This window comes from Rhopalosiphum maidis, chromosome 1 (assembly GCF_003676215.2).
Source record: "Rhopalosiphum maidis isolate BTI-1 chromosome 1, ASM367621v3, whole genome shotgun sequence".
In the NCBI taxonomy this organism is placed as follows: domain Eukaryota; kingdom Metazoa; phylum Arthropoda; class Insecta; order Hemiptera; family Aphididae; genus Rhopalosiphum; species Rhopalosiphum maidis.
The window spans coordinates 26562118-26634206 of record NC_040877.1 but is presented as its reverse complement, the minus strand read 5'-3'; the positions used below and the strand labels follow the sequence as shown (position 1 = coordinate 26634206).

The 72089-nt window shown below is 27.1% G+C and overlaps 3 protein-coding genes across 5 annotated transcripts; 2 read left to right on the top strand and 1 right to left on the bottom strand.

Annotated features, from left to right (window-relative positions):
• Nucleotides 1–38434: 38434 nt before the first annotated feature.
• Nucleotides 38435–41082, bottom strand: LOC113548687 (cell cycle checkpoint control protein RAD9A). The gene is made up of 6 exons (XM_026949699.1): nt 40736–41082; nt 40295–40506; nt 40063–40224; nt 39755–39908; nt 39185–39356; nt 38435–39106 (listed from the first exon to the last, which is right to left on the bottom strand). Exons 1-6 carry the CDS (start codon nt 40767–40769, stop codon nt 38542–38544), a joined length of 1299 nt encoding a protein of 432 aa, XP_026805500.1. The 5' UTR covers nt 40770–41082; the 3' UTR covers nt 38435–38541.
• Nucleotides 41083–41276: 194 nt separating this feature from the next.
• On the top strand, nt 41277–45304 carry LOC113548111 (ER membrane protein complex subunit 2-like). Its single transcript, XM_026948791.1, has 8 exons — nt 41277–41496; nt 41574–41687; nt 42866–43016; nt 43126–43269; nt 43337–43493; nt 43713–43808; nt 44487–44590; nt 44658–45304. Exons 1-8 carry the CDS (start codon nt 41481–41483, stop codon nt 44737–44739), a joined length of 864 nt encoding a protein of 287 aa, XP_026804592.1. The 5' UTR covers nt 41277–41480; the 3' UTR covers nt 44740–45304.
• A 9002-nt stretch (nt 45305–54306) lies between these two features.
• On the top strand, nt 54307–65719 carry LOC113560549 (synaptic functional regulator FMR1). 3 transcript variants are annotated; one of them, XM_026966489.1, is made up of 11 exons: nt 54307–54830; nt 56248–56300; nt 57829–58149; nt 58668–59055; nt 59109–59246; nt 59732–59875; nt 59938–60062; nt 61765–61889; nt 61957–62208; nt 64167–64250; nt 65005–65719. In XM_026966489.1, exons 1-11 carry the CDS (start codon nt 54780–54782, stop codon nt 65253–65255), a joined length of 1932 nt encoding a protein of 643 aa, XP_026822290.1. In that variant the 5' UTR covers nt 54307–54779; the 3' UTR covers nt 65256–65719. The 3 variants fall into 3 exon arrangements, with proteins under 3 accessions (XP_026822290.1, XP_026822291.1, XP_026822289.1); XM_026966488.1 differs by having other exon boundaries at nt 54309–54830; nt 64167–64298; XM_026966490.1 differs by lacking the exon at nt 64167–64250.
• The last annotated feature ends 6370 nt before the right edge of the window (nt 65720–72089 follow it).

Below are 72089 nucleotides of genomic sequence, written 5' to 3'. Positions count from 1 at the left end.
AAATAGTATTTTTGGTTTTTTGATTTTTTCTATAGATGATATTTCTGATGTATCAACTTTGACAACATAACATAGCTGACCCCCCCCCCCACAGCATTTTTTTTAAATTATTTTTTTTTTTTTTTTTTTGTTAAACGATCCAAATTTAAATTTTCTCTCATTCTGGACCAAAAACCAACAACTCATAGAGTTCCAATAATGTGAATAATAAACAATTTTTATACCGTTTTACTACATTAACTATTCACTTCAATACTTATTTCTAATAATAACTAATAAATGATGACACGGATGAAAAAAAAAATATCTTTATGTGCAAATTTGTCGACCTCTAGGTATTTTTCTAATTTTAATTTATTTTCCTATTACAGTATATAAAAAATAATAAATCCATGATAATATAGATTTTTCAAGTATGGGAACTATGATTTCAAAAATTATAGTAATTATAATATAAATCAATCAACAGTTAATAATATATTAAAATTTCCCGAATAAATGCTATATTCGATATAAAATACATTTATATGTCAATGAAACCATTTTTAAGGACTATTATTCTTACAGTATACATATTTTAATAACTCATAAACTACTCGTTTGAATTTTGATTTAGATACATCAACATTTTCAAGTTTTCAATAACAATAGTTGTCTGCTTAACAATTGTTAGAAAAAAAAGTTGATTTTTATTTGAAAAAAAGTTTATATTATCACATTACACTTTTTAAAAAGTATAAAAATCTAAACAATTGAAAATAAACTAAAAATTACAAAAATCATAATTTGAATAAATTCTGATTAGGTAATGAAGAAAAAATAAGAGTGGAGTACACTTGATCACCGTATTTGTTTTTATTTTTATTTTTTAAATGTAATATTGTTATAATTAATACACAGATTGATGTATACGGTGACTTATGACATAGACAATGTTTTATAGTTTTATACCCAGAAAGCATATAATATATATATATTTATATATATGCACGATTCGTTTCCGGTCTGGACCCAATTATTGTGAGCTCCTTTTTTTCTTTTTCTTTATTTTTTATTTCTTTCCGTTCGCATAGTGTTCGATAAGTAAGCGTATTTTTTTAATATTGTATAAAAGGATAATGCGGTTCATTCCGAATGTAACGGACCCTCGATCGCACATATACGATGTATAATATAGATCAGCGGTTCCCAACAGGGGAGAATTTAGATTCTGTTCGGGGGGAATATACTATATAGTGATGATGGAATTACAAAAATAATTATGTTATTTTACAATTTGTAAAATTGAAATCATTTTATTAGTTTTAGAAAATGATAAGAAAAAAACAGTCTCAAATTACTCATTTAATTTACTTATATTATTTATATTTTATATTAATATTTTTGTTTTTATATTCATTAATTTTTTTAAAATGATGAAAATAATAAAAGTAAATAGTTGTATATTTTATAATATATTATTTTGTTATTTTGTATGGTTTATTTGTACTACTCAAAAACAAATTCGCCTAAATTCTAATTTAATGAGGGGGGAATGAGAATTTAGTAAATGTACAAGGGGGCGTAGAATGAAAAAGGTTGGGTACCACTGATATATATCGAAACCAATCCAACAGATTGATACTATTAAATATGTACATTTTATCCATGCTAATATCTGCAGCGGATTGGGGGTGAAAATGATGAGTGCGTACTACTGAATAATGTTAGTCAGCCAAGAATAAACAACAAATTAAATACAAACCATAAATGTATTACCATTCACATATTATGTTCAGCGTGTACTTACTCTCCTACCCGCCATATTCATATAATATAGTTTCCTATATACGGGCGTGCATAAAAACATCACTATTATAATATTTAAAATATATAATATATTCAAACAAATTTACATTTAATTTTATCATATCTACCATATATGTACCTATATACATTGTATTTGTGTATAGTATAGTATACCGAGTTCAAAAATGAAAGTTAAGTTATTTTTAACTAAATATATAACGAGTTAATATTCGTTTGATGATAATATGTACCTACTACCTATTCTCAAGTCAATTAATTATAGTCACGCTAAGTCAATTTTTTTCATGTATGAAAACCATTAATTAAAAAAAAACGTTGTTTTATACAAATATCGTTCGAAAATAACAATAACAAATAAAAAAATAATAAATGTATATAATATTACACGACGTATATATTGTAAATAATAAATATTAGGCTTGTCAAAGTGTTGAATGCATTATTTCTGGATTTCAATAAGGATAGAAATAACGGGTGTGTAAATCAACTTTATATAAATTTCCATAGGAATTATACAATCTCACCACAACACATAAATTTCAAATCTATAAAACTACCCAATAACAATGTCTTAAAATTAAAGAAACATTTGTGTCGTAGTCTCTTAAAAAATTATCATCATTTTACATTCTGATGGGAGTATGTAAACGATGTATATTTTTATTATTTTCATATTACATGTATATTCTATGTCTATATGTACACATTTTACAGAAGATAAAATAACTAAGATCTTCAACTTTGAAAATAGTTTCTACCGATTTGGTAGCAAATGGACCTAGTTGGAACTTTTGGGTAAAAAAATAGAAAAACTTAGTTAACTTAACCATTTAACGCACGCGACGATTTACAATAGTGCCATCAATTATATTACAACCGTTGAAAGAGTAAACGAAAATTGAAATTAAACATACAATTAAAATTAACTTTGAAAGCAACAAATTGAATTTACTAAATCGATACAAATTACATAAAAATATCTCATAATTGATATTCTTGTATCATATAGCTACTTAAATACTTAAAATACTCGTTTCTTCAGTTATACTCTGAAAAAAAAATCATTAAACTAAAACTCGTATTTGTTAAGTAAAAGTTAATTATATTTTCCTCATATCCCTTAAGAGGATCTTGTTATAATTTCTGGGAAACTGTATGGAGCAACAAATAGAGGGTTGAAGTATCTATATTATTTATTCGTAGATAACACCATTTACCAGAGACTAGTCTATTCCGTGGAATACTTAAATTAACGTGGTGCGTGTAGTTCATATATTATACTTTGTATATACATACATCGTATGATAATATACTATTTAATATGATCATTGGTCACGAATAATCCGAATAAAACGTTCGTGCTATTTCAATAGTAAACATTTAAAACCAAATCAATATACCTACGCTCACGACTAAACTGTCTAGATATTAGAATTTAGAATACCGTAAACAATGCAAATTACGAACACGAATTATTATTTAGATACGCTGCAGTGAATCTACTGACAATTCACTCGACACCCTTCTGTCGCAATACATAAACGTATACAATATTATAATTATCTTATTAATTAACATATTTTTAATCGGAAATCGACAGTAAATCGTGGCATTCCAAAAACAGCGGCTGTTTTTAAAATTGCATGTGCTATTACAGTATACTTATTATATATTCGTATACCAATTAATAAGAGACGACCGCATACCTATTTTAATACTCGCGTTGACTGAAGCTCAAATCATATGTATGGTACTTGTGAAATTAAATTTGCAAATTTTATGAAATAAAAACCGAGAACAGAACAATATTATCGGTGCCTATTATTGGCTAACATCGCTGTAGTACGCGTAATCGAAAAATGGACATCGATTTGCGCATATTTCATCACGCGTTAAATCATTTAGTATTAAAATTGGAATCAAACATTTTGGAATTATTAATCGTATAAAAAAAAAATCGTAAAATAATTCAAAATATTTTCCTACTGCGCGGCCCTAAAGTGTCGGAAAGAGCGGCTATAATTATGACACTTTTAAAACACTCACGTTTGTATACGTATATATATATATATATTATGTACTATACATAGCACATACCTATAGGTCATAAGTATACACGAACAAGTCAAATAATACCAACTTAATAGTAAAACAAAGTCGTTCTTATTAACAGGGCCATATTTACCATTAGGCAGATAGGCAACTGTCTATGGCCTCCGTTATTAAAGGGCCTCGGATTTTTATGAACCTTATTGTTTTTTTTTTTTTATATATATAGTACTACTTTCATCATATAAAATAAATATAAGAAACGTATATTATTTCAAAAAAATAAAATAATTAATCCTTATCAGCGTAAAATGTAAATTAAAATAATAGGTACAAGAAATCTGTAGCCTATAGAGATAAAAAAATGTATAACATTATAATTATGTTTGTGAAAATGTATAAGTAAATACTAAATTGCAATAAATTATTATTTTGTTTTTCACAACTCATTTGTGGAGAGGGGCTATGGCTATATATGCTACTGTTGACGATAAGGGGCCACATTTTTTATTTTGCCTAAGGCCACAAAATGCCTAAATCAGGCCCTGCTCATTATGCTCAGATGTACCGTCTATCAATATTTTTTTAATTGGCGCATCGCAAAACAATTATACATGTAATAGTACCTATGACTATATTTTGATTAACCAACCATTGTGATAGCACCGTCTGGGAATACTTTGAAACTCAGTTTCCCCATAAATATACATAAAATCTACTAATAAATAATTTGAATGAAAAATATATAATAATAAATAATAATAATAATGATAATAAGATTATAATTCGTATCTAAATAGAAAAATGCGTGTTTTTTGTAAATATAGCAAGCCACATAATCTATAAATAGTTCTTTCGACGGTTTTTGGGTTTTAAAGATAACGACGCCGGTCGTCAGTTGAATGATACTGATGGTTAACCGTTTCAGTCTTAACGTATGAGTGTTGCAGAGAGGGTCGGAGTGTATTTGCCACAGTTTATAAACAGTATTGAAACTGGGTTCATTTATACCGTACAATTATACTTTATATTATAATATTATACAATTTTATTTTTTATGTATTTATGTTTTGTGATATTTTTATAAATCAAAATTATATTATTTCAGTTCTTCGTGTACACTTGAACAATCAGTTGTTGGATACCTACAACTTTTTGCAAACTTTTTAATCTCTGTAATTGCTTTTTGATAGGCTGCTGGATCTCGGAAGTGTAAATTTTTAAACCGAGGCTTAAAATTGTAGCTATTGGAAACTTATGGAAGTGCTTACTCAATTTTACCAAACCGTTTTTTTAATTCAATTATCGTGTGTTTTTTAAACTCGACACCAATTTCTGAATTAAGTTCTAATAATTCAGTTTCAATAGCTACACAATTCAACAATAGTAAAATCTTACTAATTAGAATATATTACAACTATTCACTGTACAAACCCAAGACCCAGCATTAGTTTCATTAACAGTAAGTTAATACATTATAATTTATTAATTTACATAGGTATATCGTATAGTATTTCTTTATCAGCATTCTAATAATAGTCCAATAATATATCATAGGTGACGCGCGACGACTTCAGTGAATTACGACATTTTAATTTTTTTTTTTTTTAATTTTAAGTTTTGAAAAATAGATGATATATTTTATTAAAATATTAAGGGCAGAGATATACCGGTGACCAATTATCTCACGGTATATCTAATTAACATGTATCGATGTTTTCGATTTATTGTTTCCATCCCTTAGTAATCGTACGCCGTCGGCTACCGTACCACGCATCATCGTTCGTCAGTCGTCACGTACTCGCATCCAAGTCATTGTACGTATTACGCTGCGCTTTTAAATTTGACTCCACGCCCTGTATTATTTTATTAGTTATACTATATAATATAAGTTTAAATTTTTAATGTCCCCGACATATTTACCCGCAGGCCACACGGACCGTCACTGTGTGATAGCTACCGATTTTATGATAATATGAAAATGTAATATGCCTAAACACTATTACCGTGAAAATAAAATAACTCCAAAACCAGTGAACTACAATTTAGCGCGTAATCGTTTTCCGATGACATGATACTGAATAAAATCAAATCTAATAACTATAATATACGTTGTTCAAGAACAACCGGGGCCAAGTTCAATTAAAACAATCATCTTGACCATCTTATATGATATACTCATACGGAGACGATCTAACATTTCGCACGATCACAACACGCGTTATTGTTATTAAGTCCTAAATAGTTTTATTAATTTTTCGATTGATTGCTGGTTGTTTAAACACGATCAACTTTTTATATATTTTAATAAATTGTATACGACTTATGCACAACACACCTATCGTACGTTTTTATACGAATATTGTAGGAAAACTATGCGGCCTAGCGCTGTCTGCAGCTGTAATACGTACGAATCGTATACCCGAGTGTACCAATAAAATCTATATGATAAACATATGTATATATTTATTATTTATTATTACAGATTTTTTACTTCAAATCGTCCCGTCCGAATGTTAAGTATAAAATTCGTCCCATCTATCTAGAAGGAGGTCGGTGGTGGTGGTCTATAGGACGATAGGAGAAAAACGATATATTGTACGTGTGTATTCGAGAAAAATAAAAATCTTCGTCATCTGAAATAAACATTAAATATTGCACCACTCGCATTCATTAAAACGTGATCGATATTGACGCCCATCTTATAAACTTTTTTTTTAAAGTTATGTAAGGTTAAGTTGCGTAATAATTGTATTTAACATTACAAATCACAGTTACTGTCGTAATACAAATGTGTACAATAAATACACACATAAGACGCAGAATGGCCAGTGCGATTGTATTGGATATTATATTGTACTTTGCTGTATGCTGATTACCGTTGGGGGCGAACGAATTTGCAATCGTCGCAATGCGGTGCCCAATTTCGAAACACTGGAATAATATTATGGTACGCACCCTTTGACTGAATGATTCGTCTGTTCAAACTGTACGGGTCTAACCTTTCCAGCTGCCGTCGGGTAGTGATTACAAGGCAACGGCGGCGGTGGCGATCATCTTCCACGTCGACTTTGCGACCCTTGCCCTACCACGCCGCAAAGGTCTGATCCTGTGTAATGTGATACTTTTCGTTACCGACCTTTTGTATGTAATCCGTGAATCTGCGTGTGCAATATAAATCACCGACAAACCACACAAATAGGTGGATATAGTTCGAATAAACACGACAATACCTTATTTTCGTTGTATTTTCATTTAAAGATTTATATTTTTTTCATTATTATTATTTTATCTATTTCAATAAGCATTTTAGATCAATTTAATTTTAAAAAGTGTGAATTAAACTTTGTAACTTTGCGTAACAAGCAATTTATAAAACCTCACTCAGACTGGAACAAAATTATTTTATTCGGACTCAAATGTTTAGATACCTAATGAATAATAAAATATAAATATAATCATTGTTATAATTAAATATATGACAATATATTATTTTTCTGTGCCTGCGATTATTAGGATTAAATTATTTGAATATATAATAATAATATGTTGCATAATATGAAGAAAATTACGGGTTTTCGTGAGATGGTATAATTATTTTTTTTCGTAAACCGTTATTACGGGAAATTCTACTAAAATTACAAAGCCATTTAGAGGAAAAATATTCCTATTCGGTTGACCTTAGATAGTCGGATAGTCATCCATCGAACGCACAATTTTGACTACCACCGTCAGTAAAATATGGTAGTTTTTACAGTTACCTTGTCATCGTTAGACGGTCAACATCAGTCGACTGACTGTGCCCGCTTCATTTTTTTACTACAAAACCAATCCAATTCGTAAAAATCACGTAATATTTGCTGGAAAAAAATACGAAATACCCTGTTCTACAATATGATATATGTCATGTGTTATTATATTATTGTATATATATTATAAATATATATATTTATTTTTTTTTTTTTTTTTGAGACATGTGAATCGTTTTTGATTACACGAAATTACCGTACAAAATTACTTCGCCATACACAGTCGGATGGTAAAATATAGTTTTTGTCGACGCAAAGCAATTTACCGTTTTAATACGTTTATTATATATAATATAGAATTCTTACGAAATCACAGCAGTTTTCGTATAACATGTGCATTTATGATCAGTCCGGGTATATTGTATGGTGTAGAAAATACACCTTGTCATCTTAATCTTTGGTTGGTACATATAAGCAATAAGGTTAACAATATCGTGTTAATATATAAACATAGATACAATGTATTTTTTAGTGTTTTTCTCTGCCGATAATTTTCTATTTCATATTTTTGATTATTTCAAATAATTATTGCTTTTTGATAAGAAATATCCACGAAAATTGTTATTTTTGTGTATTTAACAATGAAATTAAACTATTTCTATAATTAGATTTAAATTTGAATACCAAACTATGTTAAAGGTTTCATTACTAATGTTCATTTGGTTGGTATTTAAATAGTTTCCTAAGTACGTTTTTAAGTCGTAGCAGTAAGTGGGTAGATGAGTAATAAATGTATCTGTAACTACCTCGGTAGAATTGTGGAGTGATAAATGTCTACAGAGAAACATTCCCTCTACACAATATTTTGTATATTAAAACATTATTGTAATTTACTAGTCCCAAAGTTTTGTCAAGCAAACGTGTTAGCATTTTTTTTAACTTAGCGTTTAAAACGATTATGTCACCAAAAAACAAATTAACTAATAAACATAACATTATCATAATGTCGGATTTGAATCTAAATTGAAATGTATATGTACACGATGTAGTGCTAATAACAATACAGTTTACCCTTTATATTTCAACGTTTCACGTTTTACAGTTTTTTTATTAATTCAAATTTATGTTTATATATATATATATATTTTAATATAGTAGTTTATACCTAACCATTCGCATTAACCAATGAGATTCGATATGTTGTATAAAGTGAACTTATTGATTTCATAAAGTAGTTCTAAACTAATCATTCGATCTTAGAGGTACATATTGGCTATTACATATCAATATATATCAAATTACAAAAGCCTATATGAAATTTTCTTAACCACAGCTCGTATTTTATTATTATATATTTATAATATAAATTAAAGCTATTACACAAACTATTACAAATTTACAGTGCATAATTTTTATAGAATCATAAGATTATAAGCAGTTCGTACACGCAGCTGTTTAAATTAAAATTAATTCTGTATAATTACATTTTGCTTCTTCTTTTTATTTTTTTTATTTCTATAAATTAGTAAACAGACAAAATATGTAGGTACACTACGCGTTGTTTATTTTATTTTTTTATTTGTTCGTTTGCTTGTTTTTAATGCGAATTGCGTGTTTAAATATTAATTTGTTCCTTTTTTTTTTTTTTTTGGTAGACATAAATCGTTTTTGTTTTACCAGTTTAGGAATGTTAAGAATTCCGAATTCCAAATTATTTTATACCTGGTACAAATATATACTTATCAGAAAAAAAATGTAGTTTAAATTTAATATATTTTATTAAATTCTTTCTGATTTTAAGCCTATACTAATTAAATCCACCCAGAATATACAACAATTAATAGCCAACCAGTATATTCTTGGCTATATAAATAATTTCAATTCCACGCATGAGAACGTTAAACAATACTAAACGAAAAAATGGGAATAACACAAACATACGGTTTAAAGATTTATAACAATACAATAATCGTAATTTTTTTTTTACTTTCAGTATAGTTGTTGTTACGTTTCACAACAGTCCTCGAAATTGTATAATTTGTATTTATTTTCACTTCAGTATACCTATATAGTATAATACTTCAAATTTTTATCAAAATAAAAAATGTATTTCATGTTTTGTAATAATTTTAGAATACTCAATAACTGTTTATTTTGAACTTTGAGCAGAAAGAGAATTCTACAGCTGTTGGTTTAACAATGATGAGTGTTTCTTTTTCGAAAAAAAAACAACTACTTAAGAATTGTAGTAAGTATATATTCCAAAAGTGTTATATGCTGTACAAATTTTATTGGAAATCGATAGATAAAATAATTAATATAATATATTTTGTTATCATTCAACAAATAATTGATAGTTTTACGACTATTCTGCCTTTTTTTTAAATTTAATATTTATATTCCGTTTTATAAACAACTATTTTTTTCAAAAAAAAAAATTAGGTAAATAACTTTTGCATTGATACAAATAATAAATAATTCATTGACTATTATTAAAGTAGTTTAAACTATTTTTTTTACAATTTGAATTATAATTTCCGATTTAATAATACTAGATACTTCAATGCAAAAACCAAATGTATGATGTTAAGTAACGCTCATGTTTTAGCTAAAGGTTGATAAAACTTTGAATCTCACGAAAGTTTTGCAATGGATTTGCCGGAATTTCCACAAAGCTTTTTGAGGTCACTTTGCCTTAAATCATAGGTAAACGGTCGGGAGAAAAACATTATATTCCATCAAAATTCTTACCATGTATGTCGTCCAGTAGAGAAATTTTACAATGGTAACTTTACCTCCTCTGTAACACAATACGTCTGGGAATACCAGTATAATGGAACAAAACTCGTGTTTACCAAGGCGAGTAACATCCGAAATACTAATGTTTTGACGAAAGCCAAACACTAAAATATTTATTTATACAACTAAAATGATTCGAGATAAACTTATAATATAATAATCATAATACATAGGTAAATATTATAATTCACAAAGTTCCAATTTTTCATTTTCGTTCGTTTTTTTGTGTATTTTCAAAAAGAATAAAATAAAAAATGCAATAGTGTTTACTGTTCTATAGATCATTTATTTATTAATTCCATTACTTTGTTTTTTCAACAACGGAATCAATTTTTTATGGAATTTTTATGTACTCCTATTAATAACAATATTATAATATATATCTGCTGATATTATATAAACTTAACATTACGTTACAATTTGTTATTTATATTGTAATATTCTAATATTTTTATAAAAGCTATATTTCAAACGGGGATTAACTATCCGATTTAAATGTATTTGTTATAATAATTTAATAAGATTGGTAATTAGACTTTTGTTTATTAAATAATCATTAGTATACGTGAAACATATATCGTGGTAACTTGAAATTCCGTGCTCATATAGACATTTTTTGGGAGAGCGAAGATTCAATGAGTGTTATTGTCCCTTGAAATTTTCAATGGAAAAAAACCATACTTTTGTCCCTACAAACAACAGACTATAAGGTGTGAAGTACATAATATTAATATTCCAATGCAATTTTGTTTATAAATTACATTTTATAATACTATTTTTAAAATATTTAATTTTTATACAAACATAATTGTATTTATGTTGCACGTTGCACTCTATAATGTTTGTTTTCGGTGTCCAACATAACAATTGATCTGATTATTAGGTACTTAAAATAAGAAAACAGATTAAGATTTGTCATAAATTTATAAATTTATTGAATTATTTTTTCACTTTTTTAAATTATTTATTTTGAATTTGTATTATACATAATATTATATTATACATTTTGAAAATTTTATGAATTTAAAATCAAATCAGTTAACTTCGAATGTTCAAAAAAGCGAGAAAGTCCTATAACTATCTAAAACAAACTTCATTAGAGATACTGATCCGTTTTCAATAATTTTATCAATTTATTAAATCGATCGGTTATTGGTACTTAATGAATAAAATACGAATACCGATATTATGTGGTGTAAAGTATTGTTTGTTTTCAACAATGTTTTTTTTTTTTCTAATAATTAATACGGCTGTAAAAAACAATCTTATCATTTCCGAATAACAACGAAGTTTGAATAACAATTTATACATTTTTTTTATTTTTAAATGTAATTTCTTGGAGTTTCCTAAAAAAAACCAGACGTGTAGATTGCAAAAACTTCGAAATGTCCATTAAATATTAAAAAAAAAAAAAGTTTACAGAATTTATTGTTTTACATTTTCAATCACCTTAAGTATTTTTATGTCGTGGTAAAACGAGTTGATCCCGGAAATAGTTTTTCTTTCATTACGTCCTCCAAAACGCGTCCCTTGACTTGTAATCGCCACGGTATGAATTTTATTGCTCGACCAACTATATATATATATATGTATAAATTTATATTATAGTCTGATGCCAGAATTCCAAAAATAATTAATCTAATTGACGAGAAGAGATTCTTCATTCTAGACGGCGAGTGGCGTAACGTTCACGGTAGCGACAGCAATTATTATTATTTCACGTAAAATCTTATCTGTCATGTAAGAAGACGCAGGCAAAGTGAGTTTATGTGTATATATATGTATATATATATATAAACTCATTTTATATATATATATATGTATGGAGACCTTTACGATGGTTGAGAGACATTATATTTTATTAAAAACTTTATTTCGAAACTGAACAATAATAATTCTTTCTCAAAGCCGTTTTATATATAAAAACTGTCTTGTCTTTGGTGCAAAAAATTAATTTCTTCATTTCGTTTTTATTCCATTCGTCGTCGGGCCTGCTGCAGCGTCACCGCCGCCGCTACCCCCATACGCCGTCCACTCAGCCGGCGCAGCCACCTCCCTACGCCGGCGCGTCCGGCCTGCACGGGAAATTACGAGAGACCGTTTAATCCTAGTGAGAAAAAGTTCGACCATAAATAATCATTAAATGAAAGAGGGTTTATATGAAAGGTAAGGGATTAAAAACATTTTTCGTTTAATACGCGCGCACGCCGCCCGTATCGGGTGATTTTACTTTCGGGAACACTCGTCGGCGGACATACGCGGTGTCGGTCGGGTGATGAGGAGAGGGAAGAGTTTATTGTTTTTGATTGTTTTTAATTTCATACACACACACACACACACACACACACATAAGTATACTCGCGAAATGAGTGAGCGATCGAGAAGGAACATCGACGAAGAGGAAGCATGAGGATTGAAGCATGTGTGTGTGTGTGTGTGTGTGTAGAGTTTATGTGGAGAAGTTCGTTATACTGGCCCAGCTCTTGGCTTTAATAACACGTAAAAACTTTTGGCGCTGTCGAACAACTTAAGACAACTCCAACAGGCAATCGTCCGACAGCCACGGGCCGAGGTGGGTTAATCAATCCTGCGGGCTAAAGTTTTTAAAAGCTCAAACCTCTCTCTCGCTCTCCCCCCACCCCTCATCTCCTGCCCCTCCCTCGACACGTCACGACGACACGGTGTACTATATACCGCGGCACTACTACTATATATATAATAAATAATAATAATCACAGGTATAAGCGGAACTCGTGACGGCGTGTACCTCTGCGCGTATAATAATATTATATAGTTGACACGCCGCCGGGCCAACGTTTAATTGGTGCCTATAAACGCGCCATTCGCCGCCGTCTCGACTAAAATGACATTACCGGCACCTCGTCGATTTGCTAATGTCTGGTGACGACCGAATAAGAGCGGGCCAGCGGCCTTGGTCATATTCCGTATTAATAGCCGGCGGTATAATATAATATGTATAAGTGGTATCTAAAATGGAGATTGACGATGTTTAATTTTTTTTTAATTTGCTCTTGTTCGATAGACTCTGGCGGACACTATAATACCTACTGTACGTCGAATCGAGATAGTTACATAATTATACAACAATAATACGACTGATTTATCGACTATGATTTTTAAATGTTTCGATTAAACTGTACTGTAGTCGTTCGATTATTCGCGTGTAGCCGTTATTGCGATCGTACCGACGACGTAATGTGCGACTTTGGCAGTGCGTATTTACAGGATTATCATGTTTACTGTAACAATCCCTTGAATCTATAACTACAATGTCTACAATATATCGATTGATTTTATCACAATTATTTTCTAAAAAATATTGGTAACTATAATATTTATAATAGAATAATAAATCACAGTTATAATAAACCTTAAAAATAAAAAATAAAATAAAATCGTGAAATAATTTATTGGCTACAAACGAGTTGTGTCCCAAATACTGAATTGTGTCCCGCACTTTTTTTTTGGGGGTTACACGAATTGTGTCCCGCACTTTTTTTGGGGTTACACGAATTGTGACCCTCAGTTTTTTTTCGGGTTACACGAATTGTGTCCAACAATTTTTATAAATTTGAATCATGAATTTGTTTATTAAAAAATTAAAAGTATGTTATATATTATAATATTTTACAGTATTACGAAATGCAAAATTAGTTAACGGAATGCATAAATCAAATTCTTTTTTTTTCAAATGTTAACCACTATATTTAGTAAAATAAATCTGGATATTTTATACTTACATAGTATACTTTATTTTCCAATATTGTTGATAATAAAATCATGAATTTTTTTCAAAACTTAACTATGACTTGTTCAAGTTGTTATTCTAATTGATATTCGTACTGACTGTTATTTTTAGGTATCCGCCTGATAAAAAATAATTTTTAACTCAAGTCAAGTGGAGAACTGTGACTCATTGCTATACATTTTTCCAATGACGAATTTCTAGATTTTTAAATCTTACAAATCTAAAAATTATAAACAATTATTTAAAATTAAAAATAATAAATCCCATTAAACAAAAAATGAAAAAGTTCGTATAAAAGTCATATTATCATGGTAAAAATTGAAACTAATCTAAAAAAAATCATTGTTTCGTCTAATAAATATAAATATAAATACAAAATAAAAATAACTACATTAATAATATTAATAAAATTACATATTTGGCAAAAATTTAAATGGTACCATTTTAACAAATTCAAACCGTGAAATTTGTCCATTATTATATGCATTTAATATTTTGCTAAGAAATAAATGTTTTTCACCTGTTGTCTTTGATAATTGTCTAAAACTTCTAATTTTAATATAAACATAGCATTGCAAATTTTATATATATAATATAATATATTGGGATGGCTTAAATAAAATATAGAATTAAATTTATATAATATATGTGGGTGTATTTCTACAACATTGAAATAGACAAATTTCTCGATTTAAATGTATAAAATCTTTTTTATTTCAATTAACGTAACAATATATTTTATTCTTGTGACCTAATTTGTGTAAAACCTTATCAAACAGTTGGGACTTAATTCGTGTATCCCTTTTTTATCTTTGGGACACAACTCGTGTACGAGAAATTTCGTTGGGACACAACTCGTTAACTGCGAATTTATTTAACCCGCCGTTGATCGAGACTATTTTTTGTACCTGATTGATCAGATTAAGAACATTTTTCGATCGTTTTTATACATAAATCACTTAAACACATTTATTATATGAGTAGTTTTAGTTACGATCACTTTTTAAATATATATAATTAAATATGTATCTCGTGATTTACATAAACATCAGTAAAAATTTAATTATTGAGGATTATAATATTATTATCATTTATATAGAGAATTTCTCTCGCTATATAGGTATGTAAGTACATACACGACATCACGTTAGACGAATACTGACAATCGATAGTCAATCAAAATGCCCATTGTTTTTAAATGTTATGTTAATGATAAACGCTAAACAAATGTCCCATCTAGACAGAACATATAAAAATTAAACGTACCACTCTAAACCACAAAAGGAAATCACTTTTCTTTTGGACACCACCCATTTGCTTGGACGTCACTCAAAAGTTAATCTCAATGCAGTAGAACCTCGATTGTCCGAACCTCCGTTATACGAACCATCTATTATCCGAACGTTATTTCGTTTCAATGCATGCATCCAAACGTCAATGCGTAAAATATCACGACGTACACGGTTGGTCGCAGTTTATTATTGGTTCATATGTGCAACCCAACCGAATCAAAAGAGCCTAACAGTAATTCATTAAATACAATTTTGAGTAATATTAATTTTATATTCATTGTAAAAATAATATATTTTTTTTAATTTCTAATATATTCTATTTATATTTATACTATAACTAGGTGTAGTCCCAATTAGTTCGGATAATCGAAGTTCTACTGTACTAAACTACTCATTTATAAGCAACTTCTTATGCCAATATGCACTAACGGTTTTCAGATACAGAGTGCAGCTAAATTGTCAAATTAAACATACGATATCAATCGATTACCTTTACCTTGTGCATGATAACTAAGGCCCCTTTCGTCGTTTCCAACCACACACTTTAGTACTTCACACAAGACCTACACATCAAAACTGTCTCAGAAATGTCATTAATTATACATAAACATTATCATTCACGATTAGGAAATCACCCTTACCCGCTAATCCCTACACTTGACTCCGATTCAATACCTAAAAACCTCAAAGGAGGCTTAGTAGAATATGTTGTCGCGATCCAAATACTTAATACTTTATTAAAAAAATAATTATATATAAATATAACAAATTAAAAAAAAAAATCAAATATAAAATGTAGCTGCTGAGTTACTTCTTTTTTTTATTTAATTTATGTCATGTTTATCTTCGTGCATATTCTTTTGTAAATAAAGTTTTATAATATATAAAAAATTTAAAAAATATATTGATAACAAGATATGCGGATACTTGAAATAACAAACCAATATAATAGACAGAGGTAACTTAAAAAATACCGAAATGAGATCTCATCGCGTGGCAAACGATGAGGTTAAGTTGTTAAGACTTAATACGTGATATATTATAAGCCATTTAAAATGTCCAGTCCATCATTACACTCCCATACGCCTACCAAAACAAAAAAAAAATCCACATTATTATAAAATAAATATAGTTTCACCGTGTTCCATTCATGTATATGTTTTATATATATATATATTATAATATTTATCTCTACGCGATAATCAAACACTATTTATTATTTTACTGTTTGCATTTATTCTTCATTCGACATCGATTTTTTCAACTTAATTTATACTATTTATACATTATATTTATAATAATATGGCATGTCTTATGAGTAGAAATAATCAAGAAAATAACAAAAGTACGAAGTATATGTTAGAAAATACAATTCGTTGTATGCTCGTACATGTATATTGTATAATGTATATTATGCGGACTTACATCTATTTTCGTATTTTAACAACAAAATATTCCTTTTAATAACAATAAACAAACTTTTTTTAACACACGGTTTTTAGTTTTTACCCATTTTTTTTCCACATTGGCGACACGTATATGCATCCCTTAATATACTATACATACTTTAAATGCATATCCATTGTAATTCACGATTAAGGGAACATATTGTAATGCGGCCCGTACTAAATGTCATTTTCGATCCATTCATTTTCGTAAATTTACATAAATAATTAAATATGTTAGGATTATATAATCTTATAGATAATGTATAATATCATATCATATAATGTTATGAACATGAAAAAAATACTGTAGTGTACGAAATAACGAGTATAAGTAAAAGTTGTAGCTACACATAAAAAATGTTTGCTCAATTCAAACATTTTTTGATAAAAATTAATTTTGTAGTATAAATTTCTCCATATTAATCAAATACAGTTTTTATAATATTTAATACATTTTATTACAGATACCTGGTATCCATACATATTACTTAATTTTTATTTTAAACTGAAAAATCGTATAAAGTTGAAATTGTATCGATGTAATACACAGTTATTTTACTAATTCATTAATTTATTTAACAACATTGTACTACATGTACATAATATGTACGAATTAGTATAATATTTTTTAGTAATTATAATTATTTACAGTATAATATGGAGTAAATATTTATACAATAATACGATAATGCTAACTGTGTAGATGTAAATTATGTAATAAAAATCGAACATTTTAACTAATCGCTTTATATCATATCTTACACAACGTGAGATTAAAAATATGAAATAAACATTTATAGATATATTCTATACCTATATATCATGAGGACTGGAAAAACAGATTATTTTTTCTCTATCAGTTTAGCCTTTTGTTTCAAGTTTCTACAAAATTGGTTTAACCATTCGTCTTCAAAAATAAAGAACATGAAAACAATTTTTAATAGCAAGAGAGTACAATTGGGTTTTGATCAATAAATAGCACGAGTTCAACAACACCGAGATAGCTGTACATTTTCTATATTAGTATTTTTCTATGAAGTTTTCACAAAAACTTCTTAAACCATTAAAAATAATTTATAAAACTGTTTTTCGTTGAATTTAATGGGAAGTAAAAAAAAGATGTGTAAGTTGGGATAAGATACCGCTCTGCTTTATAGTGTGTGTTAATAATAATAATAATTATTATAAGTTTAGTGAATTTTACCATATTATATTATTATTTTTGAGACAATACCACCTTACCATAAAAATGCATAAATAGGTAATTTATAGCATTTGCATAATATTTAAAAGAGATCGATAATATACGTAAAAGTTTTAAGTTATCATGAATGTTTTTTAACTACAACAAAATAATTCACATCGTTAAAATAATATTTGATTTTGTCAATATTTGAACTTCAAATCTCTACAGAAAAATAACTGCTTATATATTTGTTAGATTTTCTAATTTCAATATTTACATATTATGATTGCCCTACAATTTTCAAACCTTAAACATGAATATTTATTTTTAAATTTTATTAATTTTTAACTTCAAAATAAATTGCTAATTTTCTCGATTTCGCTTCACTCAAAAAATGCATGCATGTGTTAATGTGTTGAGTACCGTAATAATTATTGAGCACGGTTTTTTATTTTTAATAGCCTAATTGATAATAATTGTATAATATATAATATAATCTCGACATAACATTATATTATATTAATAGCTGATTGTCACCTTTAACGGTCTTGTAATTTTACAATGTATTAATTGTTAACTGTAATTTGCATAGTCTCAGTAAAGTCAACCATTAGACATATTCTTAATGATATTTAACTTGAGAAATTAACTCAATTAAAACTAGTCTATTGTAAATAACCTGATTTATTTTTATTCCTTGAAATGGTACACAACATTTAATTAATGAGTCACGAAAGTTTTTTCGACCGTGATTATAATAATAATATTATGTAATAAGTATGCATATGAATATTAAATTCTAAAATTCATTCTCTAATATTGCCAACTAAATCAATAATCATAACTCATAATATTATTATAATTTATAATGGTATCTGTCAGCCGTCAAGTACCTATATATAGAATATAAATAGAAGTATTCATTATCAACACTAAACATTTGTGTTGTTTGTCATGCACAATCCAAAGATAAGTATGCAGTATAATATCGCATAACATTTTTGTGAATAATTTTATGATTCATCATCCAGACTATTTTGAATCTCGTTGCATAATACATTAATACACAATAATCACCGTCGTAATATTATTATATTGATTATCTACGTGAAAAAAATCATTTGGAAATTAATCGATATGGGTGTATATAGGTTTTGAAGACAAAATTAAATGTGATTTCGGTGTAGGATGAAGAAAACCTTCACAGATACGCCTAATATATTATTCGTAAATGATTGGTTTGTAGTGTTTGTACAAAATGTTTGGCCTATTTCTTTCGCTTTTTACTCACAAAATCGAAATTCGAATCAACCACAGTTTTTACAGTGTACTTGTCGATTTATTTGTTAAACTCGTGTAATTACAAGACAGACTCTTGGGATTTGACCTTCTACGACCATCGTATTGCTGAAGGCAGAAATTCCTACAACCATACTATTGAACTGTATATGTGTATGGTCTCAGGGGAAAACGCTATTCAAGTCTACGAATATACCTCTGACGGCATGGGAGCGCGTTCAAGTTGAAACACTGTTATTTTTTTCTTACCGAAAAAACTAATTAGTTTAAATTGTATTTATGTTTTTCAAAACTAAAAGGCTTATTATTCAAGTCATATAAAGTAAATATGATATATGTATATATATAAATATATACATTTATATGTATTATATAATGTATATCATACATTCACGCACTGTTAAAGTATTATAAATATTAGGTATTATCTTCTAATATTTTATGCGTGAAAATACATACTTAGAATTGCAGACATAATTTTGGATTTTAAACGTAAACCAAACATTTTAACCATATTCTCGTTATTTATTTTATGACGTTTTCAAACAAGACTCAGTTTATATTAAGCAATGAATATTATAATATTATATTGTATTTTGATGAACTGTATAATATTATTGACTGTATATTATTAATAAAATGATATAATTATGTGCCTAAACCAAAACTCATTTTTATTTTTACACTCGTACGTATACAGTCACGCGTGGTCATTTTATGTACATTTACTCGTACCTTTATCGCCTTTTTTTTCAAAGTAGAACAATACATTTGAAACCATATTCATTGTCTACGGAGTATGTTCGGACAGCGTTGGAACGAGTCGGTTGACCGGTCAGTGAAATAATAACGTTGTCGATTTAATACCAACTATACGATCAATTATTTGTAATCTCACTTAAACCGTCGTTATATTGACAAAATTATATCATATTGATATCGATGCACGAACGACGTATAGCTCAACGTTATCGTACGACGTCTATTTTGTCTCCGTCAGATTTCGTCGAATGTAAAATATAAAAATCTATAAGAATTTTGATACCAACAATTCGTTTTTCTTCTCTACGAGTCTTGTACAGAGTGATTTACCAAGCATGCATATATCTCCAATTTTTCTTTTCATAATAAATTTATTCAAAATATTGTAATCCGATTTTTGGAATTTTTAAATATACCTCAAGACCGTATTTTTGTAGTCTTGAAATGTTTTTCACTGCGTAAAGAGTGTTATGTTATAATATAAACTTCTGTTTTTCAAATGAACCTTCACTCCTTTTCTTTTAGCAAATCATTTAGTAAATAATTTTTTTGGAAATATTGATATACAAATACCTAATTTGTATAATTTATTTACTAATGTATTTATTTATTTATTATATTTTTTCAAACCAGCAGTTTTCTAGTTATTAAAATATAATTATATTAAAGATGATATAATTGTCTTTCTCAATGGTTTCACATAAATATAAAATTTATGTAATATTGGATGTAGTATTAATACTCGGGTCTCGGACTATTTTTACAAATTATAAAATATATTGATCGATTCGATAAGCCGATATTTCATGAAAAATATTTGGGAAATAATTTAGAGTCAAAAAGGGAGAGGAGTTCTCATTTGAAAAAAAGAAGTTTGCATCTCCATGGTATGGTTAAATAATACAAGAAATCTCAAAATATTACAAAATATGGCTATTAAAAGAAATGAACATCCCCTAGTGAAACACTTTGTATACTGCATATCTGTGAACAGTTATCATATCGATCGGTTGACTACAAATAAATATAATATATGTCTGGATTGGCTAAATTTTCAATTCTAAGCGATAAAAGCATCGTATTTCAATTATTAATTGTGATATGTAAACGTATGATATAGTGTAATCAGTCACTTTTATAAAAACACAGTTTATTTATTACCGAGTCTTGTTAAATAAATGATAATTATTGCTCATTATTGTTCTATGGTCCATGGAACAAGTAGGATATTTTATTAGGGTTTTGTTGGGTTAGACAACTTATACAAACTTAACTATTGTGCATATACATTAAACTGAAGTTGCGTTTAATTAGTTTGAAATTAAAAATACTGTTCCAACATCTGACTACTATAATGCAAGAGTATATTATAATAATAAAAACTGTTAATTTATATTTGTATTTTCATACACGTAATACTACGAAGTAATGCTGTTAGTAAATACTTTTTAGTGATTTCATCTATAATTCTTATTTTCGCCGTTAATTAAAAGACAAACTAAGTTTTCAGTTATTAAAACCATTTATTTAAAAAAATTTACATTAACAATTAATTATCATATGCTCTCTAAGATTACATTAACACAACAACAGATCGCGATTACCGTAGAATCACGTTTTAAATTATCTTTATCATTATTTATTATTGAAACGAAGCCAGTAATAAAACTAATTATCATTTACTTTATATGCCTATATAACATTCGTCAAACAATATCTTTATAGAAATTTAAAAAAAAAACAAAAAAAACAAGACACAAAACTGTTTCAATGATTAATTTATCATTATGTTCTGTAATACACTTTCCTTAACTAGTTATCTAATAATTATGATTACAAACTACATAATTTTATGTCATCATCGTATATAGTAGTTTTATTTTCATTTATTTTTTTTTTTTTTTTTTTTTTTAGAATAAAATGTATAGCTTCTACCGTAGAGATTTAAAATCAAAAAATTCGCTAAAGGATATAAAGTATTTTTTGATTTTACCCAAGCTCAAATAATTATAAGAAAAAATGTTAGTATTATTTATTTATAATAAAGTATTAATAACTAATCATTATAATAACATTAAATATTTTATTTTTCATATAAATTAAATCAAAAATGATCAAATAGTTAAGCGATTGTAATAATTGTCAGTTATATATAATAGTTACACGTAATGTCTGTGCGGAAGTTCACGTATATATATAGTATAATATAGGAGACACAATACACGCACACACACACACACACTAATTACATTAACAATAAATGTAGGTATATATTATTACTATCCTTATTTTATTCAACGTATTAAATCATCATGTTTCTTCTTTAAGTTTATATTGTGTGCAAATACATATTATACATACATATATATAAGCATCATTGATAGGTTACGTAAAGATATAATATATGGTAAATGTAATTTTACCGTATATAAAGTTTGATGAATAAAATGATCTTCAAAATGCTATTTTCCGTGAATAGAAATTTGATTAAATCTCATCCATGATATATAATATATTATGTACATTGTGCAATACGTAACTATTATAATATCAGGATTAAATAAAAATAAGATCGGATAAATTTCCCGTTGCTGTTGATCTAGCAAACATTTAATTATATTTCTTTTTCCTTCACTTCTCCACCATCAATCTACACACACGAATTACACTTTTTGTTAATTTCACTTCTTTCTTTGCAATCCTTTTAAAATATGAACATTTGGTAAAGTTTTCCATTATAAACTTACTACCTAGTGTAATTAATTATCATAATATTATACTATTAAACAACATAGTACAATGATTAACCGAAAATTGCGAAATTATTTACGTGTGTAAAACGGGAATGTTCAAAAACTTTATTTTTATTTCAAACATATATTTATGTAGAAATTTATGATTAGATGGCCAGGAAAGTGGAGAAGGCGTCGAGAAGTGGCTTATAGATTAATGAGTGACTTATAATGGTAAACAGCAGAAATAAAACCACTGACTAGTGACTAACATAGGTAAAAGAAGCACGTAAAGTTTAGAAAAGCGGATTCTAATCAGTCCTAGAATACCAATACTAAAAAAACCATTTGAAGCTAGTACTGTCTGAATATCTCCCAAAAACAAGTGCTGCATGGAGCAAGCTTATTATGTTTTTATGAAAATAATATACCCCCGTGTAGTGATTCCAAAATAGAAGAAAAAGGTTTGCATAAGCAATAAATAGGAATTTATAAATTCTGGATGAAGTGATAAATGTATTGACTTTACAATACTATGTGTATATATATTTTATATCTATTTAATTTTTTCACTTATTAGTTATTACCTTCTAGAGTAGTAAAAAAGCTTCAATCTAACTTCTAACTGTGGATTATTATAGAAAATAGTATTTTATTGGTTTTTGAGGAAAACATTTGAAAGTATTTTTCAAAATAATCTGAAAAAATAAATAAAAATACAAGAATTTATATGTAAATCCAATTTTCGGCAAAATTGATTTTAATATTTTGATGTAATATTCAAAAATCAATAACTATAGAAACTTAAGCTGTTCACCAAATATAATATTGTATTATTTTAAAAATATTTTAAATATTTTATTTTACTCATAGATTTTAATTAAAATTTAAAATCATTTAAAATTGTAAACTTTTTTCGAGTTATGTATGATATTTTTGTTTGTCGATAAAATATCAAAAAAAAAAAAATAACATGAACAATTTTTTTAATTTTTTTCTTTAAGCGTTGATTAAAATGATTGAAATGTAATATTGTAATTTGTTTAAATGAAAAGTTAATTCAACCTACCGTGAAATATAATATAAATTATTATTATAAATTTAATAAATATACAATAAAAATAACGAGATACACTAAAAACCTATATTATACATCTGTGCAACCTTTTCTTGTTTCTTTCTATTAAATTTGACTTTAATTTTTGTCTAAATTATTTAATTTGTTACACCACATAATATAATTACGTGATGGTATTAATTTTTAAATCTAAATGTACAAAAGTTTTTTTCTATTTTCATGTTACTTCTTTTTCAACCGACCCGATACACACTGATTTATGAATTGCTATAACAGTATTCCGTCGTATATAGTTTTTACAACGCTCCAGTTAACGGTATGCATAAATCAAATTTTTTTTTTTTCAAATGTTAACCACTATATTTAGTAAAATAAATCTGGATATTTTATACTAACATAGTATACTTTGTTCTTCCAATATTTTTGATAATAAAATCATAACTTTTTTTCAAAACTTAACTATGACTTGTTTAAGTTGTTATTCTAATTGATATTCGTATTAACTGTTATTTTTAGGTATCCACCTGATAAAAAATAATTTTTTACTCAAGTCAAGTAGAGAACTGTGACTGATTGTTCTACATTTTTCCAATGACGACTTTCTAGATTTTTAAATCTTACAAATCTGAAAATTATAAACAATTATTTAAAATTAAAAATAATAAATCCCATTATAGTAAATTTCAGAACGTAGGACACAACACCGGCCGGTCAATTGACATAGATCTTGGATTATTCCAGTGCAAATTTGACGCTTTACTTATTAATTTTCTTATTGTTAAAATAAACTGAAAACTGCTTAGTATTATTGACGTACATACATAGTTACGAAGAATGTCCAATAAAATATGTAAATACTTTAGTGCACAAATGTACCTATTTTGCCTATTCATTACGCCGTGTTCCACATTATCCTATGTTTGACTTATTGTAATTTTTATTAATTTCAATATAGAGGTAAATAGTATATATATAATATAATATATTATTATTTATATTTTATTTCATTTTAAAATTGTAATTTTTATCAGTTTATTATAGAGGCAATATTTTTACGGGTTCTCTGCGGCCTACGGGATTCATATTCTAGTGTTTTAAGTCTGAAATATTTCTCAAAAACGTGAAATATTAAATTATTCTATAAACAAATATTTTTTATTTATAGAATTAACTTTTATGATCAGCTTGTTTAGTTTTGATTTTGGAAATTTATAATGAAACTATAATATTTTCACCCCAAGAAACTGCTTATCTTTGACGAAGATTCAGTGATGGTACTATTGTTAATAATTATACCATTATTATTTATTACTATTATTAGAAGCATATATATTATAATACAACACTATTATTGATAGTAAGTATATTAAGACAATTAAACCTGTTTTATTTATAGGTACAATTATTATTTTGATAATGTATTCAAGTTTAATATTAATTTGTCAATATGAAATATATTATATACTTAAATAAAAATACTATAAAAAAAATTACTAATTATGACACATGATCATTAAAATAAACTTTACAAAAAACTTAATTCATTCAAATGTTTATAGTATAATATGGAAAAATACTGGCAACATTAACAATAATCTATAAAAGTCGAAAAATAGAACTTTTATGTTATATTTTTTATTTACTTATATTATTATAGTTATTATTTTAATCCACCACAAAAAATCATTAAGCCAACGGTCACTATCATATTTTCAGTATTCATTATATGTCTAATAAATTATTAGTCGATAATCAGTACAATTTATAGATAAAAGGTTACAAATTAAATTTAAATGTGTTATATTTTTCCTCTATATTATATTATATAAAAAAAATAGAAAAATTACCGAACCCAAATAATTGGAATCAAAAGGCGAAGAAATAGAAGAAGATATTTTGTCCTATTTTTTTACATCATGACGGTAAAATAGATTAAATCTGTACAACTATTCTACACTATAAATTATATTGAGATACTTCTTTAACTATTCTCATAAATCGTATGATGTATTCGTGCAATAAATTACGCCGTCGTATTATCGTCAAGCTTATATGAATGTTGAAAATGAAACCCTCGGCAATAATGAATTTGACAAAACTCTTAGTTATTTTCTTAGTTATTTGAACGGATATTAGACTAAAATCAAAGTCTAATGCTATCATGGAATTTGTTCCCACTCGTGACTGTACATTTCCTTTGAACCCTTTTGATCCGATACAGTTTTATTATTATTCTTTGAAAACCAACAATGAACTGTAAAAAAAAACATGCAATATATATTCAACGACTATTGAACTTGAAGTAAACCATCTCAACACATTAGCATTAAATATCTTATCTCTTATTTTGAATACTATGCAACCACAAAACCAAAGAAACGTTTTGGTTATATTATATTATTTTTTTCAGCAAAACACAAATATGATTATCTTGTATGAAAATAAAAGAAGTCTTAAATAAATCACTATAAAACTATATAAACTGATATTCAGTAAAATAGTTTCGATAATCAATTATTTTTCTGAGCAAAAAGTATAGAGAATAATACGATTTTGTGTGGTGTATTTGTTTGATTTACATGTGCCCTATTGGAATATTTTTGACAGAATACGCAGATGACTTTTATTGAAGTTCGATAAATTCAATAGAACCCGATAGGAGTATGGATGTTTATATCGTGATTCATATAGTGATATTTTAAAACATCCTTTTTTGGGTTGTTACATTTCTGATCATCCACTAGCGGTACTATTGAAACCTATCTTAACGAGAAAAATACAACCGAGTGAATTAAGAAATTGATCCACTTGTTGGCAAATTACAATACGTAATACGATATGAGTGATATTGAACGATGTACCTGAGGATATATAGTGTGTAGGACGTAGGTATTTGATTTGATGTGATTCAAGCATTCGTTTCTTGAATTTTATTGTGAAAGTTTTCTATTTTAATTAAGGTAGTTATGAGAGCAGGTATGCGTCTTAAAATAATCATTATAATACATTTAATTTACTTGTTTAAATTATTCTATCAACTGTCAGTATTGGATATTTAACTAATACTTTGAACGCGTATTTAATCTATATCGGCTATGTATAAATGATTACTAAGATGTATAAATTATAACGAGCCGTATGGAAAAAAACTACCGATACATCCTATCTTAGATAATATTAACACAAATTTAAAAATGACATTTCAATATAAAATAATATATATTTAATCGGTTTTAGATTCAATCCAAAATGTTCATCAAGTTAATGAATCGAATGATGTGAAAACGAAATTAAATTACAGTACGGTACTACAGTTGGTCTTTCCACTGATAAAAACAACATACACAACATATGATGACGATATACGTAATACTTATTATGTTCTTTCACTTATTACAGAGACCCTTGCAGCAGTATCAGTATAAAAATTAGCCACGGGTGGGGATTTAAGGCTAAATCTCCCTCCCCTCAAAAAAAAAAACAAAAACCTGAGTGTGCAGTTCACCAGTATGTATACATTATAACGTATACATCTGACTTTATTCTTCATGCATGTAGAGTATACCTACCATAATCTTACTTTTAGTTTGAGATTGAAACTCGACGTTTAATATGAATGAATAGATTTTAAAATAGGGTGATGCAGAAGTAAGTTATGTATTTGTAAATCACCCGTTGGACTACCAATCAATGTAGTGTAGGAATCAACGAGTTCGTCAATTAGCAAGTAAGATCTTAAATAGAAACGTTAAATTAGTTTAAAAAATGAACAAATAAATGTTTTTTTACATTCAGTTTAACATGATATGTGCAGATTCGTTAAATGTACTAATTGTTTCGCGTTTAAAATACAATAAACACATTGTTCATGTCAACTTAAAATGATTAGATATTTCAGTATAATTGTATAAAAGTTATACATTTATAGAAATAAGATTTTAAAAATCTTAAAACATTACGCCTATAGACACGTGGCGTATGACATCAATTCAACCTAAAGCTTAGGTAATTTGACATTTATATATATTTAACATTAAGAAATCAATTTTTTATTTCGAAAACAATATTATTTAGTATGAGAGAAGACTGTGAGATATTTAAAGTAAATTACTAAAAAATATTAATAATTAAAAGTTCTCCATAAAAAAGAATCTCTTTGATATATAAGTACAATATGTGAAGGTGACGCTAGATTTACCGATTACCTATACATTAAACAAAGTTTGTAGGTTACCCGATCCCTACTTTCGTAATCGATATTATTTATTATTCCTCAATGTTTTGTCGCATAATATCACGATGTTATATTTTATTTTAATCTATTATTCTCAATCTATTAACAAATTATCAAACTACTTAAAAAAAAGTACTATGAGTATTTCACATATGAAAAAAATCCCAAGAATTAGAAAAAAAGAAATCCGGGCGGTGTATTGTATTGGTTAAAAGGAAAAATTAAGATAAAAATAACTAGAAAAAAATGCACAAAAGTAAAGGTCGTGTTTTAATTTCGTTAAATCTGTTGATATTCATTCTTTCTCTGTAGATCTCAAAATATTACATCTAAATAAAGCGTGTGATGTGTGACATTAATTCAATTTTCAGCTTATATATTGGCACATGTATTATTAACATTTAATAATCAATTTGTAATTTTTAAAACGATATAATATGAAGAAACACATCACGTCTGAGGTAAGATGAAAAAAAATATTAAAAAATTATAACCATTATTTCTATAAAAAAAATGTTGTCCCATAATATCATATAGATATTATGTATATAAGTATACGTATATAACTATATTTATTAATTACCAATATATTTCATACTAATACAAATTTGCAAGTTACCAAACCCTTTTACTCGTAACGAATATTATTATATTATATTCTTCGATGTTTTGTCGTATATTATTATAAAGGTGATATATTTTAATTTTAATCCATTATTCAAAATCTATTAACAGATAATACTCGAAATACCTATTCAAGTAAAAAACGCGTCGGATATTTCACATATAAAAAAAATCACAAGAATCAGATAAAAGAGAAACCGGGCGGTGTATTATATCGGTTAAAGAAGAAAAAATAAAGATAAAAAAAAAACTAAAAGAAAAGTGCACGGAGCTAAAGGGCGTGCCTTTATTTCGTTAAATCTATCGATGTTATTTTTTTCTCTGTATATATGTATACGATTTTCATTCTCCTGTTCGTCCGTGTCCCCCTATCATCCCCCTCTTCTATCGTATATATATATAATAAATTATATGTGTATGTATCTTAGCGGAATTCGAATGGAAAAACGTCTTAAATCTCTCTTCTCTCCCAAACAGGATAATATATAAACTGAGACAAACAACTGCACATCATAATCGAACGCAGACGCATGCGCGTGCATATTCGTCGCAGCCATCCTAGATTGTCAGCTGGCTTTTGTCGAGCCGAAATCGCAAACTAATCAAATTATACCGCCATCGTCCTATACAATAATAATATATTATAAAACCGTTCGAGCATGATGCGAGCTCCAACGGTCCACAATAGATTTGAAAACAAACCAGATACGTACACAACTCTGAGATGAAAATAGTAAGAACGAATGTTATCCCTATAACCTATACCATATTATTATAATAATGCTTAACGTAAAGTATTACGCGTCGAACGGACATAATGCCACCGAAATGGCCGAGAGACTTATTACTGTGCATTACGTTCGTGCTTGTGATTTTTTTACCAACCATATTATAAGTCTAGACATGAGATAATTATTATTATTCCAACACAAAATACACTCGTAACAACACGCTACGTGCTGCATGTAAACATGTTTTCGTGTAACTGAAAAGTCAAAGCTGAAAGCATAAAACTATAATACACGTCATACGCTTTCACAAATAAAGCATAATAGTTTTATGGGAATTCCGATGTATATATTATAAAAAAACGAATACTGAACTAATTGTTTTGTTTACAATCATTTTAAAGGTTAGTAAAACTGAGTAGTTACAGTTAAATTTAGCGGTATATTATATCCATTTCCACTCTCCATACGCACTTCATACATTCAATCTAAACTATTGACATTTAAAATGCTTAAACAAACATTATATAAAAAACAGAACTATATTGGTTTTTCAATATTTGATGATACAATATTTGTACAAAGATTTTATATCAGAGCAATCGTATTTAAATACAATAAAGAATACAGAACGTAGATTATAATACTTGTAATTTAGGTTTACTTTAAATTACATTTTATCTTTTTTTTATCAAAAACACAAAAAATGAATGAAAAAATTATAATAGTGTTGTGTTTTTAAGAAAAATTAGAAGTATAGTTTTAAGATTACAAAATTCAGGGAAATAATTAATTTTCTTTAAAAATATATATTTCAAACTTAAATCTAGCATTTAAATTATTTTTTAATTTTTCAAATTTACGACTAGCCAGTACAAGTAGGCAGTTATAAAACTACCTAACGAAATTATCCAACAAATTTTAACATGTGATCATCATGTTTATACTTACATCTGTATTGATTAATTAAAAAATATACTTCAATTTGATTAAATTATTTAACACAAAATATTTTTTTAAATATTTGCTTAAATAATAGTATAGTATTGTTGATTTCTATATTCTATATACATTGCTGACTGCAATCATATAATGATATAGTCTAATCTGAAATATCAAATAAAAGTTTAAATTGTCAGTAATAAATTATTCGAGTGAGTGCATAAGTGTAGAAGTTGTTTAAATCAAAATTTGAAAATTATTTTTATATTATACAATATAACAACATTATATAATAGGTAGTTAAAAAAAATACCATAATAATATAAGCTACAAAAGCTGGTAAGTACACGATAACTACCGATCATCAAAATATATTAAAATAAAAATCTACTAATCGATGTTATAATATTGAAAAATAGACATAAAAATACGAAACGTCAAATTTTTAAAAACATATTTTTAACTTTTAAATGATTGACAGTTTCAACTTTTAAGTGGGTAAACACATACACGCATTATGTAATAAAATAATTGATATTACTTTCTTGATATACTTATATTGATCGGCAAAACCACAATACGTGTTATTATTACATTTTTATTATTATTATCATACATCCTATATTCCTATTTTTGTTTCCAATTCAAGCACCGATTTTGTAAACATAAATTTGTATTATTTGCACCGTATATTATTATTATAACAGACAACATGACGATCTATATAGGTGCACAATATGGCGTTTATTTATATAAACGTTTCATAAAATATATTCATACTGTGCATCACGCTATTAATAATGTAATACGATATAATATACCAGTCAAGCTGTTGAATTTTTTAATATTCATACGCGTACATTATTAGGTTTTTATATGTAAATTACGTGCGTGCCGCTTAAATTTTTACAAGATAAAATGAAAACATTTTCCAATTAAGTAAATTCTTGTTTTTTTAATGTTTGAACATTGGGTATGGTCGAATTGTACTAATTTAAGTTCAATTGAACTTTGGTTAAAAGAAGCTAATGGTCGAACTGCACTCGGATTCAAAAAACAGTGCAGTTCTGTATAATATTATGTCATAACACACTTTCTTATCATTTCTACAAAACGTAATTTAATTCAATAATATTTACTTGTAATATACATTATATTATATTGATTTAAAAAGTATAAAAAATAATAATTAGTATGCAATACTAATATGTATATAATATGTAAAATTGTTTTTTAAACAGGATGGGAAACTAGCGTTTTACAAAGTTTAAATTAACATTAAATATTTTTGAACATTTGCTTTTGACCCAATGGCAGTTTGATCACTATACCTATTTTTACCTATGTGTAATTCAACCATTACCTTTTTTTAACTCATGTACAATTTTTATCATTTTCCTGTTTAATAAAAATTCTTGAAGTTTTAAATATTCAAACTTTTTTCATTTCAATTACCATACTTACTTGATTAAAAATCAAGAAAGTAAAAAAAAAAATTGTATTGATTGTTATCTTAATAGAATAATAATTCTATTACAGTTATGTTATTGTTAAACACGAATCAAAATATAATATCCGTTAAGTAAAAAAAAAATTGTCAAAAGTATATTCTTTCGTGTTTAAATAAAATATTGAAATTATATTGAACCATTATATTATAGTCCTACATGTAATTTTTTTTCGGCATTCACATATACACTACGCCATTAGATCAGCAATAAGAAAAACTACAATAATATATGACTTGCAGTTTATATTGCCCCATTTTGGTGTTTATTATTGGTGGTACATGGGTTTTACTCGAGATTCAGAGAGTTATAACTTGTAAAAGAAAAAACACGATATCGCGAGAAAATAATATATTATATATTATCTGGCATTATCTGCTGTAGACCTGTAGTACTTCCGTTTTAAAACAACGCATTTGGTCCGTATACAATTTTAACGAATAATATATTATAATAAAAGTATAATAACTGCTGCAGACTGTGTGAAACTGTGAAATAATGAATTCAATTAAACTCTGTTAACAATTTTTCAACTATTATTATGACCAACAAATACGCATCATATTATATTATTATGTCATCATAAAATAATTTAATAATGTATAAATGAGTGAATATTTTATCTTCAAAAGTAAATGTAAAATAATATTATATACTGAGAAAAATTCAAAATGCCATGGTAATCTTTTATACCACCACAATATAGAATTATATTATAATATTGCAGTATTAAAATGATGTTAAAACTTTTTGAATTTGTTAAAAAAAAATTAGTCGATTAAGATGAAAAAATTTTTCAAAAACAGTTCCGTGAAATAATTAGAAATTCACATATATTATATTTATATGTTATATGTATGTATACGTAAGCACAAATGTACTTACCTAAAACTTAACTATGCCTTTTCATTCAATCATATTTGCATATAATAATATAATTTGGTCAATAATTTATAATATGCCAAAGACTAAAGGGTGATTATATTATTATTATCGAAACACAAAAAAATTATTATATATGAATATGTGTATAGTACATTACACTCAGCCGCGCGTAAGTATTCTATTTGCCAACACAGTACCTACATATTTTCTAATACGAATAAATACATACACTTGGTCAGATACAATAATAAATTATGTATATTCTACTGCGGTAAAATAATAAAACATTTCTTGGAGAAAAATCTAAAAACTTTATCACCAAACGTAAATTTATAAAAAAATATTGTAATTATTCAATAGAGTTTCTGATAGAAGATTAAATCTAATCGATTAGGTATGTCAAAAATGAAAATTCCACGTATTTTTTTAAATAACCGAAAAAATAAAAAAAAATAAGGAAATTTCGGAAATTTTATGCAAAACCAGTATTCGACAAAATTTTGTTTTTTCTGTTGTTACTGAAAAACGAATAACTAATAGAAGACATTTTTACAAAATATTTATATTAGCATTTTCAATATATGATAACATTTTAAAAATATTTTAATTTTTTTTTAAGTTATTTAAAGATACAGTGAAACTTTGATAAATCGAAAACTTGTATGAGTAAAAAAAAAAAAACTTTAGATAACTCAAGTATTCTCAGTTCCGAATATAGACAGATAATGACGGATAATTTTTATAAACATTAATTGTTTGATGTACTTGTGCATTCCGATAATTTATTTAACCTACTCGCGTTTTTTAAGTTTATTATTGTATTTTTCATTCGGTATTGTCAGTTACAATCGAACCGTTATACGCGTTATGAAATGTAAAAACTGTTAATTATTTAATCACATTTCTTATCATAATTTTAGAATAATAACAATAACAATACACACTGTAATTATATATTGTATAATACTATAACTATACAATAATTAAAAACTATAATATACGTACATACATTTTAGAAACTCTTTAAGTTTAATTCTTCTTAAAACCTTGATAACTCGAAAACCTCAGTATATTGAAAATCTCAATAAATCAAAAAATTTTTTTTCTCTTGAATTTTGACCTATCGAGGTTCCACTTTTACCATCTTTTCCTAAATTGAACGATATAAACAACACTATAGGAATGCAAAGATAATATATTATATTATTATATGATATTCAATAAAAATTTTTGTTTTAGTTGCCTACTTCATGCGTTAAAAATTAAAATTATTTAATTATAACTCACATTATTCCTACATTTGTATTACTCAATAGTGCCGTTGTTAGTTTATAATAATAAATTTAAGTACGATTTCAAAATATATGCTGATCTAGTTTTCATTATAATTCTAAGAATCATGATAACTTCTTAAAACAAATATAAAATATTCGGCCAGTACAATATATGAATCTTTACTCATCGTTATAAATGTTTAGAGACTTATATGTAGAGCTAAAATAAAAACATCGTATTGTTATCTCTTTATAAAAATAAAGCTTTTGATTTTTATTATTATTTATAACCCTAAACATTTTATTACCTGGTTTATACCAATATAATAGTATTTCTAGTAGTAAATCATTTTAATCGATAACATAATGATATCATATATTGTGGAGACTCGTTTACGTATAGCGCACATATCTATCGATATATTTCTAAACTTTACAAAAACTCGTATCTGCACAAAATACTGTGAGCAATGAAAATTATTTTATAAGTATATAATTTTGGGTGCTGTACATAATGGTGTTCGTCGAGATGACATACACTGTTTCAAAGGCCGATCCCACCCGAGACAGGACTCGTTTGTAATCGTATACTTCTATAATATTCCCATCGGTAACGTTTTAATCGCTATTGCAGCCATAGATGTATACCTATTTTTGAATTTTAAAAATTCTTGAACTGCTATAGGTACAAAAGCACTTCTCTATAATATTATATTGTCTTACAAATTACAGTAGGTACTAGGTATACACTATATATCAACCTGCACATATTTTATAGATATTAAATCATGTGCGCGCGTACAAGTATATAACAAAATCCAAAGTAATAACCTATGTATATATGTGTGTGTGTATATATAACATACAGCCATTAAGTATGTATATATATATATATATATAAGTCCAGCTATGCCTCGATATAGTGTTTTGTTAACAACGATTTGTACGCGTCTCCGGCACGGTCACGCGCGTGGCTATTCTATCCGTTACAGTATTATTACCTCCCATGATGTACCAATACCGATATACCTACCCATATTATTGGCGTATATATATCGCGTAGTTCTCTAATTAATCGCGAGAAATGTACTTCGTGTTTGCTGGCCGTGCACAAATCGCGAAAACGGTCTCGCCGAGGAATTCGACCGTATATATTATGGTATGTATATATAACGCACACATATACATTATTATCATATTATAAACACACAACCCTCAGCGCCACACTGACCAACCGTCGCCAAACGCGTTGACAAACGCCAACGTTATACAGAGTCCCGTTTTATTTATTTAAGTATGCGCATTTATACGTGTGTGCATATATATATATGCGGTGGTATAAGTGGGTATATTTTTTGTTTTTTCCGTTTTTTTTTTTCCAGTATATTTCGGAATTTGTACGCATAAATTACCGGAAGCCCGCTAAAATACTGCGGTGGGTTTAAGCTGGCGGTGACAATATTAATGGCCGTTGCTAATAAGCTTAAAACCCGCGGCACTTTCGATATCAAGCAAAACGGATCCGAGCGCATTTCGCAGTGTTAAAACTATATATTTACGTATATACTCGTATTATATATAGGTAATATACTAATATATATAAATAAGTTATACATACGTACCTATATACGTATACAATATTATATTTTCTACCATTTTCCCTCGGTTTTATTTTTTGTGTTTTGGTTTTTATTATTTTTGTTTCCGCTAAAAAACTTACGCACAGCACGATACAGCTATATATATATATAGGATATAATATATTTAAGAATATAGGTGTTTTGTATGTCTAAGACGCATATATTTTACGGAGTTATCGTCTGACCACCCACACTGATTAGGTAGATAAGTCATCTGTTGTTTTTTTTTTACTTTTTTACTAAATCTGTTTTTTTCGTTTGATACATTTGTGATAGGTATTGAATTTTTATAATACTCGTGATAACCATTAAAATAAAGTAATGTACCTATATATAACTATTTATTAGATACCTAATAGGTTACGTGCCTTATTATATAAAGGAATTGTGTCTTTGTATGGAGTTTTGTGGTTTAGTGGTTATAGTAACCATCGATCTACAGTATATTTAATATTTACTGTTTTATCACATGACGTGTAAATGTGTTTCAAATAACTTTGACACTTCTGCTCTTATACTTAAAAATATTTTGAAATGATATTGAACATATACTAGTATCATACAGTACCTACAGTATAAATCATATAATGCCTATTACCAGTATTACCTAGGTCATACAATAAATGTGCATAAGAAAACAATTGTGAAATGGACAAATTCAGATCGTGTCGTACCGATTGGCCGACAAGTCATATTGCTGACATCCGACATCAACAATCGCCTTCAATTTAAAATCGCCTTTTAAATTTAGACAGCTTTTTCGGTAACGTTGGTATTAATTTCATAAGTTTCCTGTACGCCAAACTTTTCCGTGAACTCTACATTTTTGAGCCCATTAACCGATATTCGGGTTTCATGAAATGACTGTGGTATAGTTTTTGTGGGATTTAATATTAATTCATCCTTTACATATAAATAAATATAAAACTACATATACAGTGTGTTTCTTTTTAAAGGTGATTAAATATAATATTGTAAATACTTGCGCAGGCATTCAAAGAGAACACATTTTAACAACTACCCAAATGGAAGTAATGCGTTGTCTGCAGTCGTGCACGGAAATTGATGGGCTAAATTTTTAACAATTTATAAGATAGGTATTAATTGATATTAATTCATTTTTTAGATATATAATAGAAATTACAAATGTTGTGTCAATTTGTTCACATTATTCCTAGTACATAAAACAAAATTTGAAGTAAACGTATACTTCAAGTCAAATTAAGTCTTAAAAATAATTTTTTAATGTCTAAAAACATACTCCGAGTGAAAAAATACGTGGAAATGCATGGGAAATTTGTAAAATTATAGGATAATATCATCGAAAAATGCAATGACTTAAACTTAAACATTTGCTCGTTGTCATTCAGTCAATTATGACTATAGAGCCTAGGTTAATCTCGTTAAGAGTCATATTGACTTAAAAAAATTCAGTAATTCAAATTTGGTATTTAAAATACCTGTTGCTATTGAAAAAATGCAAGTTGTATTGTGCATGCTTGATACGCACACTGAAAGATATATGAATTTGAAAATTATCAAAAAATGTGTATTTAGGTATTCCTTATCTCCTCACGAAATCCCCAAGTACTACAGAGACACAGAGACAGAGTACCTACAGCTAAATCCAAAGTTACATGTTACATGTACCCAAGTATTTATTATTTTTCATCGTATTTTTTTAACTTATATTACATCAAATAAATTATTTATTATTAGGGCTCGGAAATTATAGAAACTAAAATAGGTAAAATATGCATGAAAAAATATTAAATATTCAAAAAAATCATTGAAAATTCTGAAAATAAATATTATTTTAAAATTGAAAAAAATATTTTTAAAAATACTATAAAATGTCAATCGTATATAACAGATTTACCAACGAGTAAACAATTAATAGATTTATGATAAGTTAAATCGATAACTTAATGACAATAAGATAATATTTCAGCATATTAGCGAGTTATTAATCATAATATGCACATTGCACATCGTACCGTTGTCGTCAAATTAATGTTCAATAATAACAATAAATAACTACATAAAATAGTTTAATAATACAGTTTTAAATACATAAGCTAAAAAGAAAAATCAATATTTATAAAAAATATTTAATATGCATATGAAAATCAATGAAATATGCAGTTTTTCCACAAAATCAACAAATTATGCAAAATATACATTTTAAATTCTCGAGTTTTGAACTTGCCATCATATAGTAGTGTAGCTTGGTCTGCTATAAATCGATATCAAATAGAACAAAATGCAACTCCTACAATTTCCGAAATCTATTTATTATTATTATGATACTGCTAGTTATACAGCTATAGTTTTACTAACTATTAACGCATTTTTTCCAATTTGTTCATTATAATCTTTATAATATATCATGTGGATATGTTAAAAAAGAATAAGACTCACATTTGTTATGATAGTCATACTAACGCAAACTATCAGATCTGTAGTTCCTTCTACAGTTTTTAGTACCTAATAATTAAAAACAACTATTTTTACCAACCATTTATTAGAAAATTTAAAATGTACTTGAAATTTACTTGGGGACTTCATTGAGCGTGTAATTTTTAGTTAAAAAAAATATAAATTAATTAAATATTTATAATGCAGTTATATTTTTTCAGTTTATTTAACATATTTTTTAACATAAGACTTGAGCAGTCAATAAACAAATTAATATATTTAAGTTTGTTTCTTAACAATTTAATAGGTACAATAATTAATCAGAATCATCTACAAGTCCATCTGAATCATACACTAGCACTTTTCCCTTTCCTTTAATAGGAGAATTTCTGATAGACAACGAATGACATCTGGCAAATACAAGTGCCGTTTCAGAAAATTCTTGTGTTAAATTACTATTCTTGTTGACAAATGCTTTAATTGGTTCATTATTGACATGGAAGTCAGGAACTTGAGATAATAAAATATCTTCTTCTATACATTCTTCTCTAAACTGCTCAATTACTGAAATAGAATTGACTGAATGGGCTATTTTTGATGGTTGTTGATTAGTTGATTGATGTTTGCGTTTTCTAGAAATACTATCCGGATACTCAACTTGTACTCGCATTGGCGTTCGTAAACTAGAATTCACTATTTGGCTTCGATTTGTACATGGTAATAAATTTTCTGATTGACCATTACTACTCTGAGTGTTTTCTATGGCATTAATATTTAATCGTATGGAATTAGCATCTCCGGATAGTGCATTATCATTCATTGTAGATAATATGTACTGGCTTTCAAATGTTAAACCATTCTTAAGTCCAAATACCATAGGCCTAATAAAACAAAATAAAAATAATTAAGTATTAATATAAGATATAAAATAAAATTCTCATACTAATCATTAAACTTACATTCCGGGAGAACTAAAGCGAATAATAACTGGTAATGTCATGTGCTCTGCAAAGGCCAACAGGGGTCGTATTTCTTTAAGAGAAAATGTTAAACAGCAACCTTTGCCAACATCATAAACGTCAAATTCTGATGACTGCAAGTTCAATTCAGTTCTTAACATTTGTCTTATATCTATATTAAATTTTATACATATTAGTCATAATTGACAAGTCTAAATTTAATGATAAATCAACTGTTAACTGTTATTATAATACTAAAACTGATCCCATACAGCTGGTGTATTTGGCAAAAATTGGTCACAGGCGATATATGACCAATGTTGACCATTATTAATTTTTCTACAACACAATTGCTGACTATTGTATATGTATAAGTATATTGCCACGTTATATCCAAATTATTGGTGTTCTTTTGACTTGGGTTAAGTTTATCAAAAATTGACCAGAAAAAGCCAGTGATCGATTATGTACATGTAAAACCTCCTTTATAGCTGGTCACTGGTGATCAGTGACAAATTTTAGCCAAGTACACCAGTCGTGTGAGACCGATTTAAGATTCAATTTAAACACCTCGACAAGATTCTGAATGGGTTTTTAATATCACTTTTTCTGTAGTCACAATCAATGTAATGTCAGTTTCACTGTTTTGGAAATGTTTAACAGCAGCTGACAACACCTTGGAGTCAATACAAAGTGTATGACTGGTATCGACATTTTGATTCACCTAATAACAACAATATTATTTATATAAAAATAATAATTTCCCAGTTGGGCAGTTTGATGACATGAATTTTATTCTTTGTTTACATATGAACAAGAATTTTGCAATATTATTTATTTCCAATACAACAGTCTGAACAATCCCATCATAAACTTACTTGTAATGCTGAGTATTCTAGAACTGGTATCAAATGAGTTTTAACACAAAAATTTGAATAGCGTAACTGAATAGTTATTGTATCTGCATTACTTTTAATTTCAATATGACATGACTCCAAGCAGCGGGATAAATGTGGAGATTTGAATATCGTAATACATGACTAAACAGACAAGATAAAATCAACAGGTCTTTAAAAAATTTTAACTTGTGTTAGATAAATCAAAATATACCTTGAGAGATATTTTACATTTTAATGAATTTTCACTGTTTTGTTCGTCGTCTTCAGTAAAATAATAACTAGAAAAAAATGACGAATCAAACGTAAACCATGCATATACGGTATGCCAACTATTGGTAGTATGCATGACTAATTGTGATGAATTGGGCTCAATATACAAATCTTCCCCAATGCGACACATTGTGTTCAATGCCCGCGACAGAACTGTAATTATGAATACAACTTTGTATTACTCATATAATTACACGTTATAAATAATAAAATATATTTATCACTAAATATTTAAACAGTAATAATTTTAAAACATATAAGTATATGGATAAAGGCTAGATTATTTGGGGTTGTATTTTCACTATTTTCAAATATATTTCCATTTTAAAATGTTCCTACAATAATTCGAATATTTGAAAACAAAAGTATTAATCATAGTTACTTTTCAAATTCTGTCTGGGTATAACACACTTCATTATGACAACAGCTCGTCTCGGTCATCTACGTTTTGGGGACATTTCATATTTATTTCTATAAAACGGCAGTAAACAAAATAAACCATTCCAAACAAAAATTGGTCATCCCACTCATCTCTGAACACTCCATTCCAAGAATCAACAGAAATTACAAGCAGTCGTTACTATTGATCTGTTGATAGTCGATGACTCGAGTTTTGGAGTTAATAATATAAAATTTATCAATGCATTCAAAGCAAAATATCGATGAAAATTTAAAAAAATTGAATTACCATAATAATTTGAAAATATTAAAAATTAATATTCATAGGTAAAATATCATATCATTCAAATCACGACATTATCAATAGTTGTTGTCACTAAATCAACTTGGGAACACGATTGCAAGTAGAACGGCAACGGGACTTAATTATCTACGCCCATGGAACCTCCTGCACGTTATCAGTGTCCCGTTGCGGAAAAATGCAAAATTCTTATCAATTCCATTAATGTACAACTCATTATACAATATAAATCGTAATTGTAATTTATCGAGTAACTACGTTGAGAATATACCATTAATTAATATTTTTTCTACTGTGCACCGTCAATCAATAGCCATTAGCCACTATTGTTGATTTAGTATTCCAGTTTTTAAACTATTTATATTTCCCCGATCCAACTTTTCATAGTTTATATTGTTATAGATTAATTTTCAGTATAATAAGAGTCATGGTCCATTTAAGCGGTAAGTTTTAGTTAAACATTTCTCGTGATTGATTATTAGTTAGTCTTGTTAACTTATTAATATAATTATATTTTTAGAAGCTCAAGAAAAACTTAAGAAATATAGAGAAGACAATGAACGTAAGAGTAAAGAAGTATTAGAATTATGGGATTCATCTATCAAACATAAAATTAAGCAATTAGGAAATGATCGTAAGTGTCTTTCTTGTAATATAAAAATAAAAATAAATAATTGAAATAGGTTATTTATGTTTTTTTTTTTTTATGGCAATTTAAATTATAAATATTTATAAGGTAATTCAAATTATTGTACACTAGCATAATATATGATAAAATAACATAGGCTTTTATATAAGATGTAAAAATAAATATTGATGAAAACTATCAAAAAATAATATAATGTATTATAAAAAGTTATTTATTTTTTATTTAAAGTTTAAAGATTTGAATATGTTTATTCAAAATAACATAGGACCCTTAATATTAAGTCAATTTATTGTAATATTAAAAATAACTGAGTAAAATGAATTCTACTGAATATTAAATATAGTTATAGTTATACATCAGTAGATAGAGTCAAGATAAAGGCGACATATGAGAGTACAAATATATGGTTTTATCAATGCATATTATATAGGCGCATGTAAAACTAAAATTCACTATGGTCATAATGAACCATTAATTTAGTTTAAAATGTAGAATTGAATAAAAAGAAATTTCTGTAAATGGTTTGTTAGTAGTTGCAAATATAATTATCTAATTATTTATTTAACTGGCTACCTTCATTTGTGTAGTCAGTTTTTATAATTATGTGTTTGGTAAGTACCTTGAAATATTTTATAACATTACTGTTTTTTCACATTTTTAAAATAACTTACCATAATTATTTTTTACAACAATCTTCATATCATACTTTTTTTTATTATCAGAAATTGAATTTTAAAATTGTAATAGATGAGTATTAAAATATTAACAAGTATAAAATCATTTAAAGTTTAAAGAAAAAAGTATTTTATCCTTTAGGCTGAAGCCCTGACCATTTTACTCAGCTATTTCAAACTTAAAATACTTATTAATAAAAATAATCTATACTTGATATGAATCCATCAAAAATGTAATCAAAGTATCCATATAGTAAATTTTATTTTTTTTAATATGATATAATGTTAGTGTAAAATTAATAGTATTATATATAATTTTATTTGATCAATCAAGAAAATCAATAAATTGAATATTACTCATCTAATGAAAAAATGTTAGCACCTGCTTAATTTTTGATTTTATTACTTTATATAACATGTATAAACAATTTATTTGTTTTGCTAATAATAATTAACTATGTTTTTATTATTTTTTTTTCAACATTACAGGTTACTTAGTTTTAGAACAAGTATTAATAGCAGCATGTGATTGTAACCGTATTGATGTTGCCAAAGTATGTTTACAAATGCTTCTTAATAAATTCCCAGATAGTCTTAGAGTACGTAGACTGGCAATAACAATACTAGAAGCAGAAGAAAAGTAAATAAACCAAATTTTTATAAAAATTTGCATTCAAACTTAAACAATATTATTACCTATTTTGTATTATATTTATATTAATGTCCCCAACTTATGTTCTACAAATTAGATATGATGAAGCATTAGAATCTCTTGACAAACTAATCAAGGCAGATGAAACCAATGCTCAAACCAGAAGACATAAAGTGGCAATATTAAAAGCTAAATGTCAGATAAGTGAAGCCATAAAAGAACTTGTTGAATACCTTAAAAAGTATGTAAATAATTAAAATTTAGTAGTAATTTATTTATTTCTGTATATTATATCATAATAATTTTAGGTTTATGGTAGATCAAGAAGGTTGGCAAGAATTAAGTAATTTATACTTGTTGGAAGGAGAGTATGCGAAATCTGCATATTGTATGGAAGAAATGATTCTACATAATTCTCAGAATCATTTATATCATCAACGAAATGCTGATATACGATACACACAAGTATTGAAACTTAAATTACAAACTTTTAAAATTATTGGATTATTTTAAATTTCTTTTATACTATGTAAACAATAAATTTTCTATAATTAATGTCTAATATAATATTTTATATTGTATAAAACTGTTAAATAGTGAAACTTTGAATAAAGTAAACAATTAAAAATCTTTCTTTTATTGTATGTATATGTTTAAAATTAAACATTGAATTTTATTTTTCAGGGAGGTACAGAAAATTTGGAATTAGCGCGTGCTCATTATTCATATGCTATTCTTCTTAATCCTAACAACATCCGAGCTTTGTATGGATTATACTTGGTAAGATTATATAATGTTTATTTTATACATTTAATATAGTTTTAATGTAATCATTAGTTATTATAAGTTTCAAAACATATGTAAAATATTACGACTTTAAAATATTCATAACTCGCTTTATTTTAAAATGATAATATCAGTAAAAGCATTATGACATTTTCTAGATAATATTCTTAGCTTTAAATTTGTTAATAGGTAAATTTACTCTTAATATTAAAGCTTACATCACAAAATGAATTCTGTTGAATGAAAAATGTCCATATTGTATGTATGTAAGATGTGGGTATAACGTCCTCTTAACATAATATGGTTACTTTTTATAAGACAAGTAAAATACTCATCACTGGTTACATTTATCTGTTATCAATTTTAGAAAAAATATATTATACACGATAAATCGTTGAGTTCTTTTATTTAAATTTTACAATGAGATACACTGATTTAAAGTATTTTAAAGTTATAGTAGTATTTTTATAGTTTTTATAAAGTAATTTGAAATGTAGCAACGGCCAGTTTAAAATGGTAATCGGCCTACGGGCCGCCAGTTGCACATCCCTCTACTAAACAATGATAAGTAATTTGTCTCCAGTACCATATCCCACACAAAGTAAATTTATCATAATAAATCAATATAAGATATCCTATAGACTTAAAAATACAACAAATTATATTTTCTAGACTGCTCGTAGTTTGATGTCATCACAAAAAAATAATCAAACAAAAAAAAATACGTTCAAAAAAATTGCTACATTGTCATTAAAACGAGTTGAACACATGTACAGGTAAATAGTATAACTCAACTTTTCAAATATTTTATATTAATTATAAAATTATTTATTTCTGTTTCAGTGAGAAAAAACAATTAAATAAAAAAAATCAGCTGTATGTTCTTGAAACATTAATGGGATCGTTGCATTTGAGCTTAAATTAAACTAGTCTTAGACATTTGATATAACTCTATATTTATTATATTTATTTCATAAAAATTTATTTGGCATTTATTAAGATGATATTATGCCTACACTTCTGTATGATAATGTAAACTTTATTTGATACACTGTAACGTGTTCAGCCAATATGTCTAAAAACATTTTCTGAATTTTGTTTGTTTTTTGTTTTTTTAAATTATCAGTATAGTATTAATATTGCTGTTTTTTTCTATGACCAAATTTATTGTTGTTTCTACAAATTGTATCTACCACTTTATATTATATTATTATTATTATTATTTAATTAACTACAACTATAATAAGAACAAATTAATTAATAAATCTGGATAGTAATAAATAGTTGACGATAAAATTCAAATAACTGCCACAAATGTGGCACCTACATTGCAACAACGATTACACTGCCTATTAGATAAGGTAATACTTTCATCAACATTTTGTTTCAAATGCTATATAATTTCTAGTAAATATTGAAATATGTTACATTTACTCCTAAGAAAGTAATATTGTATAATTTAATCAACTTACGTGTTTTTAAAGTTCTATTTATTGAAACATATTTAGTAAAATAAATAAAACTGATTTAAAATGGATTTAATTTTAATATAATACTGTTCTATTATTTACATTTTTTAAAACATGCAAGAACAAAACTACAGTAGTATCCTGATCATCATTGATATTACTTTATTTCTATTTTGTAATTGATTTAATGTGGATACTGAATAATTATCTAAACTTATTGTGCTTGATGAATCACTGTATATATTTGCGTTTTAATATATAATATGTTTATATATTATAATCAGAATCCAATGCCTGTTGGTCATTAAGTATTTGATGATTGTAATCTGTAATATTTTGTAACAGTACAAAACAATATTTTTTGTAACATCAACATGCAATATAATATTATATAAATACATAACATTTAAGTCAGTGGGGGGGGGCAATATTGTTTATATTCCTACTTTTTGAATGGTATAGATTTTAAGATTTATACTTATAAATATTTTTTTTTATCAATTGTACCTATACCTAACACATATACGATATACATTTTATGTATGTAAATATAACCACTAACAGCCAAAGGATGAAACATAATTAGATTATTATCTATTAATAAAAAATACAAGATCACAGAAATACTTTTTATTTTATAATGTTAAAATTAATTTCACTTATTAGTAGGGTTCAGAATTAAAAGTAATATAATTAATAAAAATTAAATAATTTTTATTAAAAATAGAATGCAGATTGACAAACAATTTTGAATCTATAATATCAACGCATTATGAACATATTTTAATAATTTAATCTTTAAAAGATAGGTAGAATGGGTCCTTTTATAAACGTTTTTTTAACTGGTCATACCAAACTCAATAAAATATTTAGCGATAATCGCCCTTAATAAAACCCATTAAAAATAATTGACAAATGACAATACACTGTCTTCTTCAGAAGATCTAATCGATTATTGAAGAACCATGTGAATAAAACTATCAAATCAATTGAAAATTAAATACAATAAAGGTAAAAAGGCAAAACAAATTACATTCATCGTCTTAAATATTAAATGACACATTTTTATATAAAATTTGGTTACTAAATGCAATACATAGTATAGTACAGTATATACTACACATATTATAATAATAATTTTATGGAAGGGGTTAAGATTTCAAGAAATATTTTCACCCCTAAACACAATGACTTGAATGACTGGCTCCGCAAATAGATTATTGAGAATGTAAAATTATCTATGTTAACTATACGTTTGAAAGACTTGCTAACATTCGCTTAACAGAAAATTCTTAGTTTTTGATGTCTAGAATCGACAAACTATTTCGTAGAACATCAGGGCATGGCGCGAATGTGGGAATAGAATTGGTCTCCAAAAAATTTCTGGAAAGACTCTTCAATTTAAAATTCAGTAGGTATACTAAATTTTGAACATTTCATAGTATTCCCCCAAAAAAATTGTGCTATTTACATTAAAAAAAAAAATCACGGAACCACTCATGGCCGTATTAAAAGTCGTATAAGTATACACATTTGTTGTTCACTTTTGTGGATTTTTATATCTAAGCTGACTAAACTGCTTTGCTCATGAAGTTTTAGTTATTTCTTTTAAACTAAAATACATTGGTGTACTAACGGGGGTAATACTAAGAAAATAAAACGAAATCTATCAAGGTCAAACTCAGAATGTTCATCATATTAAGTACTAAAAAAATTTAAAAATGAAAATCCAACGATTTTGTAAACTTGAAAAAAAAGATACTTTTTACATAGTTGTACTTAAATAGAAATACTAATATAAATTCAAAAGGTATTTTAATTTTTAAGAGTATTCAAAATACTTTTGTCGAAGAGCATTTGCATTTTAGAACAAAATAAATATAAATACTATTATAATATGTGCCTAGAGACGAGAATAATTTAAAATAGTGTTTTAAATTTATTACACATTTAGAGGTTATTTACAAATATTGCATTTCTGAGTAGAAAACAAGGAATATTGATAATATTAACAAAGACAATGACAGATATACAGAATATTTAGATACAAATATTTGAATTTAAAATACAAATGTACTTATGTACTTTTGAAATTATAAATTAAATACTTAATTTAAATAGCGTTCTAAATAGTAAATTCTTCATAATTTATACTATAATAATTTAGCACTTAAATAGTTTTACTCAAATACTTGTCAAGATCACAACTCAGTTATCATTGACCTATGTGCCTGTTGATCATATAAACACTTTAAAATAGTATATTAATTAATATTTTATTAGTCAATTAATAATACATTTTATTTGCATTTCTTTCAATCATTATGTTCTGTTATTTTCTATTATCTAGTTATTTTATTTTAAGTAGTAGCCTGTTTTTAATGTCATTATTACGCAAATATAACTGTAGATTGTAGGTATCATATTAAAAATAAGTAAAATTATCATTGCGACGGTTAAACATTAATTATCCATTGACTGTTACGGAAATAATTTGATTTGAACAAGAAAGGCAAAACTCTTTATAAATTTTTCTTACAAAATTAATATGTTGTCAATCAGTCAATCCAATGAATTATAACTTATAAGTTATGATTTATAGTGAGTTACGTCAAAACCTATTAAAAAACAATTTAATTACATTTTTCTGAATTTATTGTGATTTATGGTAATTGTGTTTACTGTTTCTTAATATTTTTATTTATGAATGATAGGACGTATAATGTACAATGCATTAGTGTACATGTAGTATAGTACATACCTATAGGATTATATAGCCTACTATAATTGTTGTACAACGTTAGTAAAGTGGATTTTTGCTTTTGTGCGATCATTTTGAGTGTCATGCGACAACATATTTATCTCTAGGGACCAATTTATTTATACCTAGGTACCTAAGTCTTACATAAATTAAAATAATTAACTTAAAAACGGAGCTGTAAAGACGTCTTTTTCTAGTAACTCTGATTGTATATACGTTGTTGTGGACTCATGACTCATGAGACTCGTGAACATTAGACTAGGTACTAATCAATACAATTGTTGTGGAGTTAATAGTATGACGGTTTAGCTTAATTGGAGATGATTTTAAGGTTTGAATGGAATGTTATAGATTTAAAATATTATACATAAAGTCTTTAGGGGGAGTGTTAAAATAAATAAAACATTGTGTGTGGATACTAGATTATATCATATATTCATATGGCTGTGTCATCGGAAAAGGTGGTTAATAGTGTGTCGGAACTCGGAAGTTTGCTATGTTGAAGAGTATTTACTGTATTGATTTTGAAAAAGTTGGATGTTAGTTCATTACCTCGGGGGACCAAAGCAATGTTTCTATATGGGTGAGAAAGTTACCTTGCCAATCAATTTTTCGTTTTATGTGAAGAACTTTAGATGTTGACATTTTTTAATTATTTTGATTTGGAATTAGGAGGGTTTTAGGGTTTTGAATTTTGATGAACCTCAAATTTAGGAAACTAAGTCAATAGTGGTGTTAAAGTATCTATTGTGGAATATTATTGTAGTACATGTGTATTTGATGATTGAGTCTGAAGAAATGTAAAAGAGATGTAGATGTATAATATCTATTATCTCATAAAGAAACGTTTTATTTTTATACGCTTGACTTGTGGCTTTACCATTGAACATTGAACAATGAGTTCAAACGGCAAACGTGTACAAAACGTAATAAATTTTAAGGGTTTTATTTTTCTAATGAATTATATTTAATGATTTGGGAGTTGTGACAATGGTAAAGTTATTTTTGCATACGTTTCATTTAGCTATTTCTGGTGAATGATGATCAACGAATGTTGTTATAATGTCTTTCATCACTCACAATGTATAAAAGTGTGTTAGTTCTAAAGTTGCCTCAAATCCGGATTCAGCCAAGACAAAACCAGCTTAGAAATATAATGAATATATACAGACATACAGTGTAACGGTATCCGGTGAATTTATCGCGAGCATTGGTAGCTGGTGAATTGATCGCGAATACAATTGGTCACCAGGATAATTGATCACCGAACGAACATTTTTAGTTTTCTAGTTGTAAATGTAATAACAGACAGTTAAACGCTAATTTTAATTTAAAAAAATAATAAATAGATTATGTATAGTAAATAATAGTAATAACAATTTAATCACAGCCGTGTTGATATCACTTTAACACTAAAAGGGTTAATAATAATACAAGTTACAAAATTTATTTTATACTATTTTATATTATATTCATATATTATTATTAATAATACGGTAGTCAGTGAATTGAATAAATATTATTAACTTACAGAGATCGAAGCTAACTAATTACAGCGCGAGTGCTCAATTCCATATTTTGTGTATTGCGTAGTACCTAATATTTTTTATAAAATTAACGGCTTTGGCTGCTTCAATATTTCTACAATCGTCAATCTGGTACATGATTATGTGATATTTTTAAGTATTATTTGATCATTGTTAGAATGAATACTTTTTTACACTTCATTTTTTTATACTAGTCACATTTCCATGTAGACTTTTGTTCAGTTCCAAATTTTTCAAAAATATACATATAATCGTTTTATAAATTAATTAATTTATCTTTGCCTTTTTCACTCTTTATATAAATTCCATTATTATACAATAAAAAACAGTTGACATATATACAATATAGCACCAGCATCGACTAACAAACATAAGTATGTAGCCAAGTAGGTAATGAAAAATTGGTATGACCAACGGAATAGATGACGATAAGTCGATAACGGCCGTATAAGCTTATCGAAGTTATTATTACGCCAGTTCAATGATCTTGTGTGTATATCATTTAATGGTACCTTTCATATAGTATACCTATATATCAGGGGTGGCCAAACCGCGGCTGGTGTCATAGACTTTTGCGACTCACATCTTATTGTAACATTTTTACAAAAAAAATTTTTTAATCTGAATTTATGTATGAATTTTTTTTTTATATTTTGGCTCTTCCATATTTATTAATGTATTTGGTGACTTGCAAGTCTCTTCTCGCTGGCCACCCCTGCTATATATTATTATAGGTATCTGTTGACCGTATTGTAAATTGGAAAATTTATTTAAAAATAAATCAATAAGAATACTTGAATATTCTAAAATAATAAACATAAAACTCGGAAATATACCTATAGGGTAATAAAATAGGTAACTAAAAATTAAAAAAGTTCGTTTGGTGATCAATTATCCTGGCGACCAATTGTATTCTCGATCTATTCACCCACGTTAGGTTACACGATCCCAGTGTAACAGATAGACTTGCAGACTAAAAAAAAAAAAATTATGATACTTAAACGTATGACAAAAATTATTATTATTATATGACGAGTAAATATTTTAAGAAATATACTTATGTCAGTAAATTCTTAAAAATCATATTTTTTAAAAAATTATTACATTCCAAATTAATTTAATCAAAAAATATTGATATTTTAGAAAAATTCTAAAAAAAAAACTACTTGACTTAGATAAATTTTTTACCATCAAAGTTGTTCTTATAATCAGATTCATAAATTGGCTATTTTAAATTTATCCAAAAATATTTTAATCAAATTTAATTTTTTTTATTTTCAGTACTAAAATTAATCATAAAAAAAAATTAATTTATACACGTATAGTTAGGGCTAGGATCTCTTAAATATAAATAAAATAAAAAAATTGAAAATATTAATTAGAACAAAAGTTATTCCAAAAGTCAGTTCTATCTGCAGTTACACTCGGTATATTATAATGGTGTTATGTAAATGCTCATTTTATCAAAAAGTGTTGAGGTTTTAGAAATTATTTTTCAATAATCCACTCATCTAAATATTAAATAAGTACTAATATAGTTATAAAGTTATATCAAATTAATAATATATATAGGTACTCATTTTAAATTCGATTTATAGAGATATATTTAAATTAACAAAAATATATAGTACTTAAGAATAAAATTATTTGGAATTAAAAATGTATGATATCATTAAAAAAACTTAAAAAATTATAATTACTTTAAAAATAAAAAATCATTTAGTAAATAACACGAAGTTTTAAAATTCAAATACTATCACTACCATATAATGCGGAGTAAAACTAAATATAAGCATACGTTAATGTAATTACTTTGATTAATAATAAATAATAAATGTATAAAAGTAGGTAATTGATTTATAACTTGTAATATATTAGTTACTAAAAATTTTATTTCTTAAATATTGAATTAGTAAACCTTACGCATTTACCATTTATATTACTTAAGAATAGTATCATTGATAAAATTACAAATAATTAAGTTTAATGACCTCGTGGCTCGTGAAATATAAAACTAATGATTTTAATAATTGTCATGAAAAAAATATTTCTACTTTAGTAGTATACTAGCATAGCCTTATCTATTGATGAATTCATATTATACCTAACGCCAGAACATAAAAATAATAATCTTATTATTAGGACAACAGTCATTGTTTAAAAATATTAAACGATACCGGGTAATAAAAAGTTAATATTTTTTTATCAAAACGTGTCTTGTTAGGTATAACTGTTGTGCATCGTAAATTTAATAACAATCCTAAATCCTAATCTTATATGTGCATACGTATAGATAGGAAAAGGACTAAAATCATTAAAACGAATACCTTATAATAATAATTTTTTTATAATACAATATATGGATATCCTGTTTGAGCTATTCGAATTTCGAGTAAATAAAATAGGTATAACACTAAATATATTATAGTGGCACCAAAATTAATTTTTTCCTAATAAATATTTTTAAATTATAAATAAATACTTTATATTATAAATTAGGGAGGTTAGATTTCAATCAATACATCGAATTTTTTGTTTTAATTCATTATATAAATATTATCAATGTAATAAATAAAGTTTGATTTTTAAAGAAATGCATATTTCTTTACACCTCATTAGTCATTAAATAATACCTAACTGAATTTGAATTGTCGATGTTTCGTGCAAAGTTTTAGCAGGATTTCATTTTTTTTTGCATATTCATATAAAAATGCATATAAATTATTAAAAATTAAAATTGCATACATTTTGCATATCCATTAAAAAGTCAACATTTAGTTAAAATTGCATTTCATTTGCGATTGCTATTTTATTATTTCCTAGGTTAGGTACCTAAATTAAAACTATCGGGTCTTTGAATAAAACATCTTTTTTATTAATTTTTATCAGCTTATTACATATTATTATATTTACGATCAATATTAGTAGTTGAAAATAGTTGATATAGGTAATATCACTAATATTTGCTATGTATATTACATTATTACGTAGTAACGTACTAACGTACACGGATATTTTCAATGGTGATGGCCGATGCGGAGGAGGGATTATATTAAAAAAATATGTTATATAATATTTTTCTCCTTTTTAAGACTTCTTTTAGTTCTGTTTGTTAATTATTTTTTCGATTTTAGAAATTATAATCAATAAAAAAGTATCAGAAATTTAAACATCAAATGATAGTTTCCTAAATCCAATTAAAAATAGCTTGATAATTATTTAAAAGTACATAATATATATTGTATATAGATATAATACAGATCTAAAAGTATCCATCGGTCATAGGTCTTTCATTTATTAAATTAAATACAATAAACATTTTTAAAGAATATTTTATTCAGATATTTTTGGTATGAGATACTTGGTATTTGACTGAAAATATTATTTTGATGATATAAATACATGGACACATGGTATCTTCAAACGATACGCGCATGTATCGTTATATGTAAATATATGTTAAGATAGGGATTAGACAGTATTTATTTAAATTGCGCAACTTATTGTAATTTTGTATTGGATATCTATAAACTCATTGGTAGATTGGACAAAAAATGATAATTCAAGATGTTCAGAATAACTCAGATATTTGGAATACTTACTAGTCTATCATAATTTTTAAATAGTGTATCCTAGTATTCGAGTTATATTACCGAGTAACAAAATTATAATCTAAGGTTTTAAGCGACTCCGGGCCATGCAAATATTGTTACTTGTTAGGTGTAAGGTGTTTAATTAATAAATTATAATATATTATATTATGAATTTATGATCAGATTGAATTTTGCACCTACACCGCGGTGCAGCAAAAGTGCATTATTTTATTTGTTTTATAATAACAATCATTATTATTTTGATTAGCCGGTGACGGGGGTTGTTGCAGTAGCTGATAAAAATATAGTAAAAACAATGCTGCCGGAAAAGGGAATTTCACGTGCTTCTACCATAGGACACACTGCACACAGCTCGGCCCGCTGCCATTGGTCCGTTAGCGTATGCACCGCATAATAAATCGCCGTGACGCACGGTTTGACGAGTAAAAACAATTTTTATTCCCTCGTGGTTTTTTGTTTTCCCCTCACCCCCCCCGAGCATACTGCATTAGTGCATTACACCAACGATTGCACCCAGCACGCAAATACGATAACTCGATAAACACTAACACACAGCCATGACAACTTGGAAGTTGACTACATCGTTTAATATTTGATATTTTTCACCTTAACAGATTATTATACGCAACACAAACCACGCACGTTATGACAGCTTATAGCAATAAACTCGAGTACATAGTATAAAAATACATAATTCTACATTGGCCCTGGCCCTGCGTGTTTTCCCCACAGGGCAATGGGCACGGAAACGAACTGACAGCAGCCGCGGAGAACACGACTGCCGATTGGTTTCCTTTTTGTCATTACTTCGTGAGTGTCGGTGTAATGTAAATAGATCGACTAGACTGGTCATCGGTCGCTGAAAACGATTGGCGGCCGAAGGGCGAAGAACAGCAACGCACAATCGCAACACGTTACACGACAACGTAGACCACCGCCGGACCACTCGACGAACAGTCAGCAGTGTCAGCACTCGGCAGAAGAGTAGCAAATCTCCTTTATTTTTTTTCCCCCCATTCTCCGTCACTGACACCGCGCCGCCGTTGCGCGCGCGTCCCCGATAACACTCGTCGCGAACGCACGCACGCACGGACGCACGCGCCACTCACTCGCCGACAGAACGAAGAGCAGTGGATAATAATATTGTACAGTGTGAAAAACGCCGAAAATCCCCGCGTATCGTTATTATACACACGCACGCACGGAACGTATACGCGTTTTCGGTTAATTATATTATTAATTTTATACCTCTATTTGTATCGATAAATTGTTATTTTTTTTTTTTATTATTTTAATAATATTATTATTATTACTACTGTATACCGCGACGCCGCCGAAGCCGTATCGCACGCACGCACGGGCGCCGCCTTACCGCACGTACGTTTCGTAGTCGTGGTCACGTCGTTTGTCGTCACTCGCCGTATACGCGCACCGTCGAAACCGCCACCAACGGCACGCCGAGAACGCCTCATCGCCGCTCCGACACCGCCGCCGCCATAAACCGCGCACCACCCAGACACGCGACGACGAGTCATCAACACCGTCACACACCCGCACACACACCGTGCACAGCAATGGACGATCTTAAGGTCGAGGTGCTCTTCGAGAACGGCGCCTATTACGAAGTGAGTTAGCGTCGAGTTTGCGAAGGGACGGCTGTCGCCGTAGAGTCTGCCGTCGTCGCACCCGTGTGCGTTTTTAATAGGTTATGGTCGCCGACGCCACCGGTTTTCCCCGTTGAGTCGGCGGCGTGCAACTGACTCTTCGGTTGAAACACGCCCGTAACCTCCTCCAACCCTTTTCGTGGTCGAGTCTTTTTGTCCACTTTTCGAAAGTTCCATGTTTGAGGTTATTTCAGAATTATTATTATTTTTTATAAATTTTTCATCGCCCCTCACCCCCTCCCCCTTCTGATCGCGGCTCTCATCGCATGATACTACTTACCCCTCTAATTTCATTTGGTTGTTCACCGATTTCTTGTGCGTTGTCATCTTGCCAAAGCATATAATAACTGGTTGATTCCATTTCATTATACTACAAACTACAATGCACTGTTCTCAATGCTTTGTTGTGGTACCAACAATTTTGTCTCTTTAGCTAACTCTGAGATACCTCTATTTGAAGTTTGCTTAACTACCTATAAATCATATAAAAATAATGTTTAATGCATAATTGTTAGATATTCAAATAACTCGGTTCCATCATATGTTTAATCTACTTGAAGAATATCTACAAGCTATAATATAGCTTTGATCGAAATCATTTTTCAAATTTGGCTAGTTACATAGTCTTCAAATTTAATATCGCAACATAAATATAATTCATTATGGTTAATAGTGGCATACTCAATTTTTTTTGATGTACCTATCTATCAGAACTTTGTTTACAACTAATTTATGCAAATACCTTGATTAAGTTATCCATATTATTCATTAAAGCTTAATAAGACTACCTAACCTCTTGAAAGATTAAAAAATAATTTTTTTATTGTCCCTAAATATAGGAAATTTAGGATAAAAATCAATGTAAGTACCTACTTGTAATATATGTTACCACATAATATACTTGCTGATTGCTGATCAAAATTTCATGTTACAAGTATGGTAAGAATTTCTTAAGAATAGTTTTTGCCAAACATCTTTGCTACACACATTTCACAGTGATCTATACTGATATATTATATTTACCCTTTATTATTAAAATAGTTTAATATTCGTAGATTCCTACAGTTTATTAGCATGTAAATAGAAATATGGTAATCTATGTACTTAAAATTGTTGTTCTATGTCATGTATTATAGTACCTTATATGTACCTTATAATATGATATCTTGTCCTTTTTAGTTCTGAACTTTTTTTTTATTCCTTATATAGAATTTATTTGATATTGATATAGGTAGTTAATATTTACATTGATTAATTTCATAAATAAGTATTAAACATTAAAAAGTTAATTTTGTATAATCCTGCAGTATATTATGTCAGTTATAAGATTATTCTTAATTATTGAGATTGTTAACACATGTATATTTATATATTTTAGGGCTTTGTCACTGGTGTAATGGAAAATGAAGTTCTTGTTTCTTTTCCCAATGAGTAAGTATTGTTTTCTATTTATAATACCTAATACTACTTTAAACATTTTAATCAAAATTATGATTTGGTTTATTTCTGTTTACTATTTATTTAAACACCTATTTATTTATTTTACCGTGAATAATTTGAAAAGTAAAATATGAGTATTAAAAAAAACATGTATTGTTCAAATTCAGGTTTTATAATAAATTGTTCAATTAAATGTACTAAAATTATTCTATTAGACTATTGCTATGATAAAATACCTATTTTGTCCTGGTGAATAATATGGTTGATTTTTTTTAAAATTGTTATTATCTAAAATTTATGAAATCAGTGTTTTCTTACAATTTAATATTAACTCTAGAAAAATATATTCATATAACTACATATTATTTTTCTTCTGATAATCTAATAAAATAGCTAGTATTGTTAAGAAATATCTCTAATTCTAGTTTGTAGTAGATTTTAACTTTTGAGCAAATTTAATAACAATAAAACATTAATTTACCTTAAGTTTTTAATTTTAAATACATGTTATGTTCTATTATTTATGATTTGCATAAATAATTTATTATACAATTAAATAAAATTAAAAAAGACTAATCATGTGTAAAGGAATTATTGATTCATCAAACCTTGAGTAATTGTTTATGAAACTGTATAAATCTCATTAATTTTATTTGAATTTTCATTAATTTTTTTTTTTTTTAATCTAACAAAACATACAATATTCAATTTACAAACTCAATTAACCTCTCTCCTTTAAGCTTGACATTTTATAGGAAATGTTCAATAGCTCAGCTATCACTATATTATTAATTTTATAAACACAAATATAATTTTAGTACAGTCTAGTATCTAGTTAATAACCAATTAATAAATTAAAATGTGAATAAATAGTTTAAAAGTATCTCTTATTTCAAAGATTTATCTAAGTTAATCTAAACTTTTGAATACTGTATTAAAATATGATAACTTAATAAAAATGTAGTTAATTGGAAGTTATTTTTAAATTGGAGATTTTTATTCTATGTATCGTGAATAAACAAAACAAGTATATACTAGACAGCAAGATGTTTTTCAAAAAAATTGGTGTGCTGTCACATTTAAGGGATATCAGTAGTTAAGGTTTAATAATTATACTAAATTTATACTTAATTTTTATATTCTATTCATACCTAAATTTAATATTTTATGTTAACTGAAAAATGTACTAGGCATGCAGTTGTTATTAGTACTGAGTAATTTTGTTCTAAAATCATTTTCAATTTAACAATTTTTTTGATCGCTTCTTAATTGTTGAATTAAATTATTGGTTATCAGTTATAAACAAATAATAAATATTGAATTTTTTTTTTAAATTACATGTAATTCAGGTAAAGAATATATTCTGTAATTAACATTAAGACTAATACAATGGATTATACTTAAGTTAATATTTTATACCTTCCCTATAGATATTTCCATGATTAGGTAGTGAAAAAATAAACTAATGTTATACTAAAAGTAATAAATTAAAAAATAATTTATTTTTAATAATTTTTAGTTGGTATCCTGAAACTAAATTCAACTGTGACAATGTTCGTCTCCCCTTGTCAGATGAACAATGTAGTACAGAATTTAGTGATAATCAAGAAATAGAAGTAAAATCAGTCAGGGAACCTCATCCTTGTTATGGATGGGTAAAAGCCGTGATAAAAATTATCAGTGGTAACCCACCATCTCAGTTTGTTGTCCAATATTTCAACTCAACAGTTACAGAAATAGTCTCTCCTGATCGAGTTAGATGCAGTAACATAAATTCTCACATCAATGGAGATACATTTTATAAGTTCGATATTGATGTACCAGAAGATGTTAGAGAGTCGTATGTATCATCAGTTTTATTAACACGTTCGCTGCGTATCATATTTTAGGAGCATCTACCGTGGTGCGTACGCAATCTTCAAAATAAATTTTACGCCATTTGGCGTTGTTAGCACTATTGAATGAATGCACACAATCAATATCAATGGATACTAAGTACAATATGTCTACATTTAACATACAAAAATAATAATTGTGCTATGACGATTACAGATCGTCATCGGCTGGTTGTGCATAATAATAATATAATAACATGATAAAAGTAGGTAATAGGGAAGTACGTAAATAGAAAAAAAAATAGTTATTTTAAAATACGGTTTTCAAAATTATGTTTAATAATTTTTGTAGATAATGCTGCTGACCATAAATTAGTGCACAGGTTCTAACGCTGACCGAAATATAAGCCCATAATAATCGGTATATCAAATGACGCCAATTGGCGTTGTACGCAGCGAACGTGTTAACTAGCATTTAACAACGCTACAAAAATATTTTTAATAATAATCATATATCTTTTAGTGCTAAGATTGATGGTATCCACAAAGATCTGCAGAAAGCAATTGGTGCATCTCTAGTGTTATATAATCCTGATCAATCAGTATTGAGTGTTATATCTCGATCGCCGTTGACCAGTAAAAGGGCATTGATGTTAGCTGACATGCATTTCAGAAACCTGAATCAAAAGGTTATGTTGCTTAAGAAGACTGAAGAGTTAGCAAGGCAACTAGAAAGTTCCAAGCTACAGATTACATCATCATCATATACTGATGAATTTAATGTTCGTGATGATCTTATGGGTTTAGCTATTGGTGCTCATGGCACTAACATCCAACAAGCTCGCAGGGTTGATGGTATTACAAATATTGAATTAGATGAACATACTGGTGTTTTCAAAATTTATGGAGAAGTAAGTTAGTTGTATTGTATTTTAGTAAAAATATCTAATAATATTGCTTTCAGAATAAAGATGCAGTAATGAAAGCTCGAGGAATTTTAGAGTATAGGGAAGAGTTTCTTCAAGTTCCAAGAGATTTTATAGGGAAAGTAATTGGTAAAAATGGTCGAAACATCCAAGATATTGTCGACAAGAGTGGAGTGGTAAGTTATTATTTTTAGTATTGCTAATTTATAAGGCCTTAAAATTATTGAATTTAATTTTTTCATGAACACAATGCTCTCGTATAAAAAAAAAATTAGATTTTAAGACTGTGGTAACATTATGCATTTTAGAAAATTGTAGCAAAATATTACTTATTTCTGGAAAATACTGTAATTTTATTTTTAGTATTCATTATTTCCCTTATCATTGATATTGGTTTGGTGTAATAAAAAATAACTAATATTATTCAGTAAATTATATTATAGTGTATCATACATATGTATGATGATTTATGGTTTTATTGTCGGTTGGTATATCACTACTACTAAGTATAATATTATTTATTGTAACCAGTTTTTGTAATATGATATTTAAACAAAATATATATATGTCATTTTTGAATAGTATTAGTTTATTTTTAGAGATTTAGTTATTTTTATTAGTATCAGTTATATAAATATATATATATTTTTTGTTATTGTAGATCAGAGTAAAAATTGAAGGTGATAATGAGCCACAACCTACCATTCCTCGCGAAGAGGGTCAAGTTCCTTTTGTGTTTGTTGGCACAGTAGAAAGCATATCTAATGCTAAAGTTCTACTAGAATATCATTTAGAACACCTTAAAGTACTAATTTAATCTCTTAATATATGAATATTTTTTAATTAAATTGAAATGTTTATATTTAGGAACTTGAACAAATTAGGCAAGAAAAAATGGGAATGGAACAAGAGTTACGTAGTATTCACAGTACTGGACCAGCTTATCCACATACCATGATTCCCAATTATACGATGCAAAGGCGAAATGACCGGTAAATTGTTCAAGTATTTATATTGTTGCAGAAAATGTTATTTTTTTAAAGTTTATTTAAGCACAGAAACCACCCTAATTATAATTTACTATTTCTTTGTATTTAATAAACTATTCAGTGTGAATTTTGGAATAAGTAAGAACAAAAATGCTTCATTCCATGGTCTAACATCCATGTACATTCTCTGTTTAATTGTATAAGAATTGGTATATACTGTTACACGTAAATTACATCAGTGCAATAGGTGCTGCTTTTGTACTTAGCTGTACTTATCAAAAATTAGGAGAGATTCCACTCTTCACTTTTTAATCTGTTATCCAATTGTATTAGCTTTAAATACATCCTAACTCTTGTGGGTTCTATATATTGCAGAAATTATAATGTTACATTTTCTTTATACACATATTTGTTAATTTGTAATTAAATTAATGTTACCAAAAGATTTTTTTTTTTAATAGCTTGAGAAGATGCCAGTGTAGTATTTGTTATCTCTCTCTAACCCACGCGCAACATAGCAAATTTTACGTTCATATAATTGACTATAACCATATTTATTTATCAAGTTAAGATTGAAATGACCTATTATAAAATTTAAAGTAAAGAACATTATCTAGGGCACCTCTTAAGTGTTTTATTATATTTTTATTTTAAAGTGAGTTATGAGTATTTTAAAATTGTAAATTGTTTATACATCTTAAAAAATTCATAACTCGCTTTAAAATAAAAGTATAATTAAACGCTTATGAGATGCCCTAAATAATATTCTTAACTTTAAATTCTATAATAAGTCATTTCACTCTAATTTGAGAAATTAATATGGTTATAGTCATTTTTGTGAACATAAAATTTGCTATGTTGCGCGTGTGGGTTAGAGACAGATAACAAATACTACACTGGCATTCTTTTAAAATATTCATAAACTAATATAAAAACTGGTCATTATTAAAATGTATTTTGCACACAATATAAATATAATTGATATAAAATATCGGGGCTAACATTTTTTTTTACATACATTTATGAACTCTTTCAAATTAACATTAATTAAATATAATATGTTCTAGCAAGTATACCTTATATACAATTTAAACATTCATTAAAAATAAGAATTGTATTTTCAAATATTAAGTTTTCCATAATTAGAATTCGGCAAATTTTTTAAAAGGAAAGCCAATTGACAAAACATTTCAGTGTATACTTTTTATGTAAGTTGTAATATTAGGTAGAATTAAAAGTATATATAATTTTAAAATAAGTTATTAGTTATAATATCTATCATGTATGTTTCAGTTTTCAGCTTAGGTTTGTAATTATGAGTTAGGTAATAAATATTATTAAATCACTTGTCTTTTAGAAATATAATGTGTTGTCACAATTTTTGTTCCCGTAAAACTACTTTCCCTTTGATTTACATCTGACCAAATAAATACAAAATATTGCAATTTAGATATTTGATTGAAAAGCTGATGGTTTACCTACATTATTTCTTCATAACAAATCTCTTAATATCAGACTTAATAAATAAATTAGTAAATAGAACAACCTTTTTTTCTGTATTCGTAATTTGTATGAATTTAATAAACATCAAATAATAAATACAAAAAATGTTGAGAAATTGTCACAAAACTGAAATTTGTTGTGTTAAGTTTGTAACTAAGAGCATTGAATATTTTTTATTATAATTATTCTTTATTTGTTATAGTAACTTTAACGCTGACAGCGAAAACATGAATAATGGCTTGGGTAACTCTATGGGAAGAGGAAGTAATAGGCCCAGAGGTACCTCAGGTCGTGGTCGAGGTTCAAGGCATGATTTTTATACCAATAGTATGTATTTGTTTTTGTAGACTAAAAAAAATACAATTTTTATTTATGAACATGAATTTTTTTTTAGGTGGTAGTAGAAATCAACATCCAGATGGAGTTGATGATAGACTTCCACCACCTCCTCAACGTTCTAATCAATACCAGTACAACCGATCAGTTGGTCAAGGAAACAACTTGTCCAGAGAACGTCGTGGTGGTAGTAGTAATTCAGCTCCCAGAGGTTCCAGAGGTGGTGGAAACAGGCGAATGGACGATAGAAGAAGAACAGCTGATGATGAGCATACAATTCTTGATAATGCTCAAGACAGTGGTGATAGAGGTAAAAATTAAGTTGTTAATCAATTGTTGTGCTTTTGTTTGTTTGTTTGTTTTATTTTTTTTTGTTTTTGAATGTTTTTAAAGTGTTGCTTGATCAATTCAAAAAATAATAATGATAATGAGTATAGTATATTATTAGAATAAGGCTTTGAGGAAAGGTAGATTTAGATTGCTTTTTTATTATTTTGCACTTTTTGGCAATATATTATTAATACACATACCTACATACATAAACTAGGTATAAATCCAGTGCAACACAATTCATTTTTTAATTAATTTGTTGAATACATTTTAAAATAACCATATTATGCAATTGAAAATATTTAGGATAAAAGCTTTGAAACGGTTTAAATTATTGTAAACCTAAAAATAGATGTATTATAATTAAAAAAATATGTTTAAACTACGATTTTAAAGATTAAACCTAAATTTCGAGTTCTCAATCGATCTGAAATTTATAATTTAACAACACTGAATTTGAATTAGAATTTTACCACAAATAATGATCTGAGGCAATTCTATTATAAATATAATACCATATAATATATCATATTTAGTTAACATTGCAAATTTTTTATTATGGCTAATCAAAAAAATATTGTTATTTTTATTGATTTCATATTAAAAGTATTTTAAGAATTTAAAGTTATAATCAAACAGTTGAATCGATCTGCATGCCAAGTAAATAAATAAAACAAAATAATTATTTAAACCAGTGGTTTCCACCCATGGACTGTGGTCAGCGTAGAATTGGGCTGTATACCATATAATATTAACATTACTAATGTATATATTTAAAATAATATTATAATGTATTTTTATTATATACTTCCTAATAATATAAATATTATTAACATATGTATATTGGTGTGCTATTATTCTATTAGTCATTAGTGGGCCTTAAATATTTTTTTACAAAATTGGAAACTGCTTATTTTAACTTTTTTTCTCTCGTTTAATAATTTGTATACAATAAATTATCTCAAGAGGATGGGATGCTACACCTGCATTTGTTGTCTCTATCTTTTTAATGTTAAATATATTAAAAACTATTTTGTACAGAAAAGAATTTCTAAGAATTAAGGTTATAGTTATAACTAAGAAACAACATTTTCACCACATAAAAAGGAGAATTTTGACAGTGAAATTTGTTTTTATTTTTTCAATATGGATATTATATTCAAGTTCAAAAATAATAAATTTTGTAACAATAAGTATTTTTGTTGTATAAGTGTTATCAAAAAAAATAAAACAGTATTTCACACATATTGTTGTCAACTATATTGTATAATATCAATTTGGAGTCTTCTATCACTTCAGCCCAAGTGGTACTAACTTCCGAGGAAAACAGTTTTTGCTGTGTTTTACATGTATAAGATGGAGACTACACATGTAGGTGTAGCGTCTTAATGTTATTTAAATTATCATCTTCATAATGTTTTAACATTTTTTTTTCTTATGACATGTATGTTATATGTTAAAGTAGTTAGCAGTAAAATCTGACACCTCTTTCATATATGTTATAAAGTATAAATACCTTAAAGATTTTATTTTATTTTAATAATATATTTTAAAGAATATCTAAAAGTAGTCATTATTGATTGGTTTCATGGTGCTATTTTTGCTTAACATTTTATGTACTGTTCATTTAATACCATAGTTCTGTAATCCATTAACTGTAAAACTGTCCATAATGTAGTTAGCACTTTTTTATAAATAGGTTACTAATGTGATTAGTTTTTAAGAAGTTGGGTCATTTTTGTGATAATGTAAATTCTAAGATTAACACTGGTATTATAATTTAACTTATATAAGTATAATACTGAGTATGGGGTAGGGTCCTAAATAAAAATAAATAATATTTCTTTTTCTAAAATGGGTTTTGAATTAATATTTTTGTTTATTATTATTATTTTTCTTATCTTTCTTTTTCTATTATTTTATTTTATTTTGCGCTAGAGTCTGTATCTAGTGTGGACGCGCAAGTACCGAAGTCCAAAAGCAGTCAAAAACGAAGAAATCGCGCCATAGCTGCTGCTCAAGGTGAACCATCAATCAATTCTAATCCCATTGGTAGTAATAGTGATAACTGTAAGTAATGCATTACTAAAAAAAAGCTTGTAAATAATAAAAGCACGGATAGAAGTTTGTGTTGCAAGGATAAAATAAAAGTTTTTTTGGGAAGACCCAATGTCTCAATGTCTATGATTCACAGGAGTACCATGTTAAATTTGTTATTATTAGATAGATATGAGCTACATATTAATATTTGTATAGTATTTATATGTTTATTTATTATCCAATATAATATGATAATTGCGTTGTTAGAGAAGTACTTATATTAGTTGCATGGTTTTCATTTGTTTATTAACATTAAACATAAATTGTATTTAATATTTTTACAATATTATTTAGATAACCAAACTTATGAACAAAAGCACATGTAATCATAATATAGTAAAATTAAACATTAATTTGCTTGCTCATAGATACTTTTGTATATTATCTATTTTCTTAGGAATTTAATTACACTAACATTTATATTTATACACATCGCTAAATTAACTACTGCAGTTATTTTAAACTATACTTTGTATAGAATAAGAGTACAGTTCTATTGTGCACATGATCATAAACAATATTATGTCCTTGATCTGAACCTACGCGATATAAATTCTTCAAATAGGTTGATAATAAAACTTAAAGATTTTCCTCTAGTGTACTCTTATTCTAAATTGAGTATAGGTATAGTAGATTATAAACATACATCTGAGCTAATGATGTTTTGATTATTTAGGGGTGTATGACTTCACTAATGACATTAAAAGTGAAACAATCACCACGTCTCAGACTACCAACAATGGAACTACTAATAATGGTAATGCTAACAACGGGAACTCCAAACCAGCTAAAACTCAAAAGTCCAAAGGTCAACAGAACAAGTCTCCTGCAAAGAACAAGTCTAACAACACCACAACATCAGCTGCTAATGGACAGCAAGTCATAGTAAATGGCACGTCTTCTGCCCCTGATGCTGATTCTGCCTAAAGTTTAAAACCTACTATTATAACATCCAAAAGAAACATAAAATTAATTTTCTGTTTCTAAAAAAAAAAAAACATTTTTTGTGGTGTAAAGATTTCAAACCACAAATATTTAAAAAAAAAAAAAAATAATTAACAACAAAAGATAGCATCTTAAAAATGTGTGGGAATTAATGTAATTGTATTAGAATTCTTTTCTGCACTTATAGATATTTATATTTTTTATTTTCTCAATGTATAAATAGTCATGTTAAATACAAAAAAAAAGATATATTTGAAATCTGCTTTCTTAATGCATGACACAATATATACATATTTATATACAAATATATAAATATAACAACAAATTAGGTTTTTTTCCCTAGAAGACCTTGATATTGAGATTTATTAAGTGTTAGCAAAAATTTAAATATCTATTTATCATGTTTATTGGCGAGTAAACGGGCTTAACAGATTATTTCTAACAAATTAAAATTAAAAAAAAAAAAATCATTATTTATTTATATATAATTTTTTTATATTAACAGTGTGTTCTATATGATTTTGTTTGAAATTTTAATTTCGAATAAAAATTTTCACAAAACAATTTTTAAAAAATATATTCATTACTATATCCTTGATATTCGTAGACATTTTATAAAAAAAAAATTCTTAAATAATAATTTAAAAAATATAATATTATTTTGAGAAATAAATCAATATAAACTTTTATTGATAAATATTATATAATATCATAATACAACAATATTAATAATTATCATAATGAATTTATTTATACTTAAAACAAAAATATAGTAAATTAGATTTGTTACGTGCTGTAATTGACAGTCATAATGTCAAAATCCTGTATGTAAAACAAAAGAAAAAGAAAAAAGGAAAAATAAAACATTAAATGTAAACAATAAAAACATCCAATAAAATGATCTTTAAATAAATAGTTTTTTTCACTTGTATTATGCAAATATGCATTTATTTTTTGCGTACACTATTAAACAAATCCAACATATTTGGTTTTGTTTATTATTATAGGTACTTATTTATTTATTATTTTTTAAAAACTAATATTAGTAGTTCTATAATGATTTAATTAATAATTATGTTAATAGCATTTTTTTTAATGCATGAACTAATAGGGTGTGCAGTCCATATAAAATTGTTCATTAGGCTACAATTTATTCAATCGTAGTACACGATTAACGTCATATCTGTACTAAATTTTGTCTAAGTCGTTGTAACGAAAGGACAACAATTTGATCGTGTCTTATTAATAAGTAAAACTTATCTGCGAGTAGAAGATCACTCATTATGTCTTAAATGTCTAATTATTATGTCTCACTAAGTGAATGATTCGAGTAATTTTGGCACCTTGTTTAGTGGATTCTGCTGCAATTGTCCAGCATTATTATATATTGTGACTTTTTCATTGATGTATACATATATATTATAATATACTATTATATTATGTAATGTATATATATATTATATTACGATCATTATAAATTATACATGCCTATCTCTTATATATATGTTTATAAATGTATTAATATATTATACGTGTATACTATATATTATATACATAAATTATATAAGATAAAAGGTAATACATCCTCATATACTATTAGTTATATAGTATAATCTACTGAAATACATTATTATAATTTTTTTTTTTTGCATAATAAATAAATTGTACATTTTTGAAATAATTTATACAATATTTTGTTTTTATTGTTTCATTTTGTTATTATCCCTTTGTACCTACTGACACTATATTAGATTATCTGATGTGAACTTAATTGAGCAATGATTAACTTTGGTTAGTTTTAACATGTTTGTCTTGGGTCACTGACGTATTTATGGGGAGGATATGGAAAATAGATCCTCTCACTTATCTATTCTTTTTTTTAATCAGGTATAAGTAGTGCAGTTATTGTTATTAATCGTCTTACATGGAGTAACTGATGTTAGTTTTTAAATAAAATTATTTCATATCCTCAAGAGAATCCTTTAATGCCTCTATCTTGGGTCAAGTACAAAAAAAAAAATTATAACCTACCTACTAATTTCCGTTTTCAAGAAATCCACAAGAATTAAACTGTATCTAATAAAAACATTTACTTTTTGAATGGCTGTATTATAGTTGCATCCCAAATATATTTAGGAAAAAAGTAATTGTGGCTCGATTAATTTTTGTTCACATGATCACATCCAAATGTTATCGTTTCCTGTTCGATATTTTTATATTCATCGATGTCCTAAAAGATATACAACAGGAAACTTATATAAGACTAAGAGGTACTCATATAAATAATCGATAATTCAAAGAACAAATATATTAGAAAAAGAAACATTTATTAGAAATACTATGAAACAGTTGAAAAAAAACCAAATTGACAAACTTGGATATATAAATAAATAATATAGATAGGTTAAACTGTAAGTTTTTACCAGTGTCATAATAATTAAAAATAACATAAATAATATATTATGAAATAAAAATAAAATTTTTATCCTACCTACAGGCTACAATAATATTGATGCATTCCTAAGTCTACAAAACTGGGAAGGAAATAGAAGTTAATATAAAGTAAATATAAAATTTTTTATTTAAAAAATTTAGCCCGTAATATCGCTAAAAATATCTGGGCCGCAATTCGGAAGTCATTTTTACTGAAGGATGCAACTAGTCATATTTAGGGGAGCGAATGAAGGCAATCGCCCTGGGCGCCAAATTGTAAGTCTCTTATAAGGCGCCGCCTTGAAGTTAAATTTGTAAGGTTTAAGTTTTTTTTTTGGAGAGGCGAGAGCGCCAAAATCCTAAATACACCTCTACAACTAGTTGGACGTTCCTTACTGTTAATTACAGTGCACCAATATTCCTGTCGTTAAAATGCCGCTTTTTTATCAAGAGAAAGATATAGGCAATTTTTTGTAATTGATATTTCTTCACACTGGATTTTTATCCAACATTGACACCAAATAATAAATTCCTCTAAAATATTTTTTATTTGATAACATTCACTTAAAATTATTTTTTTTTTTACATCAATTATGGTGTAGTTTTTAGTATTTGTAGGAAATCTATTGAAAATGCTGGTTGAGTGGCACTTTAAAATCGTCGTGAAAGAGACAATGTAGGTAAGTGAATAGTAAGTATCTACCTATGGAATAAAGAGAGAAAGTCCTTAATAAAATTTAAAAGAATCTGTTTCATAATTTGATCGATTTATTGTCTCCATGTAATGTTTCTGCAGATACACACAATAAGGAGACAAGAAGTTATTAAACATACCTACCATTAAAAATTATATCTGATCGTTCTCTATATTATTATTAAATATACCTACTACCTAGTCAATAAATCTGGAATATGATTTATTTATATATTTATGGTGGCCGGGGGGAAGGGCGAATACCATGTACGTACCGTATTTGATCGTCTGCCGAAAACAGACATCCTAGATTAATTCACCTGCGTGGCAGAATCTACGGGGGGAGCTATCTCCTCTTGGATCCACACCTGGCTGGGCAATTTATATACGGCAGATTATACTTCCTGATGTCGAAAGTCTTATACCTACTAGTTATACTGTAGGAGAAAAAGTTAAAGTCGAATGCCGCGCGTGTTAACTCAATGCATGATGAACAAACGTTTAAGTTGAAAATTAAAAATTAAAAGATTTGTGAAAAAAAAAAAAATAGAAAACAAAATTCAGAAAAAAAATTTTAAGAGAAAATGTCACCTATGACCACCTATAATTGCGGAAAATTAAATTTTGGAAATCGTAAATCAGATGAATATGAAGATAGGTAGTTTGGATGATATTTCGAAGTAGAAAATCAAGATTTTACCAGTTAAACTTAGGGTTTATTGATATCCTTACTTTTACTATAATACATAATATTTAGGTATATGATGCACTAGCAGGCATAATGATGACGATTTACGAACACACTAGCTGCGTGCAATTTTTCGCGTCCATAATAACGACGACCGCAGCTCTGAAAATGAGATTTCTTTTTTGCGGTCGTGTGCCTCGCCTATAATATATTATAATAAAATATTACATTTGACGTGCTTTTTTCCGGAGCGTACCTACTTATATTGTTTCATTTGCATCTAATATACGACAGCGTTTTTGAAGCTCTGAAGTAGAGAGAGTAGGTACTAGGTATGGTAGATATAGCCGTCTGGGTGGTAATGGTGGTTAACTGGTAACTATATACGAATGCACAGTCTTCAGAAGATCTAATCGATTTGTACTGTTAAATATTGAAAATTTAACACAAAAAATGAAAAAAGGCATTTATAAGTAAAAAAGGAAATAAATTCATGGCGGAAATTACAAGCATCATCTTAAATATTAATATCACATATTTTTGTATAAAAATTATTTTTCTATTATTATTAAAAAAAGGATTTTGCTTTCAAATCCGAACCCTAATTATTATTACACAGGTTGGATGAATAACAGAACATCCCATGACGTTTGAAACGCTTTAGTTATTTCAGTATTTTTTATATTAAACACAAAACAAAAAGTATTGTAACCTTATTGTAGGTATACCTCGAAATGTCTATTCATAAAAACGTATTTCTACAGAATGTTCCTCTCCTCTATATGACAATATATATCTTTTATATATAGTATCAACCAATGGTACTTATTATGACGGGTACCAGTGTAATTTCCAGAAAATTGATATCAGTTTACCGTTCTGTGTGCGCTACAGTGGCGTACTAACGGGGGGGGGGGGGATAACTCCCTCCCTCGACATTTTTGGTTTTAATTTATTATTAGAAAACTAAAATGTCTAGTACCTGTAACCCCTTAACCGCCCCCTCCCAAATACAGGTCTAAGTATGCTACTGGTGCGCTATATTATAGGAATCTACTTTAAACCCGCACAGTTAAACATAAATATATCCATACTTGCTGTTGCTTTCAAAGAGTTCACGAGGATCAGGATGGTATAATTTATTCGAACAATATAGTTTTAAAATCTCTAAAATAGAATATGTTTCACGTCATATAAATCTGCAAGTAAAATAACTAATTATTTTTTGATTCATGTATTATATGAAAAAAATGTACAAAAATAATAAAGTGAAAAATATGTTTCATTTACATTATTAAAATATGAAATTCGATTTTTTTTACGTAGATAAGTATTGCTTATTATAATTTTAGGGAATACTACTAGAATGAATATAGACACATTTGTATTATGTAAAATAAATAAATACTTATCATCAAAAAATAAATAAATAAATAAAATAATAAAAATGAAGAGACCATTGAAATAGTAGTCCACCACTTTGGAAAGATTATAAATACATTTGGTATTGTGATACCTGTGTTGAGTGTTTATTTTCGAAATTGATTACGCAAATTCACAATAACTCATCCGTGCTGATATTCATGGAAAAAACGTGAAATCGTGTTGTTATGCCATTTTTAGGTAGGTGGAAAAATGGAAATGAAAATCACGGAAATACGTGTGTGATACTTATCTACGGTGTTAAGTGATAACTAATAGAAAAGCACAACATTTTTAATTAGATAAATTTATGATTTCATAACACTTACATCAAAGAATCCGTATAGTTAAAATTAGGGGTTGCTAAAAATACAAACTCATACCAACTCACGTAACATAAACAAATGGCGCAATCAAAAGTTGAAAATTTAGTACTCGCTTAATTTAGCGAGTACTTACCTAAGATAACTTAAGAATAAATATTGCCAAAAACAGATTCCAGTAGGTTCAATAGTTGTATTTTTAATTAAATTAATATATCTAAACGATTCAGTTCATTCTTTATATACCTTCATTATACTTATCCTATCTATATGATTTATTCTAATTATTCTTAATATATATTAAACCATTTAAGTAGGTACTATAGTATACAATAATATGATAAAATGTGCTGTGAGAATATAATACATATATTATATTATGTATGTATAGAACGATCGTGGGTTTGTTTACCGCTGTCTTATGTTGAATATATATTACCTGTACATAGTATATAAACATATATTTGATATAAACATACATACTACATATGTGTATGTACTGCACGCAAAGTATAATAATACGTGTGTATAATAGTTGCAGTGGGTGGGTATTTAAAAGTGAAATTCGTATGTGTTTTGTGTACGTTTATTATTAATATTGTTAACGTCGAAACAATGGTTAAGATAATAGAATGCGTTTTTGTGATATGCGATGATAATGGGCACTAACTCAAATATAATATAATAATAGGTGCAATAATATATGTGAGAATTGGAACTCTTGTGTATATATCATATCCACGTGTAACCATATATAATATTATATCGTATAAAACGTATATATATTTATAAATGTATAATGTATATATATATATATATATGTGTGTGTGTGTGTGTGTGTATTATGTTTATTTTACATATTGGGCACTTTCGAGCACACGTTGTGCCGCCGAGTCAAGCTAGCTGCCGCGAAGACGTATGGTGTGAAAATTTATATACATAATATAATATATTATACTACATGTGGCCGCGCGTATTAAAAATAACTTGTTTCAGAGAGATTTTTTTTTTTTTTAGAAAGAAAACGAACGGCGGAGGAAAAATTTAACAGGAAACGCGTATACCTACCTACCTACCTATATCCGTGTCAACTCGTCGGGTCTTATTAATATGTTTTCTGTCATTACATTAATACGGCCATATACGCGGTGACTGTTAGCTATATTTGGTTGTGAACTTGTGTAGTAGTAGTAGTAGTAGTAGTAGTAGTGCAGTACCCGCCAGTGTGAGTACATGAAGGTAGGTCAGAACGTATA

Coding starts and splice junctions, on each gene's coding strand:
- LOC113560549 (XM_026966488.1), top strand. CDS start 54,780: ATGGACGATCTTAAGGTCGAGGTGCTCTTCGAGAACGGCGCCTATTAC. Junction 60,063..61,764: donor ATGCAAAGGCGAAATGACCG/GTAAATTGTTCA, acceptor TATTTGTTATAG/TAACTTTAACGCTGACAGCG. Junction 61,890..61,956: donor GCATGATTTTTATACCAATA/GTATGTATTTGT, acceptor ATTTTTTTTTAG/GTGGTAGTAGAAATCAACAT.
- LOC113548687 (XM_026949699.1), bottom strand. CDS start 40,769: ATGAAGTGTGTTATACCCAGACAGAATTTGAAAA. Junction 40,225..40,294: donor AATGTAAAATATCTCTCAAG/GTATATTTTGAT, acceptor TTGTCTGTTTAG/TCATGTATTACGATATTCAA. Junction 39,107..39,184: donor CGCTTTAGTTCTCCCGGAAT/GTAAGTTTAATG, acceptor TTGTTTTATTAG/GCCTATGGTATTTGGACTTA.
- LOC113548111 (XM_026948791.1), top strand. Junction 41,688..42,865: donor TAAGCAATTAGGAAATGATC/GTAAGTGTCTTT, acceptor TCAACATTACAG/GTTACTTAGTTTTAGAACAA. Junction 44,591..44,657: donor CGAGTTGAACACATGTACAG/GTAAATAGTATA, acceptor TTTCTGTTTCAG/TGAGAAAAAACAATTAAATA.